Below are 72,089 nucleotides of genomic sequence, written 5' to 3' on the forward strand. Positions count from 1 at the left end.
TTGTGCATTTATTACGGTACAATCACTTGAAACTTCAGAAATTGGGGAGGGTGAGCAAGCTTTTCGAACTTCGTCTCCTTGCTCTCTGACACTGCCCCTAGTTTCAAGTTAGAGTAGACATACCTACTAGCAGGTACAGACTGCTCTAATGCAGGTAAAATACTGGGAAGTACGGTCGGTGCGGACTCCGCCTTTCGCGCTTTTCGCAAGGTGACTGGGGAAGTGCTTTTGCAAGGTATGCGGAATATGCAACCGATTTTGTTATGCCCGTCGTTTGCGTCTCTCCAGCAAAACAAATACGATAATCTACAAAGCCGCGATCACAAGCCAATATTTACGATAACAGTACATATTCAATCAAACAATTTACGTAAGATGGTTCGAAAGCCGAGAAAAAACATTTGTCGGCTAACGCAGAATTCGAACGTCCGAGGGCTTCTGTGGACAGCTATGACGTAATCACCTGGCTGTGCCAGGTTTTTTATGTAACAGCTGTGTCTGGTCGCGGACTTTCGAAGCACCCGGGGCACCCGGTGCGAATTTCAACGGCCTCCGGAGCGATATGACAAGAATGTAACTGGACACGTTTGTCGCTACACGAACACTCGATTGCCTCCAGCCAAATAGCATTTTTTCGGGGCGACATGGCTGCTGGAAGGCTCGCTGTCGGGATCACTCCTCTGACATCTCCGAAAAGTTAGCAGTTGCACTCGCAAGCGCAAAAAAAATGAATAAAAAAAAATAAAACCATTACAAAACACATTAAGCAAGCAAAGAGGAAAACGAAAGAACCGCGCTGTGAAAGCCAAAACCCTGCATGGCTTCCTATCTCTAACACCTGCGATAGCTGCTAAACATACAGTACTTCACTTCAAGAAGTCTCACTCAAGTACCTGGGACAGCACGAAACACTGATCACTTCGGCGAAACGATTAGTCGAGGTAGGCAAGACAGGCGGTATCGGAGACTTCGGCGGCCATGAAAGAATGGTGGAGTTTTGGATTGTTATGGTATGAATCCAAACGGAAGTGCCCGTCTCGTTGTAAACCTTTTGTAAAGAATAATAACTCTCATCACATGGGTTATTTTTTAAACGGATAAATATGCCGCTCAAAAGGAAATTGCACCATATAACAAAGGTTTAACAACCAAGATCTAAGCTGTCAATCAAACTCTTAGCCAATAAGAAGTATAGCTGCCGATTGGGATTCAACGTCACGGCATCCCAACTTCGTGGCGCGCGATTTAAAACCGGCGAAATAGCCGCATACTAAAATCAGTCTCACGCAAGAAATATTGCTGTAAAAAACGTTTTTTCTCGCGGAAAAATTGTTTTTTGACATGCTTGTCTCAATTAGGCTGTTTAAATAAAAACTTTTTTTCGTTGCAGTTACCCTTTAAAGAGCCCTTGATATTCAACACTATGCCAGCCGTTGGATATAGATTGGGTTGCTTTGCGGCTACAGGCACTCTCCTAAGTTTCAGGTTGTTATCTTTTATGCACGACCCCTGATTCACCAGGATTAAGTTTGGTGTTCTGTGATCCACATTTAGTCACACATTGTTTTGAAGCATGTGAGTACGTTACGCTTGCTGTATATATTCGCTGTGCAAGTACTTTGTTCAACGGTAAGACACTCCCCCCAGACAGTCATACTTGTGATGCCGTCTTCAGGTAGGCGCAACAAGAAGTATGTTGAAAGCAGACGAAAGAGTAACGAGTGCTTGCTGCAGCTATCGGAAGGTGGCGCCGCCAACAATAATTCTGTGTGACACAACGGTCCGCGTCGAAGCCCGTCAGAGCCCGGTAAGATGCATTATTATCTGTGAAACCATCCAGATTATGTTCTAAGCGAAGAACTAAAGTGAACCCAAGAGAAAAAAGACTAGTCTGTTGCAGGTTTATAATACATGAGCAAGACCCTCCCACAAAATATGCTCGACGTGATTAGTTTCATCCTCTCCATCTCACCCTCTCTCCCGCGTTCGTTCCGCTAAGGTGAAAAAAATGGTGGCGTTTTGGGGGTAGTTTGCAGTGTTTTTCTCAAAGAGATACGAAGTATAGTGTTGCAAACTCACTCCAACTTGTGCGCTTGCGATGTTGTTCTGCTCGCACGGATCGTTTGCCAGGTCAAACAAGTAGGGCGAAGCTTGCGAGACAAAGTTCCTCTGCACGTTCTGGTTGCAATAGACTGTCGCTCGCTGTCTCCAGTTCGTGGGCAGCAAGACGCTTCCCGTGTTGTAGACGCCCCTGAGTATCCTGGCTGCCTTAGACTGCGCCATGAGGATTTCTAAGTCTCCGTACGGACGCGAGCCTCCGGGCGTTCGAAATCGCTGATCGTACACCCCACCGTTGTAAGTCCCCAAAACCAGCTTGTAGTTTGTGTACCGAAGGGCCGAATTCAAATCGACAGGATCGTAGTTGTACAGGACCTCGTAGCGTGAAGAAGGCAGGTTGTAGGATATTTGAGTCCACATGTCGAAGCCATCGACTTTGCCTAGACTTGCGGGACTCCCTCCTGAAACAGACAAAAGATACGTCAAGGTCAGGTGTGGTCCTATCCAGTCAAGGCTTTGCTATTCCGCCTGCAATTGTGTAATAAAGAGTGCTTTCTTCCTAACGTAGTCTTTGTTCTATTCTTTGGAGACAATCTTTGAAGTGCCTCCGCAACGTTAATTCAGTAAAACGTTTATTTTTTTCTACATCCAATGATGGGAGCTGGTTACTTTTATTTATATTCTCGCGCATAATATCAAGCAGATCTATGTAGAACTTAAAGAAAGCATTAATAGGGGTGAACATGGCCCTAGAGCTAAAGCAGGAGGTGTCAAGAATTATGCCTTGACGAGGGAAGGTCAACCGGGTTAAAACTGCGAGTTGCCACTGCTATCGTACCCACGGTACGTTCAGGAATGTTCCGGACCAGAACAGTCGATGCCAACGAAAAGTGGGCTGGACTTTTCAGGCAAGTACAAAACTATAAAAGAAACATCTGAGACCAGTCGGGTTCAAACCCCGGTTCTCCGTGTGGCAGCCATGCGCGTTGCCAACTTCGCCACGCACGTGGCAATATGTTAATTGAAACGAAATTGGACGTAAACTCGTGATACTGCAAATAGTCTTATTTCCACATACCAATTATCAATCACGAACCGAAAACTTTTCGCCAATCTGCTAAACTGTGGATGTCATCTTTTTGAAAGCATGAACGAACTAAAATATAATTAACATCAGCAGTTTAAGGGGGACTCCGGCCAAAACTCAAAATAAAATAAATTACTGGTATCGCTGTAGTAACACAAAATACGACTTCAGCCAAGATATTACGTCCGTGGGACGCCGCATTCTCAACTAATGCCGGTAACAAAAATGCGACCCGTCGCGAGCCGCTGCTCCTAAGCGGGCGGCCAGTGGGTTGCCGAACGCTAAAGCAACATTGAGCCGTGACGTCAGAATCGTTCTCTTTTTTTCCTCTGGTCTGCCCGTTGCGCGGAGTGCGCTTCTTTGAGCCGATACCACCGCTACTTCGGCTTGTGATTGGCGTGTTTAGCCGTTACTTTTATCTGTGGCCCGTCTAGCTTCGGTATAGCCTTTTGTTTATTTGCTTGTGAGGACTCCAAGACTCGTTTTAGAGTGCAACTCGGTGCGCCCAAGACTGTCCAGCTGTTCCTCGAAAGATGCCGAGTGCAACTTGTAGCGCTGTGGGCTGCTCGAACAACCCGCTGAGCAACACGAAGGTGCTTTTTCAGAAGTTTCCAACGGACCGGAAATTGGACAAGGTGCGGGTGAACGATGTTCGACGAGTGGACTTTGGACTTTGCCTTTTACGCGACCGAGGAAAAAAGAACAAAGAAACGGACGTGTAAAGCCCAGCACACGTGTGTTCGGGCGCCGCGGCCTGCGCCGGAGAGCCTCAAATCGTGTCTGGGACTGACCCGCAGCGCGAAAGCGAGAGGGCCACAGTACTGTACGTGACTGGTAGCGCGGCGTAGAGCAACGCCGCTCTATCCACGGAGCCCCGATGACAATTTAGGCCTAGCGACGAGTACAGAAGACCGCACGTACGGCGAAAGCCGCCAAGTACGGCACCGAACGAATTCAATCGTTTTCCAGTTGCTAGCTTTTGGGTATACAAGCGACGAGTACGGCATAGCGCACGCACGGCGGCGGCCGCCGAGTGCGGTACCGATATAAGTTCACGGGTTTTCCAGTCGCTAGCTTTAGGGTATATGCACGAACTCTTGCTGCGTATGCTGGATAACTATCACGTAAACAGAAATCAGCTTACTTCTTATCTTTAGAAGGATAGCAAACAGAGGTAGGTGCCGCACGGCATGCATACTAGTTAAACAAGAACGATCCTGACGTCACGTTCACATAGCGGCTGATTTCCAGTGTTGCCGGGGCCTCGAGCGGCTAGCTCCGGTTTTGTTGGCCGGGCCCCAAACAAAACTTCGAGGCGTCGATATCTTTAAAGCTACGCACAACAACGAGAAAAAAAAATTACACCTTGCTATGCAGGGAGGCTGACAGCAAAAAACACCCATAATCCCCCGAAATCGAAAGCATGGACCGGAGTTGCCCTTTAAGTGCTGGAATGCAAATGAGGACTCATGCCCCACCTACTACATCACGTTCGGCGGTGTCCTTAGAAAAACACTAGCACAAAAAAGCGCTGAGATTGAAAACAAGTGTCACAAAATAAACTTCATGCTGTATAAAATGAGCGCACCTTTACGTCGCAAGTCTTATATGGGCGATTCAGAAGCATGAAACTATTTCGTGGTCAGAGTACCAAAATATAGGGTGGTTCAAGTCACCAGGCTCGATCTAAAATGGACCATAAAAATCGACGCCTGCACGTAACAATTTAAACTTTTCGCCAAAAGTGGTATTCGCAGGTCGGTTTTTCTTGTAAAATTACAAAGCGTAGTTCTCTTTCTGTAAAAAATAAGGCCCAGAAACTTACCAGGGTATACGGCGGGTAGCAACGCAGACGACAGGGGTCCAGTAGCGGGGTCTGTTGGGCGTTCATATTGATAGATGGCGAAACCTCCTCATCACGACGGCTTGCGACTACCGTGGTTTATAAAAATGAATATATTCTTTTTGAAATGTACCTTCGCTTAAAAAATAAATGCGAACAATAAAAGAAAAACTTAAAGTAAAAAAACGTGTCTGCATAATGGCGGCGCTTTTGCTGCCAACGGATTTCGTCCGCGTGTCGCCTGCTATCTTTCATTGGTCGGCTGCACCTTCAGAGGCTGCTCCCGACGCCATCTATCAATACGAACGCCAAACACACCCCGCCACAAGATCCTGTCATCTAGGTCGCCGCCCGCCGTAGATCCTGGCAAGTTTCTCGGCCGTATTTATTACTAAAAAATATCTACGCTTTGTAATTTTCAAGAAAAACCCGACCTGTGAAATACACCTTTGACGAAACGTTTAGATGGCTACGTGCAGGCGTCGATTTTTACGGTCTAATTTAGATCGAGCCTGGTGACTTGGACCACCCTATGGATACACGTTTGGAAATCGTTCCTTGTTGGTAATGTGTCTCGAGGCATCGATGTTGAGCAGAAACTTTTTTTTCTCACTTTGTGTAAAGGCCTGAAGTCCAGGCCCTTAACAATGATTTTTTAGTTGTTCATTGCCCCTTGAAGAAGCTTTGCGTAGACGATTCTGCCCACACCTTGCATAAAAAATCACCGAAATTCAGTGTCTATAAAGGTCACCAACCTTAAACCACCTTCTCGCAAAAAAATTTGACAAGGGAGATCCCGTACCTCCGTCTTGTCTACAATGACGCGCACAGATTTTGCAGAACACCTCCAGGTTTCGTTTGACCGTCAGCTGGATGGTACGAGGCGGGAAAAATGAGCGGACTCATATGACACAACTTGCAATGCACGAATACCTTCATTTGCCTCGGTTTTGGTTTTTGTATGTCTATATTTATCAGGACCTCAACAACCTTAGCACACTTTCTTCACACATCTTGCAGTTCCTACTGCCCTGACCATGGAAGATCAGGGACCGAGTGTGGTAACGCATCGCAGCTCGAAGCACATACTGCGAAATCTAAAATCCCCATCGCAGCCCACTTATATTTGCGCACGGTCGTCTACTCTCACTAATGTCTTAGTCCAGGGCTGACGCAGCACTCGTTTCCAATTTGTGACCAGCATTGGATTTCGCTGATGACGCAAAAATGTCACCACTACGGCCTTGTTTATTAGGCCGTGCTGGCTCTCAACTCCACTGGAAATGGCATCAGTTGTTGCACTAGCAATTGTTGTAGTTATTGTCGGTGGTGATGTTGTAGTTGCCGGTGGCAACTGCAAAATCAGCAACGATGTGTCCAAATACTTGTAAAAAATGGCTCGACGCCTGCTGGAATTAAGCCCGGGACCGCTCTGTGTGAGTCACTTCAAAAGTTTTTTGTTTTCATTCTTATACCGTTTATTTTTAGTAGCCAAATAATATACAGAGCACTAGATATTTGCAAAATGCTTGCACTTACTTCATTTTACACAATAGACACGCCATACAATGCTAAAGAACCCGCTTTAAATTAGGGGTTTTGTAGTACCCAATGTCCACTGCACGCAATTTCTGGAAAGAAAAAAAACAAAAACTAGTCTATAAAAAATTGCCGACGTACACTGTCAATGCCAAGAGGTCGTGCCGGGAAACTCGCTTTCAAGCGCTCCGGATAAAAAAAAAAAAGAAAGAAATAAAAACGTTCGGAATAAAATAGAACAAAACAAAGGCGTTCGGAACAAAAGAGATGTCTATTTTGTTCCGAACGTGTTTGTCCACGCACCTCACGGCGCGTGAACGCGACGCCGGTTCGCAGCTTCTGCGGTCACTGTACTCTAAATTAACGCAAAGCTGTTCTTTTTTTTTTTCGAGGGAAGGAGAGGGAAAAGGGGGGGGGGGGGGGGTAACGGGGATCGGTTCAGTGAGTGATGGCAAACTCAGGAAGGCAACGAGCGCCATAATAGCCATAATAGTGCGCTTTCGGCGCCGCTTGATCAACACCATTTACACAGAAGGCCTCCACACGCGTCATCCCAGTCAGATCGACCGAGGCATGAGATTGGGCACGAGTGTTGTGTCAGTGTTCGGCTGGGGCTCGTGTCCAATCAGCGCGTCCCAGGTCGGACTCGGGGCCAATAGCCTAGTTAGCACGATCCGACTCTGATGACGTTTCTTAGAGAGAAAGGAGATTATGCGGAGCCCTCCTGTTTAGGTTGTGTTGGCTTTATCGGCTGAATTGAATCGTTGTAAGAGCTCGTCTAAACAGTCTGGACAAAACACACAAAATAAGTACATTATTGCACCGACCGTAACGAGTAGACAAGCTACGCGAGCACCACCTATAGGAGAAGGCTTGCTTCTTTTGCCCCCAAAACGTCATCAGTTTTTGAGCCATGCAGCGCCACCCAGCTTGCGTCTGCCTCGAAGCCAGAGCATTTTGCAGCGTCTTAGAACAACCGCGATGCTTGCACGCGGTGATACGAAGGAGGACGCGTTTGCCAATTTTGTGGGGGCGTTCGTCAAGCGTCGGCGTTTTGTCGCTTGGGGAGGGTCGGGGTCCGGGGATCCAGAGTCGTATGTTGGGAGAGTTTGGCCAGTTTATAATCTTACCGCCGGAACGCCCCCCTCCCGAGTGAACCAATCAGCCCACGAAGCAGAGTTAGAGGCGCGAGCGCGTGCGCGTGAACTCCCGGCTGCTCACAGCTGTACATGGAGGGCAGCCATTTTCATTCATTCGCCTACTGAAATGAATAAACTCGACATCTAATGTTTGATTCCTTCCTTCTATTTCGCTGGCTCTGACAAGAAAATAATATAGTGTTATTCCTTCATGGGTTGAAAAGTTAACAAATGAAGTCTTCTCAACGTTCCACTGCCCACTTTTATCTAAACGAAAAAGAGTCGGCCCTTAGGAGAGGGCTTGCAGCTTCAACAGTGCTCTGCACTGAAAGCCTGTTGTGCCAAAATGGCGCTCTTTGCTTCCTCCTTCCTCTCGTTCCTTCGGCGCTCTCCCCTTTCCTTCACTTTCCTCCTCTCCAGCGCCGTCGTCGCTACACCTACTGGCCAAACTCTCCCAATGTACGGCTCTTCGGGCAACCACTAACGATGAGATTATACGCAGGCCTTCTCTTTTAGGTGGTATTTGGCTACGCACGGCGTATGAATTTGGACGATGTGTACCGGCTGCAGAGTATAGAGTGGGTAGCCAGTCGGTGATGTGCATCATCTGGTTCGACACTCTCTGCCTCTGGTTGAGAAGAGGGCTCCAGATGAAGGCACTGGCCTTGGTTCCCCCTTCCCAGAGGGTTCCTTTGGCTCCACGTAAAGGAAAGTTGAAGCCACTATTGGACTCCTGTCCAAAGGGAAGGCCGCCATTGTCACTGCTCATCACGAGGATGGTGTTGTCCAGCATGTCCGCCTCGAACAGGGCCTCGAACACGTCCCCAATTGACTCGTCTAGCGCGTCCGTCATACCTGCAAGGCGAACCATCCAATTTAAACGACATTAAGACAAAGACCAATGAGTGCTCGTCATATGGCAGTGAGCAGAAGAGTAGACTTCCCTGTACTAGGTTACCTAGCAAGTTCAGAGCAAGAACACTGAACCCGCTGGAAAACGGAAAGCGCCGTACGCGGTGCCAAAATATACGACGGGAACAGTAGTTAGAGAGCCGGTTGTAGTGGACGACTGATCCGACGCATAAGCCGCAGGACAGAGAACGAGAGCATGGCGAGCAACTGCAATGCTCTGCTCTCTTTCTTTTTCTCTTCCGTTCCACGTTTTAGGTGCTTCGGGTACAAGGAGGAATTTACAGGGGTTTGGGCGCGGCATTTAGAGATTTCGCATAACTTCCATTGTCGCCCGGAGGCAGTAGGATAAAGGGGAACTGCAGGGACCGCATTGGAACTGTCATGGAATTGAAGCGGTCATTATCCGGATCAAAACTAGTATTTCCGGTAAACCGTTAGAACATATTATTTACACTGACTTAATCGGTCATCTCGATGATAACTTTTTCCACTCAACGCAACAAAGGCTTAAGAAGGGATTCTCTTGTGACACACAATAAAACCCACTGCTAAATTACCCAAGCATCAAGGAGAATGCAGGTATTAGTGTTCCACGCGCAACACGCTCGCGCCTTTCCCATATAACATATTCCAAAAAAATAACAAAAAAGCGTTGACAAACGCGCGTGCAAGATGCACTTTGTATAAGGCATTTGCTTTAGAAAAGTTACTACTGCTGAGCGCAGCACGTGCGGCGCGTCGATAACCGATCCCTGCATTATCCTTGATGATAGGGTAATTTAGCAATAGGTCTATTAGTAGAGTTCACCCATGCCCTCGCTGCTGCAATAAACTCTAGTAGTCAGGTTGTCTGAATTTTGTTTTTACTTCTGCAAGGCATTTGTTTCTGATGACATAGTCGGTTAATGAAAAGGTTAACTACACGTCATATTTCAGACACAATTTTTTATGGCTTGAAGCAAAACTCCTTGGAAGAGGTCAAAACGTTGTTTTAAATGGTGCAACTTTGTCAAGTGTTAACGTGCTACCGGGTGTTCCGCAAGGTGCTGTTCTGGGCCACATTCTCTTTTTAATATTTATAAATGATTTCGCTCTCTATGTTTATTACCATGCCCGACTATATGCTCGGCGATTACAGTGTTTCGTGATATCTATTGTGACTCAAATAGTGAACTTCTGCAAAACGATCTTAATTTTATTTTATCGTATAGTGTCAAACGTCGGAGATGACTCGCAACTTTAATCAAGTGCAATTACGTGCCAAAAAGAGAACGCCTATAACTGCGGATTGTTTTCTTGATCGCCAGCTGCCCACGGCCTGGAGGCGTCAGCAAAAGTGAGAACCCACGGTTATACCCTGTCTCGTTGTAAACTGGCAAATGCTGATGGCTAGGCCTTACATTGCGTTCCGACGGTTTCGATATGCGCCACGTATACGAGCGCAACGCACACACATTGGAGCTTGACGCAGCGATACACCTGCCACTTCTTCGCAGTAAAAGCGCACGCTGGGAATACGTTGGATCGATGGATGGATGGATGCTAAGGAATATAAGCTTTGTAACGGGCGGTAGCTTGTGCCACCTAGGAAGGCACAGAGTCGCGTGCCTTTTCCGGTTCTCCAGACTTGCACGCAGGGGCAGCATAGTGGCATGTTATGCGTCCATGGCTTTCTGGCCAGCCCAGCATGCCTTCTCGTCTGCGTTCTTTGGAAGCGTTAATATTTTAGTTTTGGTTTTAGCTGGGATGAAAATAGCCGCGTAGCAGGTGATAAAAAAGTTTCCAGAGACAAAAAAAAACGGTTATTTTGTTTATTCTTGTATCCTTGAGAATATATGTCTTTTGCAAGCGACGATGCGGTTGCCACGGAGACACGCATGCGCAAAGTGGGCCAGTCTTTCCGGTGAAGCGAGAACATGGCTGCTGGGAGCTATGGGGACGGGGTCTTATAGACTTTCGCAAATACTTACTGAATGTACCGTAACTCCTGAGTAAGAAACACAATTCATGGAATATTTATTCACAATATTTGAGAGTTATATTGGTGCGAAAGCGGCACCATATTTGTAAACTCGTTCACGGGCGAGGTGATCACTGACCAAACGACTTTTTTTTTTCGAATTATCAGTATAAAAAAACGTATGGCTAATCTTTGGCGACGGCGATTGGATTAGCGTGTCGTCGCGTGTGTTGTGCTTGTGTGTCATGTGTGTTCTAATTCCTTGTCAATGTTAAATTTATAATAGGTGTGCAAATGTGAAATAAGCGCTGTGCCAATGTAGTATTCTGGGCTTTACAGAGAGGAACGAAATGCGTTCCTCATTACTTGCAAATAAAAAGAACGCGTTACCCTCCTACATTGCCTAAAAAAACGCGTTATTTTTACCGATAAAACGTAATGCACCTTACTTTCCCGATAGTTTCTTTTTCTTTTTTTTTTTTTAAGTATGAAATAAAACAGTTTACTATTTTGAGGTCGCAGGTATGCATAAGCCTCATATTTCAAGAAATATTATGTTTATGTAGAAACAGAACATAATCACTTGATTTTTTTAACTGTTTCACCTAAGTACTCATAAGAACTACCACAATAGAAACGCAAAATAACTCAAACATTCACATAGCTTGGAGCATAGAAACACGAAAACATTTTAAGTATACTTTTCCTAAGTCTTGGGAAGAAAAAGTAAGGAGTCACGTAACCGCGTTACCCATTACTCGAAATAAGTAACGTAAGCACGTCACCCGTTATTTCTTTGAAAAGGTAACGAGTTCAACTGAATGGATTTGATTGGCTGAAAAGGTCGCTTAACATCAGGGCTTGAGTGTTATTTTCAATGGGGTTGTAACGCGTTACCGTCAACACTGTGCAAATGCGAATGTAATAAACGCAGAAACGAATCGATCCAAGGGATAAAATTTTTGTTTGCCGATTCTGAATTTGAGGTTAACTAGCGCCACCTAGTAGTTGTGATAGGTAGTGTGAGTTACTAGCTAAACGTAGTGAAATATACTGGACTGGTTAGGAACCGTTACTAGATTTTTGAACCAGTAGCCGTGACTAGCTTGACCGTTAATACCTACAGTTACTAGATCCCTAGTAACCTATGTGACAAGCGGTTACTAGCTTTTACATAGTACATGCAACGAGTTTTTTTTAAGAGTAAATATTTGATCTGAACTGCTACGTATTGTTACTTAGATTGCGGCACACTGGGCAACCAGTTCTTCTGTGCGAGGCATATTTCTTCAGTGGGATGCGATATGTGGGGTACAACCTTTAGTCCAGGGGGACTAAAAGCACGGATTGCAAATTTAGTGGCTCGGAGACCAAATGTCAGGACTCAACTTTCACTCCCAGTTGTCTAAATGGCAGGGCGCGACATTTAGTCCTGGGACCATAAATGCCAGGGCCTAAAATTTATTCCCAAGTGTCGAAATGTAAAGGTGCAAAATTGAGTCCCAATGGCCTAAATGCAAGGGTTCAAAGGTTAGTCCTGAGACTTCAACATTGAACGTCTAACGGGAGGGGCGGAAATGTTGCTCTCCTTCACGTTAGTCCCAAAAAGGAATAATGGTGGTGGCAGCGCATTTGGTCCACCGAAAGACTGAATACTGCTCCCGTTTGTCTTAGAGAGTGATAGAAGCGTTAACGCTCCAAAGTGGTGTTTACGTTCATAGCTGTCGCATTTCGGAACAAAATGAGGCCTTATTTCTTGATGGTGGACTGGAGAACTTATAAGATATTTGTGTGCGGAATGGAGTAATGCACGTCTTGGGCATCAACAAAAAATCCAGAGATGATGTGGTTTTTGTTTTCTTGAAGAAAGGAGAGCACTCCGACTTAGGAATCCAGAAATGTAGTATCTGGACTTGACGCGTTTTTCTTTTTCTTTTTTTTTTATAAAACCTTGATGCACATGCTTGCCATGTGTTTCTTTCTAATTTAATTGTCCAAAGTGAACTCATTCTGTGTGTGTTATGGTTGAGAACACATATAGTTCGTGGTTCTTGGCTACTTTGACCTTGGTGCTAGGGCTCCCTTGTATTTGTTTAACAGTGTCGTTTTTTTCTGTATTTGTAGAATTTTCTTAAAGTGGGATATAATTCTTGATCATGGCTTTATGGGCTATATCGTCATAGGTTCCTGGTTCATCTGGTCTAACCCAATATTTTTGACCAACTAGCTCAACTTGATGCCGTCGTATAAACAATCTTGCGCGTGTGAGCTGTTCTCTGCCAATAAGGCTTGCAATAAGAAGCAAGTTTGAAACTATTCGTACTGTGCTAGAGAAAAAGGTAATAAAAGAGCCGCATGCAGCTAAATACCAAGGAGTAACCAACACTGAAAACTAGAATTGTGATGACCACGTCCGTAACTTTTGTTCTATTGCTCTTCGGGGAATTCGGCGTTGGCTGTCTAGAACCCCGATGAAAGTGAAGCTTAAAACTTACTGAACCTTGGTTAGAGTTGGTCTAGAGTACGCCCCATATCTAGGCAACCCCTACGCTCTTACAAACAAATCTAATCTCGAAAGAGTAAAGAAAATGGAAGCTAGGTTTCTATGCAAATGCTATAGTGACTGATATGATGAATTTACTGACGTGTGAACGTGTGAAGCTCGTGCTTCACACGTTCACACGTCAAACGTGTGAGGCTGGGTGCTTGGATGAAAGGTTGACATTTTTGTATATGATATACAGTGCTTTAGCTCAAATAATTTTCATGTTTACATTGCTCCAGTGTCGCGACCAAATACTGGTTTTAAGAACAAAAAACTTACCGGTCAGTTTCAGTCCTCTAACTATACTCAAATTATTGTATTCTCCCATGAAAAAAAGCTGCGTGGAATCAGCAGTCAAAAGTACTATATATAGTCCAAATGTAGAAACTTTCATTGCAAATTTAAGAATCGCACCCTTGTGAAAGCATTTTGTTATTGGTAATCCCAATAAGCTATGCCTTCTGTTGTCACTTCTAATATTTTTTTTCTCTTTGTCGCTTATGGTGTTCACACCTACCAAGAATCGGATGAATTCGCAGTAATATTAAACATAATAAACAAAAATTACGACTTACAAACTTTTGACACTTTAAATCGTTGGAAAGCCCGTTCAAAATGAGGGCACAGAAACTAAAACTAAACAAAGAGCGGTTACATTACCCATACACCTTGCCAGAACAAGGTATGTGTGTAGCCCGCTGTCACGACTGTTTATCAGTCCTGCACACGAATAAACTTTCCTTAGTGTAAATAAAAAATTGAATACGTCACCGGCAAATAAGGTTCTGTTCCTTTCTCCTATGTAGGGAAACTTTGCGACGTTCTCCTCTGGTGCTTCAAGTGGATCAGCCACGCTGCCACTGTGAACGGCCTGGTATGCCAGGTAGAGGAACATCGGCTGCGCAGACGTCAGAAGGTCAACGTTGAAGCAATAGCATATCACGTCAACTGAAGCTCCGAATGACAATAACAAAGGGCCAATCGAACGACCTAAACACCTACACCACCTTAGTGCGCTCAGGCTGTTTGAACTGCACAGTCTCGGTAACAAAATACGTACTAACGCAAAATGGCTGGCAAACTAAAACATTATTTCATGCTATGTCACAACACCCAAATCCAGAAAGGACTCATTAGGAATATCCATAGAGACGGTCAGTCTACGTCACTTCATGGCGTATTGTGACGAGATACGTGTCACGTGGTTCTACTCTTATTACCTTAAATTTTATTGGCGACCTGCGCCACTAACAGCGTCACTGTGGGCCACGATTGGCTAGAGTGCCTCAATCTTGCCAGACTGCCGTCCCTCCTGCGTGGGGGCGATTCTGACATCTGCTAGCGGAGCCGCCATATTGCCGCCTACTCATATGCAACCTGTTATGTGCTATTTACGGAGTTATTGAGCAGTGACACTGGTGATACACCACGGGATAAATTTAAGAACACGTTACATCACACTTCCCATTAGATATGTAGATATCTAAGGCGCATATTTGGGGTTCAGCTTTCAGTGTTCACGTTTGATGTCTGTTAGCCATAGTCACTATCGTTTCACGCTTGTTGAGAAGCGAGCTAGAGGCGATGAATGATCATATTTATACAAGCTCTTGGTGGCTGTACAGTCACCAAGAGTTTTCACGAGCCCAAGCCGATTCGCCGGTCTCACGCATGGTGAACACATCGCAGGAGGCAAAATGATTGCCACTGCAAAAACAAACAAAAAAGCGGCACTTCCTCTCCCAAAGAATGTCACCGCTCTAGCAAAGCACAGCCGGCAGGCAACCCTGAGGCACTCTACAATTTCCCAAATGATCAATATGAGATTTTCAGCGGGATTAATTCTGCTTTCATGAACGGAAATAAGAGCAACACGAGACTCGAAGTTGCCAGTGGTGATTTAAGAACGCGATGACTCCAAGCTTCTATCGTGCTTTCTAAACGCGCCAGCGAAAGTTTGGAATGCAAAATGTAATAAGCCACCATGATTACAATCAGTTACTTTACAGCGCTGCAAATTAAAGTCGTGACGTCACGTAGTTGGACTATAAGTGGGCACCAGCGAAATACCTCAGGTTAATAATCCGAACGTCGTTATTAGACGTCACAACGTCTAAAATATGTAGAGTTGCGTCCGAAAATTAATGTGCTGCCACCCTAAAGTCAAATGTGTTGATATTAAGGAATCCACTTCACCTCCTTATCCCTTTGGTGCCATTCAGTTATTGTCATTGTCATATGACATGACACTACCAAATGTGGCCATAGGTTGTTGTTCTTTTTTTGCATCTTGTCTGGTTGTTGGGCTTACGGCCGCCTTTTAGAGCGCAGCTCTTAGGGGCCCGTACCCGGCTTGAGCGGCGTCGCCGTCGGCGTTGGCGTCGCCGTCGGCGTAACCAAGGTCATCCCAAGGTCACTTGACCCCCAAGGTCACGTGACCCAAGGTCACGTGATACCCAAGGTCACGTGACACCCAGTCACGTGGCTCCCCAAGTCACGTGACCCCCGATGACGTCATCAGTGACGTCACTGGTGACGTCACCGGCATCCGCATCGTCGTCGTCATCATCACTGATGACGTCATTAGTGACGTCACTGATGACGTCACCGGCATCTGTATTGTCATCGGCATCATCACTGATGACGTCACCGGCATCCGCATCGTCATCGTCATCATCACTGATGACCTCACCGGCATCAACATCGTCATTGTCATCATCACTGATGACGTCATCAGTGACGTCACTGATGACGTCACCGGCATCCGCATCGTCATCGTCATCATCGCTGATGACGTCACCGGCATCTGCATCGTCATCGTCATCATTACTGATGACCTCACCGGCATCCACATCGTCATTGTCATCATCACTGATGACGTCATCAGTGACGTCACTGATGACGTCACCGGCATCCGCATCGTCATCGTCATCATCACTGATGATGTCACCGGCATCCGCATCGTCATCGTCATCATCACTGTTGACGTCACCGGCATCCGCATCGTCATTGTCATCATCACTGATGACGTTATCAGTGACGTCACTGATGACGTCATCGGTATCCGCATCGTCATCGTTACTGATGACGTCATCGGCATCGTCATCGTCACGTGACCCCCCTAGGTCACGTGACCCCCACCCAAGGTCACTTGACCCCCCACCCCCCAGTACCCTTCCCTCCTCCTCCTCGAGAGCTGCGCTCTAATTCGGCGTTACAGGGAGTTGTAAACGGCTTTCACTTTTTTGTACTTCGATCACCCATAAACTGACAGGTCACTGTAGCAACGAGGTCGGAGGACCAACCAATCGCCTGCCGTACATCCCCTGACCCATATACGTATTTCTCTTTCTCTCTCTTTCTGCACGTAGGTGAGGGCGGGAGCATGACCATGTGGCGAACGATCGGCATATGACCGGTCCAAAGGGCATATAACCTCCACAACTCTATCAGCTAAGCGGCTAACGCCATATAAAGCGTGTTCAGCTGTACCTTTAACAAGTACGATTCAGCATACTGTTTTGTACCACGATTAATTTCTACTGATTTTGCTAACAATACTAACACTGGACACTCGGAGGACACATGGCGACCACTTTGGGCAGAAAAAGTACGGAAATTGTGGCTTACGGCCAAAATATGTTTCATAAAAACCAGTGCCTTAAGTAAGTTTGATGCGTCTTTAACAGATCGCAAATCTGAAGTGTCTAATCGCAGCACTAGTTAACGAAACGAAAGAAATGGGTTTATAATTTATTTTAAAACATTGGAAAGTAAAACTATCCTTCCTTTGGAATTTGTGTGAATGTCGGACCCGTGTTTTTGTTGTTTATTTCTCAGTTTAATTCCGATATTTTGACTTAGGCAAGTAAACTCGCAGTTACCGAAAACCATACCGGCAGAGTGCGCGTCAATGCCGAATATGGCAGGACGTGTAAATAAACATTATCTTTTTTTTCCGCACGAGAACATTTGTTTTTATTTTTGCGCTCAAAGCTACGGGGCACTATATCACAGTGTAGGGACTGGACGCACCGACAAGCGAGTCCAGTCTTGGCACAGGAAAAAAAGAGAAAAAGACGCTCGCGCTAGCTCTACCCTCACGCGCTCACGAAGAGCAGTTCCTGACGAGACACGACTGAAATAGAACGGTGTTTTAGAACGTCCGTCTCCTGCCTGTTTCTTTCACCACATTTGGTGACCCGGACGTGATCGCCAACTAGAACGGGTGAAATGCAGCAAGGAGAGCCTTCGAACCCGCCGACAGCCACTGTTGCAGCAGCCGCAGTCCGCCTTCCACCATACTGGGACCGCAATCCGCGAGTTTGGTTCCTGCAAGCGGAATCACAATTCCACCTCGCTGGGGTCACCACACAAGGTCGGAAGTACCACCACGTCGTCTCGGCTCTTTCACCAGCTGCCGCCGACGAAGTCTACGACGTTCTGGCAAATCCCTCTCCAGCAACACCGTATGACCAACTGAAGAATGCTCTGCTCCAGCGCACCGAGGTTTCGGAACGCTCCCGCGTGCAGCAGCTTCTCTCGGCGGAAGAGCTCGGGGACCGGCGGCCAAGCCAGTTGCTGCGACGCATGACCCAGCTTCTTGGAGAGCGCGCTAACAATCTGGACGACGTATTTCTCCGCGAGCTGTTCTTGCAAAGGCTACCTTCCAATGTCCAGATGGTTTTGGCAACAGCAACAACGTTGGACCTCACCGGACGTGCCGCGCTGGCCGACGCCGTGATGGAGGTGACCACTCCATCCGTCGCCAATGTTACCGTGGCTCCACAGCAACCAACAGCCCTGGACTCTGGATCGGCCGCCAACAGCCAGCCTCCCCAGGCCAACATCGAGCAGCTTTGCCAACGTTTAGAGGAGATCGTCGTCGCAGCTACACGAAGCCGCACCCCCACCCTCGTGAGTCACATCGCAGACGTTCGACGTCTCGTCCGGCACGCGGCGAATGGACATCTCGTCGGACACGCGGCGAAAACACGCGATCACCGAGCCCTTCCGGGGTCTCCCACTACTACCGCCGCTTCGGTGCCAACGCCCGGCATTGCCTCCGCCCCTGTTCATGGCAAGGAAACAGGCCGGCCGACCTCTAGAGGTGACAAGTGGTCAGGGCCTCGACGAAAGTCGCCTTTTCCACGTGTGTGACCGAGCCACCAAGAACCGGTGCCTCGTCGACACCGGAGCCGAGATCAGCGCAGTTCCAGCAACGCGTGTCGACCGTTCCTTGACACCGATCTATTTTCTGCGCGCTGTGAACAACAGCGCCATCCCAGTCTACCGAGAACGGTCGATCACCCTTGACCTCGGCTTCCGGCGGGTTTTCCGGTGGATCTTCCTGGTGGCCGACGTCAGTCAAGGAATTCTCGGCGCGGACTTCCTCAACCCCTACAAACTCCTCGTGGATGTTAGAAGCAGGCGACTGATAGACTCCACCACGCGACTTTCCATCCATGGTATCCCAACGGACGACAATGCAGTCTACACCACTGCCTGCACGATCCCGGAAGAAGCGTTCAAGACTTCGCTGAGTAAGTTTCCGAGCCTTACTCAGTCACCTGATTGGACCAAACGCGTCTCGCACGACGTACAACACCACATCGTGACGACAGGACCACCTGTTTACTGTCGTCCCCGCCGTCCAGCCCCAGAGAAACTCCGCGATGCTCGCCAAGAGTTTGAACAAATGTTGGACCTTGGCATCATCCGACCCTCGTCTAGCAGCTGGGCGTCTCCATTACACATGGTGTCGAAGAAAAATGGAGACTGGCGGCCGTGTGGCGATTATCATGCCCTAAATATGAACACTGTACCGGACAGGTACCCTCTACCTAACATCCAGGATTTTACGGTGAACTTACAAGGCGCGAAGATCTTCTCCAAAATCGATCTGACGCGGGCCTACCACCAAATTCCCGTGGCCGAAGAAGACATCCCGAAAACAGCGATCACGACACCGTTTAGACTTTTTGAATTTCTCCGCATGCCCTTTGGCCTAAGAAATGCGGCTCAGTCATTCCAACGGTTCATCGACGCTGTCACACGAGGGTTACCTTTTGTCTTCGCGTACGTAGACGATTTGCTCATAGCCAGCAAGTCACCGGAAGAGCACGCGACCCACTTAGACCTCCTCTTCAAACGACTGCGCAGCCACGGCATTGTTATCAACGCCGCGAAAAGTGTGTTCGGAGTTCCGGAATTGGAATTTCTTGGTCATCCGCTTGACTCCTCGGGCATCCGTCCGTTGCCATCAAAGGTACAAGCCATCAGAGATTTCCCGAGGCCGACTTCGACCACCAAACTTCGGCAGTTTCTCGGTTTGGTAAATTTTTACCGAGGTTTCGTTCCGAACTGCACAAACTGCTCGACCATCTTGAGGTCCTCCTAACAAAACAAGAGCGAAAAACGTCATTCCTTCATTGGAACGAAGATGTGGAACGCGCTTTCGGCGAGGTAAAGAACTCACTGGCAGAAGCAACAATGCTAGTACATCCTAAGCATGATGCCCCAACATCGCTGATGACTGACGCATCTGCCACAGCCGTAGGAGCGGTGCTACAACAAAAAGTCGACGGAGAGTGGTGGCCGATTGGTTTCTTTTCTAAGAAGCTCAAGCCAGCGCAAACGCGCTACAGCGTTTTCGGACGTGAGCTATTGGCTGCCTACTTGGCTGTACGACACTTTCGACATTTCGTCGAGGGACGGCCATTTACCATATGGACTGACCACAAGCCCCTAACTTACGCCATCAGCAATTTCGGGTCACATTACACACCACGTGAGATTCGCCAGCTAGCCTTCTTGGCCGAATTCACAACGGACATTCGGCACGTTAAAGGAGTTCACAACGTCCCTGCTGATGTCCTCAGCTGGATTGACGCCATGAACACCCCAGCCTGTTCTGCTGTAGACTTGGAGTTGCTGGCTCGTCCACAGACCCCCGACGAAGAATTGCAAGCCCTGCGCAGTTCATCCACGTCACTGCAACCGCGGGATGTAAGCTTTCCAGAAGGCACCACCGTGATCTGCGACCTGTCAACGGGAACGCCTAGGCCTTTTGTACCACGTGAACTGCGACGACAGCTTTTCGAAACGATTCACTGCTTGTCGCACCCGGGTATACGAGCATCCCAGAAGCTCCTGTGCGACCGCTACGTTTGGCCCCGGATAAAATCCGACGTTCGTGAATGGGTGCGATCCTGCATCGCATGCCAGTGCGCGAAAGTACAGCGGCATCCGGTACCACCAAGTCGACAATTCCTACAGCCTGACAGCCGTTTTAACAAGGTATATCTGGACCTGGTAGGACCCCTACCGATTTCTCAGGGACAGCGCTACATCCTAACGTGTGTCGACAGATTCACACGATGGCCAGAGGCAACCCCACTGCCCGATATCACCGCCGCCACCGTCGCTGAGGCGTTCATCGTTACGTGGGTATCCCGGTTTGGATGCCCCTCAGAGATTGTCACCGACAGGGGTCGATAATTCGAATCGGCACTCTTTGCCGAGCTCACTCGATTGCTCGGAACGAACCCTTTGAGAACGACTGCCTACCACCCACAGTCCAACGGGATGGTAGAACGATTTCATCGACATTTGAAACCGGCCCTTGCAGCTCAGGGTGGTCCCTCGGATTGGGTTCGTCATCTCCCCCTTGCGCTTCTTGGAATCCGGACAGCCTTGAAGGCGGACATCGGATGCTCCACCGCCGAGCTGGTGCACGGCACTGCACTTCGCTTGCCATCAGATTTTTTTGAAGTGGAACTGCCTCAACAACAAAGGCAGTTGGACTGTGTAGAAGAACTCAAGCAAATTTTTATCAATTTGCGACCGGTGCCTAAACGGCAAGGAACTTCAAAATCTCCCTACGTGACCCAGGACCTCCAAGACGCCACTCATGTTTTCGTACGACAGTCGCAAAAGAAGCCACTGCGCCCATATTACATCGGACCTTTTCCAGTCGTCGAAAAGAGAAGCGACACGTTTGTCCTGCGTGTCAACGGCAAGAATGACACCGTTGCATTGGAGAGACTAAAGCCGGCACATATTGAGCAAGCGCATGTGCAGGAAATAGCGCTACGTGACATCGACCAGACGACAGAGAAAAGCCAACTTCGTTGGCACTGGAATGTTTGTGTGCTTTGATCGTTCGTCCTACCTCCTCTCTAAGGGGGGGAATATCTGTAGGGACTGGACGCACCGACAAGCGAGTCCAGTCTCGGCACAGGAAAAAAAGAGAAAAAGACGCGAGCGCTAGCTCTACGCTCACGGGCTCACGAAGAGCAGTTCCTGACGAGACACGACTGAAATAGAACGCTGTTTTGGAACGTCCGTCTCCTGCCTGTTTCTTTCACCACAACAAATTAAATCAGTTGTCATCACAACAGAATAAATCATCAATCATTAAATCATTAAGTAAATTAAATCAAGTGGTGATCGCTACCTTATGCTTTGCTTCACTTAAAAATTACGCTCTAAATTTTAAACAGCATAGCCCTTGGACGTTTCAAGTAATCCACTTCGTATTTCCGGTAATTGGAACAAAATAAAAAAAAATGCTTAGGTATTGAAAAACATTGTAACAAGGGTAAATGTGTGGCCCTCATATTTTGTACACTCACTGAGATGCCGCGTTGATGAAAATATTGTCAAAACACAACATAAATTTTGAAGTGAAGCTGCACATTAGATTTTAAGTTGAAAGTACAATTGTTCGCGACTTTTTAAAACTCGCAAAGTTTGGGATATTCACGCCGTCACTATATTAACAGTAATTGCGGTCTTCGTGTCCTTAGCTCTCCGACGATATCAAACGCTGTACGGAACACACAAAACGATTTAAAATGGTAATAGCGCTCTAACAGATAAAATCATCACTATAGACTACATTTATCAATAAAATGCGTTTTTAAAGACCTTGGTGATGCGATTAGAAGATAAAAAAAAACCAAGTAGTAGAAGTTATGCTGCTGCTCACACCTTAATATCGTATAGGTGCACCGGCTCGTGCAAAAGAAACTCACTTCAGAGCAGCTTAAACGTGCAATAAAGGAAATATTAAAAATTTGAGCAAGACTCGAAGGCGTGTGACAAACTTTCGTCTGGACGCAACGGCGTTCTGGTAACGGAGACGGGTTATGGCGTTTTAACGGTCAAATAAGTGCTCTGTGGCTTGACGGTGGCTTCCAAAGACACGCACTTAAAAATTATTTGCCTGGTGTAAATAAACATTCACACAGAAATAAAACGTGACAGAATATCAGCTCGAAATTAGTTAAGAGGAGCATACTCAATTTGTGCCTTAAAGAACTGCAAAAAAAAAGTGAATTTTTAGACAGTTTAATTGGGACAAGCGTGTCACAAAACCATTTTTCCACGAAGAAAAAAAAATGTTTATAGCAATATTTATTGTGGGAGACTGATATTAGGTTAAAGCTATTTCGTCCATTTTAAATCGCGAACCACAAAGCTGGTGCTATACGTCACGGAGTGGCTGCTATATTTCTCATTGTTTAAGAGACTGATTGACAACTTAGATCTTGGATCTTTGTTATATGTTGTAATATCCTTTTGAGCGGCATATTTTTACGTTTAAAGAATAACCTATGTAATTAGAGTTATTATCCTTTAGAAAAGGTTTACAAGAAGGGCATTTCCGTTTAGATTCATACCATACAAACATAAGCTTCGCCATTTTTTTCACGGTCCTCGAAGTTCCTGCACCCGCCTGTGTCGCCTAGGTCGACTAGTTGTTTCGCCTAAGTGATCAGTGTTTTGTGTTGACCCAGGTGCTTGAGTGAGGCTTCTTGAAGTGAAGTAGTGCGTGTTTATCAGCTGTCGCAGGTGTTAGCAATAGCAAGCAACGCGGGTTTTGGCTTTCATGGCGCGGTCTGTAAATTTCGTTTTCCTGTTTGCTGTCTTAGTGTGTTTTTGTTTATATTCTTTTTGCTTTTTTTTTAGATGTCAGCTTCTGTAAAGTTTCGCCGTTGCTCTGTAGAGTGGTGCCAGATGAGTGATCGCGACAGCGAGTCTTTTAACAGCCATGTCGCCCCGAAAGATGACAAGCTGAGTGCTATTTGGCTGGAGGCAAGCGGACCTTCGCGTAGCGACAAACATGTCCAGGTATGTTCTCATCATATCGCTCCAGAGGTTTTCGAGATTCGCACAGTGTGCACCGAACGTCCGCGATTGAGACACGGCTGTTAGGTAAAAAAACCTGACACAGCAATGTTATTACGTAGCAGCTGTCCGCAGAAGCCTTGAGACGTCTGAACTCTGCGTTAGCCGACAGACCTTGTTTCTCGGCTTCCAAATCATCTTACGTAAAGTTGTTTGAATTGAACGTGTAGTGTTGTCGTAAATGTGTACAGTTATCGTAAATCTTGACTTGCGATCGTGCCTTTGTCGATTATCTTATTAGTTTTGCTGGAGTTGCGGACAACGGGCATAACAAAATCGTTTGCATATTCCGCATACCTCGCGAAAGCACTTCTTCATTCACCCGGCGAAAAGCGCGAAACACGGAGTCCGCACCGTCCTGACTTTCCAAATTTTTACCTGCTTTAGAGCAGTTTATACCTGCTGTTAGGTATGTCTACTGAAACTGCAACTTGAAACTAGGGGCAGTGCAGAGAGAAAAGAGACAAAATTGGAAAGGCTTGCTCGCCCTTCCCCATTCCTGAACTCTCAAGTGGTTTTACCATAATAAATGCACCAACGCCTCTTGCCAAAAAACGAAAAGCACTATATTTACTACGTAAAAAATGGTATTAGTTCATGGACCTTTTAGGCGAGTAGGAAAGCTTGCCCAAATTTATTCGCACCGCATGATGAGCACAACGAACTCACACGTAATTTAAAGAAAAATATCGGTGTTTTTTTATATTTATTTTTATTTATTTATTTATACTGTTAGCCCGTAGGGGCTGTTACTGGAGTGCAACAATACACAAAATAGAACACGAGGTGATAAATAGCAAGGCACATTTTCGAAGACGACAACTCACGAAAGACAAGAGTACACTGTTTTGAAAAATGACAGTGAATACACAAAAAAACAAAAACATTTTTACGTATAATATATTCCCACTGATAAAATTTACAAAAGCGTGCGCTATAGAGCCCGCAAAAACAACACCGAACAAAGGCAGATAAAAAAATACAAGAACACATGAGCAGATAATAAATGGAGTCACGGAAGTCCCAATCCATTCAAGTATCAAGTATCCCAATCCATTCAAGTATCAAAAACATATAATCGAAATCATGCACTGCCGGGGGGAAAGGTTCGTTACTACTGGTTATACAATTTAGATATGCATGTGTAGCGGCTACCAGCGAAGCGCGAAAGAAGAGAAAGAAGTGCCCGCACGATCACGGCCTCTCTCGGCGCTCGAGACAGCACAGACATCGAGGAACAACGGCACCCGCAAGATCGGCTCGTCACGTCTCGGATTTAACCTAATGTAAATAGTGTAAATAAATTAGTTGAAGCTCAGTACGCTGGTAGCCGCTACACATGTTCCAAAAGAAGCTAGTGTATCACTTAATACTATTTCTTTGCTGAGGTTTTTCCACTCTGATATAGTTCTTGGAAAAAATAATCGTTATAGGTATTATTATTTGATTTCTCTAGATTTATGTGACAAAAATAAGTACTTCTTAGAGGCCTAGATACACGGGGCGTTATGTAGTTACTTGTATTAAGGTTAAACATTTGATTCCTCAACTGAAATAGGAATTCTAAACGAGCTATTTTCCGGCGATCAGAAAAGAGTGAAAGACTTAGCTGTTTAAGATTTCATTTACTGATTCGGTTCTTCAACACCTTGACAGTACAAACCTAGCAGACATTCTTTGCACACTTTCTAATTCGCTTATTTGGTAACTTCTAGAAGGATCCCATATAACAAATGCGTATCCTCAAGTTGGTCGTATTAACGTTTTATATACAGTTAATTTGTTTCAGGTGGAGCGAACTTAAGGTTGCGCTTAAGAAACCAGAGCTTTTTTTTTGGCTGCGGAGCAGATGTTGTCAATGTGTGCGTTCTAGCTAAGATCAGAAGATATTGTAACGCCCAGATATTTAAATTGAGAAACTTTAGTTAGATGTCGGTTATCAAAATCGTACACAAATTGAAGAACGTTTTTCTTTTGTTAGTTATTACAAAAAAGACTGTCTTGTCACGATTAATTTTCATTTTCTATTGTTTGCACCATTCGTGTACTTGCGGTAAAGTGTAATTTAACTGTACCTGATCATGATGACAAGAAACATTTGTATACAACAAGCAGTCATCTGCGAACAACCGAACAGTAACATTAGGCCCTACGTTTTTCATATTGTCGTTTATATAACACAAAAATAATACGGGCCCCAATACAAACCCCTGGGGAACGCCGGAGGGTACACTTACAATAGCTGAATTCTTTTTGGTTGCTTGCACAAACTGTACTCAATCTGTAAGGTAGGCTTTGATCCACAAAACAATGCTTTTATTTACCCCCAGGTTTTGTAATTTATGAATAAGTTCAAAATGAGGCACCGGATCAAAGGCTTTCGATAGATCCAAACATATCGCGTCAATTTGCCCTCTATTATTAACAGGTTTGGCAAAGTCGTGTACAGTTTCAGCAAGCTGCGCTGCAGTCGACAGCGACTTTCGAAACCCACATTGGTTAGAAAAAAATATGCTCGAATCTTCAAGAATCCTATACAGCTCCTTAGACACAATATGCTCAAGTATCTTACAACAAGCACAACTCAGCGATATTGTCACTATCTACAAAACCAAATTGAAAAAAGTATTAAACACGTTTGCCATTTTGGCGGGATCAGTAATGATATGGTCATTATCGGTGACATATGCCACACCCACCCGTGACCGCGCGAGGTGACGCCAAACTTTTTGGGGTGATGTCCTTATACATTCAAGCATAGAGTCTGAAAAATACTTTTCCTTCGCGTCCTTTAGTTTACATTTCAGGGTACGCGATAATTCTTGGATAAGGGTGGTATTACGAGTTTTTTTTCTTGCGGCTGCGGGCTATCTTACGTTTGAGTTGTATTATTTCTCGGGTCATCCCACGGGTTTTGTTTTGCCAAGCGCTTTACAGTCTTCGCAACAAATCTATCCAGACAGCAGAAAACTACACTTTTAAATTGATTCCATAGTTCATTTAAGTCTTCCGCACCCTCCAGAGAAGAAAGTTGTAATTCTAAATGGTCGAAAATACAAATGTCATCGGCTCCGTTGTACTTCCATAGTTAAGCACTTTGCGGTTCAGCACGTTGTGACTTGGCAGGATAGCAACACCATCTTGTGATCTGACAGTCCGTCTTCAACGCTTACTTCATAATCTGTCAATTGTTCAGAGACAAAAATTCAGTCAAGTATAGAACTAGATGACCCAGTTATTCTAGTAGATTCTTGAACCATCTGCACGAGATCGTTACAGAAAGCGATGTCCAATAAAAGTTCGCCATTGTTGGTTTCGGTTGGTCCTGGTTCTAAGTCACCCCATTTTACTCCGGGTAGGTTAAAATCACCAGCAATTACCATCTTGGAGTGATCGGTCACATTTTGTTGTAGGTAATCATGAAAAGCCTCCAGAAACGCAGTCGGGGAATCAGGAGCTCTATATACTCCACCAATCATATAAGTATGCCCACAAAACGTCATTTTCCACCACAACCTTTCAGTACTAGCGCAGTCGGACATCAAGATGCAGGCTATGTTATTCTTATAGATAATAGCAACTCCACCACCACGGGATCCTCTGTCTCTCCTTATTATTTTGTAGGATGGCGGAAGAAGCTCGGAATCACTTATGTGGTCGTGCAGCCAAGTTTCAGTAAATACAACCATATGTGGATTATATACTAATAGTAGGTGCTCCAGTACGTCCAATTTATTAACAGAGCTTCTCGCGTTCAAATTAATAAGCCGGAGGCATTCTTCCTTCTCAATTTTTGATCGCCATTTATTTCCCAACTGTGAATCCAGTGAATCCGTGTCTTTTTCGCAACAGCCAACAGCATCAATCCAAATAAACGACTCGTCGCCGATCTCCATCTTACCGTGTACAAGCCTCACACGTAATCTTCGGAACCTTTTTTCACTTGCACTTTCCCAAAGATTCCGTCCCTTGTATAAAGTGGCTTGCGAATAATCATTGGACACCGATAACTTTGACCCTTTCAGTTTCTTGCAATTCTGGAATGCTTGAACTTTTTCATTTTTATCATACAGTTTCATGATGACAGGCCGACACGTGGTGAGTTATGTTCCCTGAAATTCTGGATAACCGGTCGTTTGCAGGACCGAACCATCTATTCGAGCGGTGTGCGTCGCTGTGCAAACGCAGTCCAACAACACGAAGCATAAAAATGACAGATTTAGGGCAGCGATACGGAGTCCATTGTTAAATTAAAACGACTTAAGTTTGTTGAAAACGCCCCGCAGCTTTTTACTCACAGTATTTGCCGGGAATAGTTCACATTTTGAAACAGAACGGCGGAAGATTTACTTTTAAAGACGCTCGCTGCATCTTCCCGGATCAGCTGGACCGGTTCAGCTGACGACGTCGGGATTGAATCCGTTTAACCTTAACCCCACAACATCCAATTTGCGCTTCGTGTTAGTGTGGGCTTCAACTTTCAAGCCCCGCACCACACCCCACGAACGGTCCAAATCTTTGTCGCATCGCCGTGTTACACCTAACAGAACAAGATCGCCGTAGTCCAGGCAGCGCTGTCGTGAACGTTGGCTTGTGGTTGCGCACTCGTGGACCCTGTGACTCACTCCGCTTTCAAAGAATACACGACGACTAGGAATGATACTTTCCGTCTTCCGGAAACATCACAGAGGCACTTCTCCGTTCACGCCTTCGCAACATGTGCTCGCAAACCCCGGAGCTTCTTGTGTCCCGTCCAACCAAGACTATACCGACTCCATGTTGAACGTGCGCTCTGGCCAGATTTTCTCCGACCAAACAAAAACAACGAAAGCAAAGCGGCTCTAGCTTCCAGTGACATCATCAGCACCTTCCCCCGTTTCCCCCCCCCCCCCCCCCTTCCTGATCCTCGGCGTATCTTCGACAGGTCGCACCGGAAGTCGAGACGCTGCGTACGTTGTTCAACTCCACAGCATAGCCAATTCAAGAATAAATCAAGAGTGAGCGGCGGGGCGCACTTCTCCGCCCGGGTCGAAAGAGCGGGAGTTTCAAATGTGGAGAGGTTCTGACTCCGACTAAAAACGTCCTGTGGCGTAAATATTGCTAATTCTTTTTTTTTTCTTTTCGCGGAGGATTTGTGGTGTGACATACTTGCCCCACCTAGGCTGTTAAAAAAATGTTCTTTTTTTTTTTTTTTTGCAGTTACTTTTTTAAAAGCCTCTACAAAATCCTGCCCGCATGCAGTTTTGAAGGCCAGATTTTGCGGCTGGTTTCAGCAGGCTACCACGTATCTTTAATCCCTATTAACATCCGTGACTAAAAACATTCTGAAAAATATAAAAGGAGGTGGTGTCACCGATAGCCAGGTAAGCGACAAAAACAAGAAGATTGGTAACCCAGCCCCATATTCATAACGTATCCCATGTGCTAAAAAAGGTCGGAAAGCGAGGAATTCTGAATGTAGTTATTCGGCTCCTAACAAGCTGTCCAGTATACCCATAAGAGTTAACTTTATAACAACCAGCAAATACGCTGCACAGAAAGTTTGTTTCCCGCAGAAAGTTTGTTTCTTGCAAAAGCGATGCACTTAACTTTATTCCTCCTTCATATGGCAAGCAATATAGAGGGCAAACTAGCGTTGCTTGAGCAAACTGTTGAGAGAACATTTACTATATTACCCACAGAGTGATCTCTGCACATTTAGGTCTATACTGTAACGATTGCGGGTGTGAGGCTGACATTACGCCTTTTTTTTTTTCTTATAGGCAGAATAGCCAGAAGCTCACAAGCGATATCATTGAGGCTGAAAGTATTCCACGGCTAAAAGATGCTGGTGTCAGTGCCCCATTCGGGGCGATATGAAACAAACAGATAAATTTTTTTGGCAATTGAGGGGATGAGATGCCAGTGAGGTACGGGAAATATTTTTGCGCATCTCACACAAGACGACGAGTATGAAGCAGTTTTACTATCCGTCTCGTTCCTTGCGCAGATGAACCCCAAAAACATTTGAGTTGCAAGTCAGCCCTGTTTTTCTCTTGGGTGTGTGTCATGTGCGTATTGTTGTCTTGCGTTGTTGTTATGATTCAGACAAAGCTCAAGTAAATGGAGGATAGTTTTGATACAACCTAAGAGCCCCAGAATTATTTACATTGCTATTTAAATTGTAGGAGCTGCCTGTAGACTTACAAAGAAGTAACAAAAATTAATGAACATACAGAAAGTGCAAATACCTTTGTACCACGAGTATCGTGAAAACAAAACAAGGCATGTAGGTTCTACATGGCGTGTGTTCTTGTCAACTAGAATTTCAAACGACCCCACAAAGTGCGTTGCGATTGACAACGGCGGCTGCTGAGCCATGGAAAGGCATTTGGAAAGTGATTTGCCACCATCCAGTGTGCTGTACAATGTTTGCAATGGGTTTATCGCTTTCAGTGGAATGAATGCAGGAGTAAAAAGTTAAAGGTGTTAAAAAAAAACCGAAAAATTTGAACAAAAACGTTTTTTTTTTGCTTTTTTCAAGGAGCCAAAAGTAAAAAAAAAAAAGAAAAAAAAAACCTTAATAATTTTCAGTCACATTTTTGCTTCACAGTAACACTAATTTGAGCAGTCCCACTTCTGATTTTATTTTAGGAAAACAATAATGTGACTGAAATAAATAGCAGACAATAATTAAAAATGTTATTTTGAAATGTACAAGCTCTGTAACTCTTCAAAATGGCATTTATATAATTCATTTCGTCGAAGTGGTAAATGTTCTGGGATTTTGACTATGTGTTTCACGCGCACTTCAACATTTTCAAACATCTTACGTTGTGGAAATTGTCTACTGCAACCAATTATGAGCTAATTTTATTACTACAAACCATGACGTGAAACCGCAAAAAATTGTGGGAGAAAATCTTTTTTTTTTGTTGTTACATCAGAAGGCCGAACACGTAAAAAAATATCAAAATTTCCATTCACATTTATGTTTCCACAATATCACATTTTGTGCAGTTCGGGTTTCAGTATTGTTTTGCGAATACAAAGCGTTCTTCAATAAAATCGCGGGCAGCAATCGCCATTGCCATTTTCATATGGTGTTGATCTGAACTATCTCAACCAACGTGTATCTCATCGGAGAACCCGCAACAAGAAGAAATTCACAACATGGTTCGTCCGCAGCCTTGCGTTTGGAAGCATTTTAAAGTCTTACAAACGTCGACCGCGGGAAACAAAATAGCAGTATGTAAGTACTGCCAAGTGTCGCACGGATTTCCGAATGCTACACGCCTTACAAGGCATTTGCTGGCGTGCAAGAAGTGTCCTCAAGACGTCAAGGAGGCGTGTGCAAAAGAACATGAAAAACAAAATCCCACTGGGAGCTCATCAGTGCCCACATCAAATGAGTCATAGGTTAGCCGACGCGCAGCGGAATATACGTCATCAAAAAATGTGCGAGCATTTCTTCGTTTGTTGCCAAGATAACCCCTGCGCTTCAAGACCAAATCGACGCAGCTTTGGCTAGGGAATTGTGCTCAGCCAACACGCCATTCTCCTTAGCGGAAAGCGAGCACTGGCAAGCGGCCTTCAAGATGCTTCGACCATCGTCCTATTGAGCGGGCCTCTACTTCACGCAGAGTATGCGAGTGTGAAAAGTCATGTGGAGGAGACTTTGAAAGACGCTACGTGCTTCACACTGCTGACTGATGGGTGGACGAACATTCGAGGGGAATCGGTGAAAAACTTTCTCGTAGCTACGCCGCAGTCAGTGCTCTACACGTCAATTGAAACAGGCACAAACAGGCACACTGGGTCTTATATCAGCGGCGAAATATGAGATGTCATTGATTCCTTGGAAACTGAAAAGGTAGTGGCACTGGTCACGGACAACGCTAGCAACATGCAAGCGACCTGTCGAATGGTTACATGCAAATTTCCGCACATCGCAACAATTGGATGTGCTGGTCACGGGCTGAATCTGCTCCTGAATGATCTCATGAGGCTAAAAACCTCGGAGAAGGTCCATCAGACATTCAGAGAAGTGATCAAGTATGTGAAGCAGACTCACGTAGTTGCTGCCACGTTCCAACAAAAGCAAGAGTCCAGAGATGGCAAAGGAAGTTCCACGACCCTCAAGCTGCCCAGCAAGACAAGATGGAGCGGCGTTACCCTCTCACTTCAAAGTTTGCTCAGGAACAAATAAGCTCTGCAAGAGACCGTGATCTTGGAAGATCTGAAAGTAAACAAATCAGTGCGGCAAGCCGTCTTGGACGAGGATGGATTTCGGAAACCCTTGCGCAGCTGTTTGGGACTGGTGACACCCATTTCCTCTGCCATTACAGAGCTGGATTCGGACAAGGCTTTGCTGTCGGACGTTCCGGAAGTTCTCCATTCAATAAAAACCGAAGAAATCACGAAGCTGGCGACCAGCACTTTAACAGACCAGGAGAAGGAGTTTTGCTTTCGACCCATTCATGTCGCTGCTAACTTGCTGGATGCAAGCTATGGGGAGAGGAACCTTGATAACGCACAGATTGCAGACACGTTTGACTAGCTCTCCAAGCAGGCTGAGCACCTTTCGCTTGACATAGGGAAGCTGCTTTCTAATCTCCCAGAATATAGGGCGTCCATGGCGATTTGGTCCAGGGCAGCACTTTGGGAGTCTGCGAAGCACGTGGAACCATCAACCTCGTGGCAAGGACTCTGTACTAACCAGCCATTGACACCCCTGGCATGTCGGCTTTTGCAGATTCCCCCATCGTCTGCAACGTGTGAACGAAACTGGTCTCAGTTTGGGAATGTACACACAAAACTGGGCAACCGGCTTGCAGGTGAACGTGTGAAAAAACTTGGGTATGTGCACTCAAATCTGAACCTGAAAAGATTTTTGACCGACGTGAACGCTAGTGTTCCTCTATCCAGCGATTCCGACTCGGAATAACAAGTGCTCGGTGGCATATGCAACGCTGTTTAGCCTTACCAAAATATAGTATTTCTGCTTGGTAAGCTGATGATCTTACATACACCTTAATTTGAAGTATTTCAGATATTAAAACTTCCAAAATGGTCCTGCCTTATCAGTGCGTCCAAGCAGCAATCTCAATTTTTCCAACATTTTCAATTTTTCCTGAAAAACAAAACGGAAAAAACTTTTTTTTTTTCCAGTAAATCCAATATTTCACGAAATTTTACATTTCTATGTAAGAGACCATAGTGACGAGATGTGTGTTTTGGTTGGACGACTGTGCGAGATGTAGCAGGTATTGGAGAGGAAAAGAAAGGCTGAAACGCATTTTCAGAACGGGAGCGTTCGTGACCGCGCCAGCGGGGGTAGAACCGAAAGCGCGTACGCGAGCTGTCCGGTTGAGGAGCGGAGGTTACACACGAACGGAGCCGAGGCGGCGGCAGTAAGGAGGCGAGAGAGCGTGTGTGCCAAGCGCGACCACGGGGGTATTTTGCACCGGTGGCTATCGGAGTGGATGGGGGAAAGAAGGAAGAGCGTCGCCGGGAAAAAAAAGGCGGCATCTATAGACCTTTTCTGTGTACTCTCGTCCCCAGCCACCTGATAGGCGTATCCGGTATGGGCGACGAAAATATAATCCAACGTTTCAACCTGCAAATAGTAAAAAAATAAAGGGGAGGCAAAACGAGAAAGTGTGACGGTTACGCTTATATCCTAAATGCCTTCAATTGGCGTGGCAAAGGCAAAACAATGTTTTCGCCCATACTGGAAGTGACGTCCATTCAAGATGGCGGCGCCCTTGCAGAAAAGGTCTATAGGGAAAAGGAAGGGAGGTAGTGAGAGAAATATTTGTAGTATGTAAGGAACAATGGGGAGAGGGGGAGCAATGCCTCTGCTGTGGAATGAGTCATTGCGCAATACACTTCAGTATTTTCTGGCCGGACGGGGCACCTAACACCACCGCTGTAAAAAGAAAATGCGGCTTTCGGGCATTTGCATAGAATATAGATACACGACTTACCTTCGCAGTGTTCCGGTTTCGAATGAGGAGCTTGGCTCGTTCCGTGTAGAGAGTAGTTGAATAATTTCCGGTTTCATTGAACAGTGGTGTCATGTTCAGCCGAAAGTCAAGCCCAGTCTGATTTTGCTGTATTTCAAAAATATGGTAGATGTATAAGCCTATTGTCGTTCAATACAATCAATTGTATGTTCTCATAGCGGATTATTTGAAACACGATGAAATCTATTTACGCTGTCGTCATTTGGGGAGACATGTTTCCAATTTTATAGGAAGTTTCTTACTGTTTCAAATAATTGTTGGTTAGTCGAATTCGAATTGTAGTGGGACAACGCGAATGTTATGGTAGTATGACTTACAAATTATATCGTGTGATTGTAGTAATCTTCTGCACCATTGTAGTAACCGTAGAAGCTGTCAAATCCTCTAAACGTCGGCGTATGCTCCTTACTAGAATATCCGATGTGCCACTGAAAGACAAAAAGTAATGTATCTGTTTTTAGGGCATTGGAAGCAAAAAATACTGGAGGGCAATTGTTAGTGATCACGACATGACAATATGCAGCTTTAAAATAGGGGGCCCCACAACTTTGTGCCCACAAAGCAGCTTGGGGCGTCGCATTCAGAAGGGCATAAGTGCTGAGCATGGGCAGTGCAACGTCCCAAGCTGTACGGGGGACCCAAAGCGTCGGGGCCCACTGTTGTAAAACTTCCTGATAACATTAAACTAAGATGACAATAGATAACGCGATTGCGTAAATGAACTGCATTTTAAAGAATAAGACGCACTTACAGCAACCAAAAAAATTTTGCTTATGCAAATTAATGTCCAGACGACAAAATAGATATTTTTTTTCTATCTTTTACTCATCAATACACGTGATAAAGCAAAAAGTAGGAGACAACCACGAAGCAGATATATGTATATTTGAAGTGTCGCTTGCAAGCTGTTTTAAGAAAAAGCTTTGCCACGTTAACAACACCGTCCTTTGGAAGGAGTGAATAAACATTAAATAAGACATACTAAAAATTTTTCGGAAGATACATTTTATAAATATCCAAGTATCTGATACTAGTTTTAAAAAACAAACTTAACCACACGCGACACCGCCGGCAAGCTTTTGAAAAACAGCAATATATTAAATTTAGCATCAGAGGCCTTTGAACTTTTGTGGGAATCGCAGCTGTAATAATTCCTTCCAAAACGTCGGCTCAAAGTTTATTAAACAGTATGTTCTCTATTTCTTCAGGAACATCAATATTTCATAACGAATGCCAAAACATTCTAAATAATTTTGTGGAGACATCCTCATTCTTTATGTGATCAGATATTACTTGTCACCGAATTGCTCTGTCTGTGGACACGCTATTAAAAACAAGGCCTAACAATGCTGTACATACACTAAAAAACAGGCAGTTTGTGCAGAGGTTTCACATATTACACTTTCTGACCCCTCCGCAAAAGTAAATGAATGATAAAAAACAATGTTCAGGCACGATGTATGCAATGTGCACAGGTGCACTGCAACTTACAACTGGGAGGCAACAAGGCAACCCAATTTATCATTGTCGCAGTATCATAATTCCAGAACAAGGGAGAGGATACATGTCGAGATAATGGATCACGATATTTATGAAGGTACTAGCAATTTAGAGGTAATGCTGCTAAGACACCGTTTACTTAATGAATGAAAGGAATTCTATTTTTATATTGCTAGCCATAGTAGACTAATGCATACCCTACTGAAAAAATATATGCAGTCATACCACTGGTATCCAATAATATAACACAGAAAAGCGATGTAAAGGAATTCTAAACATTACGTAGTTTCATCACCGGACTTTGGAATTCTAAGTGGTTCAAAACTATCTCCCTTATTGTATACACTTAATATAAACACAGAACGCTCAAATCATTATAACAACATAGTTTATGAAACATCTCACAAAAGCTTGAGCGAAAGTCAAGGACAAGTAGAAAACAAGAAAATTAGGTGACAATAATAAGTAGTCGCTCTTGTTCTGTCCAGTCACCACTTTGTCCTCGTCTTTCGCGCTGTTTTTGAGGCACAAAAATGTTCTCCTCACTTGGAAAACATTAGAAACAAGAAAACAAAAATACAATTTAGGCTCCTTTTTACCAGAGAAGTATGGTGCCTAACAATAACAAGACTCGCCAACCATCTAATTGACCTATGATTTCTTCATTGGTAAAGTGCAGATTATTTCATGTGGCTTTTTATATGGTAAGAATATGGATCGAATGGGTGCATAAGTTTCTTGTTTGTTTTCAAAAACGTAGGCATCGCTTCAACAAAGACAGTTCCGCGGATCGGAAGAAAAACTCACAATAATCTTCTATAAATATCAAAGCTAGACATCGCACCACAGAGCTCGACCATACGGTTTCAGTGGCAAATACAGGTATTGCGTATATTTCAAGCGTCCGCAAGCCTCAATCAAAGCCAGCTCAGACAACTGATCGTGTGCGCATATGATTCTTTGAAATCACCTTGCCGATCATATGCGTCTCATAGCCTAGGTCCCTGAAGTATTGCGGCATAATCCGGAACCGTAGTGGCAGACCACCTGCCTCGGCGGGACTAAGCACGAAGTGTTCCTGGCCTGGAAAACAAGCTGTCAATGGCGACAACATCCGCACTCAGGAAGCAAATAATTCCCGACACAGTCTCTCTATATCTTTCTTCTGACCTAAAACTTAAATTACAAACAAAAATCGACAGAAGCATCGAAAAAGCGAGATGCGAACGCCTTTTTTTTATGATACATTTAACTTTTTAAAAGAAAATGGCATGGTTATGTCCTGTACAAAAAACATCTTGAAAATAATATTATAACCGCACTTTAAAGTATCGTCCCTTCAGCCATCTTGTTGCCCAAAATCATTGTTGTCGGTTATATGAAGCCATATCTGAAATCGTAATTAACGGATTTCCGTTATACAGAAACAATCAAACAGTATTCGATAGAGCGAAGCAGAATTGTCTGAGTTCCGACACATTACGTAAAGATGAGGCAGGTGCGTTTCTGAATCGTAATTGTCATTCATTGAGTAAGCTCTCCATTAGGCAACAGGATGGCAGCGCCCACAGGACACTCGGGGAGGGAGTGTGAGTACCCCGATGTAACTTATTTGGTAGCTTGAGCTTTGACTACGCTCATGTACAACGTTTTGTGCCGTTTCAAAATGCGCAAGAGTGCCCGACACAGCTTCAATGCGCTCTACTTCGAGTTGGGAGCATGTATGAATAACGTTTACCTTGGGCTATTTCTTTCACACCTGAGGCATTGGTAAATTCCTAGTAAATTTTAGGACATAAAATGAACGAAAGTAATGATAACACACGCCGTACAGAGAGATACGTGCTGCCTCGATCTCGCAAAAACTATATCTTTTAATCACTACATTATAACTTACCATGTTTATTGAACAAGAATATCAGAAACGACATAAACAGATGCACCTTAAATAAAAAAAAAAAGACTTCCGCTTGTACTGTGTGCAACTTCGTCTCGTGCGATTTTGAATTACATGTTCTGTTGTGAATCTTTTTATATAACATGTGTTTGTGAGTGTCAAAGCCGCTGCTTGAGTAAAGGGATACCAGGCTCGGTCAAGCTGTTTGTTAAAAGCTTTTTGTCTGGCGATTCCTAACATTTTCTGGAAAATAAAGATTTGATTTAATTTATTTTGATTTGATCCAAGGCTGCATTGTGGGAAGCGACCGTGGGCTTTGCAGTAAACACGGAGGCGCATCTGGCGCGGCTGTGAAGCGGCGTGCTGCGGCATGAGGAGCAGAAAAAATAGTGCGGCGACTCGCCGCGTGAGCGCTGTCGTCCCTTCGATTGTCTCCTGCTTCTTTATATGCCCTCATAAGACCAAAGCGGCCGACTAAAAACGTCAACCCTTCTCTTTCGGTTTACGAGCAAGCCGTAGCTGCAAGTTGTTGTCTGGTCAGAGGTAAGGGGTGTCCAAACTGGACACTACAAAAACCGCGACTCCGACAAATCGTGAAAATTGAAGCGGACGCTTCTATTTTTACGGTCTGTCGGAGTCGTGAAAATGTTTGCAGGAGTCGTGAAAATTTTTACGATCACGACTGCTCTCCTCTTCAGATTGACGTCACACGCCACCTGCGTCTGTCTCACCTCGCCAACGCCCTCGCGTACCGCCGTCGCCTCGGCTCGAAGGCCAAGGAGGTCCGGCTTTGGGTGGATTTGGGACATTCCTGCGTCGAAGGGTGCGTTTCGCCCGCCTCGGATCTGCTTTCTTTGTCGAGATTCACTTTCGTCGTGATGGCGTCCTATGCGGTTCCGTATTGTGAGCGGAGGCCTTGAGCAATTGACCGACAGCCAACAGAGCGTGTGAGTGGCTCTCCGGACCCACGTGATGAGCAGAGCAAGGCCGCCGTGGAGGAAGCGAGGGGGAGATTTGACGGAGGGAAGTTTCCCCCCGGGAAGAATTGACGGAGGGAAATTTCCCTCCGACGGCCGGAAGCGGATCGCGGCAGAGCGCGGCACGATTTGCCGGAGTCGCGGGTTTTGTAGTGTCCTGTTTGGACACCCCTGTACCCGGATGTGCCGGTCGCATATTGCTTATCACTCCGCGAGCGCGGCAAAGCGAGCAACGCGATCTTTCTTCGTGTCGCCTGCTTCCCAGACTTTGAAAACATGTTTTAAAACATCGCACGGGTTACAATACAAACGCGATTATACAGTACCAAGTGAAGACACAAACTATTTAATGGTCAAGAAGCCTTCAAGTTTGTTTGATTTTAGTGTAAGATGTATATTTAGCAAAAGCGAATCGAGAAACGTGCTTCGCCTGGAACGCGACGCCTGCAAAGTCCCTTTCCCGCTCGAATATTGGAAACAGCTTGGCTGAACTGACTGATTCTTCGTCAATACGGAGTTGGCGGCAAAATGGAAAGGAGCGCAATACACTCGCTCTGCAAGCAGAGCATTTACTCTTGGAGGGGTGGGGCCTTAGCGACCACGCCGAGCCGCGGTGCCAAGGAGGAACTTCCCCCATGTAAAGGCCGTAGAAAAGTGGGCCTTTTTACTCTAGACCGGCCGTAGTATTACACATTCAGAAACACATCAAGGACGTAAGTTGTGCCCATTCGAAGGGGCGAAGTTGCTTTAATTTTATTTCCTCAAAAGCAGCAGTAAAGGCTGCAACTAAAAGAGTTTGCCTCTAATATTGCTGACAGTATAAAACACTGCATTTTTCTGGTATGACAGAAAGGCGCTCTAAATGAGCAACAATTGAAAACGAGCGTGTTGGTTAATAGATACAAAACTTGAAAGTATAAAACAGAGAGAACAAGGGCGGGAACAGGACATCTTTCATGAGAGATGTCCTATTCCCGTCCTCGTCCTCTCTGTTTTATACTTTCAAGTTTTGTTTATAAGATAACTGTGACGTTAAGGTGTCAGCTTACGTCACAGTTTACGCGACGTTATGCTGCGTAACATAGCGCCAGGTGGCCTCATATGGTAGCATACCGTCACGGTGACCCGTGACGTTACGTCACAATGTAACGTAATAATGTCAACCGACGTCACGGCATCACGTGGTTTACGTGATGTCAGGTGACATAGCACAATGATGTCACGTTCCATCGAGGCTATCCATGGGCGCGCTCACGGGATTTGGCATTACGAGTGCTAATCATTTAAAACAAATTGCCCGCAGTCGAGAGTATACCAGTGTGGATGGGCAACATTCCCGACAGAAGCGCCACCCTCGATGGTGTGCAGAGTGATTGGACGTAGTAATTGTTGAGGATGATTCCGTCGGCAGCAAGAACATCCATATTCGGGGTCGGGATCTGGGGAGATCCGTGAAAGCTGACGTCGTCCCATCCCTGGAAGAACACCAAAGCACCCTCATAAATTAGCAACTGGGCTGGAGATTCTGTAATTCAGAACAAAAGTTCGGCAAAAGGGTAACCACCGCCAAATGGATTCCACGCGATTTTCATGCAGGAGTTGGGGCACCACCGCCATGGTTCTAGAGCAAAATTCGCGCGAGAAAGAAATTCCGAAGAACACACTGTGGTTCGCAAAACACCCGATGAAAATGTCAAGGCCCATAGACGCATATCTGTATGCGCGCGATGCATCCAGTTTGTGCAGGTGGCAGCAGAACTTTGCGGGGAGCGTTTGGACAAAACTTGTACACAGTTGCGCTCAAACGCAGTGGACCTCTGTCAAGAGCCAATAAACACGCGCTACCGTCGCTTGCGGCTCAACAATTGTAAGTAAAAACCATGGCTACACGGCCGCGCCCGGCTGCAGCGTTGGCGTGGGCACTCTTTTGGGGAGATCTCTCTTGCTGCCAGATTGATCCATCGCAACCCCGGAATAACCCTTTTTCCTAAAACCCTTGCGCCACAACAGGCCAAAGTAAGCTCCGTCTCCGAACGGAAAACCGGACGCACATCGCCGATGGGAGCAGGCGAGCACGTAACCGTCCTTTTCTTTTTATTTTCTCGGCTTCTGATTGGTCTACGGAACACTCGGGAAGAGCAGCCGCTCTGGATGTTGAGCACGGTTCTACTCCCTTGCGGTGCGTTACGGCCCGTACGAACATTTGCATTTGAAAGCTTTCGAATGTGGATCGGCGACCACGCTTCCAAAAGCGGTTGCTTGAACTACAACGCGCGCCGTCCCTGAACATCCTGTAGCACGACGCAGATGAGTAGAGATTGGCTCAACTTTCCAAAGCGTTGCGTTACGGTACACCAAACAGACGCCGACAAAGAAAGGGAGGGCCACGTGATCACTCGCGCCGCTCGACGGGGAGTAACCGGTTGTTTGTTCGGATACACCTTGTGTTTCTCGTTTTTGCGCAGTGGTGGGGACTGTGGGAGCAGGTTGATCTAAAGCTGCGACCGTCCAAGTGGGACAGTAGTAGCAAAACAGCGGGATCCCCCCAAAATCGGCCACTTCAACGCTATCACCAGGCGCCGCCATGTTGCCTAGGATTTCTCCTACTATTGGTAAGCCTCCCGCAACGACAGAACGTTCTTATTGCTTCTTGACTACGGCCCTCTGTGTGTCAACGCAACTGCATGTTCAAGCTTGGCGAAATGGCTCTTCACAACGCTACAAGGCCCCCTGTCGCAACCGCACTCGCAGCGATCAAAAGAACATGTTGGTATGGGCCGTCAGGCTTTGGCTAAGCAGCGCTGTGGCATCAGCTCAGCGGCGGAGGGAAGAAGGGAGGGATGCTCGGGCGGTAAAAAGAATCCAGTATGGCAGCGGATCAGGTGGTTTTATATTGTAGTTTTTTTGTCAATCGGTTTCATCCATACTTCATCCTTAAATTGCTTTGTTCCGTTAAAAATATGTGTGGGTGCGCCTAGAAAAAATCCGAGGAGATTACTAATATTTTCGTGTTCCTTTTTCTTCCCCGACTGTATCGCTAAATGACCAAGCAAATATTCTTGAATAATATTTACTGCTCATCGCTAGGTCATCTAAGTTCAGTGCAAAGTCTAAGAAATTCCAGTATACTGCTGAAAAGCAGCCCATCTCCTTGTTAGGGTCCGTCACCTGTTTTATACAACAAACCACTCACAATGTGTGAACCCGAAGTGGCACTGTCTACAAAAAAGCAGGCTGCAGCAGGCCCACAGAAACTTCATTACAATATACTTAGACCCCTGTACCCTGAGTCGCTTCGGGATTTGTGACGTTTTTTCCTCACTAGTATAAACAAGCTGCCTTCCTTCATTGAAGGAAATGTGCTCACGTTATACTTCTCTTGAAACCTGGTAAAGATCCCTCCATCCACAAAAGCTTCCTTCCCGTCACACTAACTAGTTGCCTGGCGACCGACATATGAGAGGCTCATTAATTGGAATCTTCTGTATTGCTTAGAGGCTGATAAGCTTTTTATATTAACCAGTGTGGATTTTGAGAGCTACGATCAGCCACGGATCCTTTGGTTTGTTTAGAAACCTTTGTTCGTGAGGCACTTGAACACCAGCAGCACTGTGTCTAGGCATCTTTAATGTGCAAAAACTCTATAATACTGCATGGAGGTATGGTGTTGTTTCGGGATTTGTACAACCGCGGCATGCGTGATCAATTGCTTTAATGCATACAAAATTTTCGAACTCAACGAACCTTTCAGGTTCGCTTAAGCGGCACACTGTCAGGTGTTTTTTTCTCAACAAAACGGGGTCCCTCAACGAGGAGTCCTGAGCGTTACTCTTCGCTGTTAGAACCTACAGTCTTGCAAAGGTGATACCAAAATCGGTATTTTATTCCCTCTATGTAGACGACCTGGAGATCATTAACTTCATATAACCCCTCCAGTTGCGAGCGGCAACTACAACTTACTATCAACAGGATAACCAAATGGGTAAGTTAAAACGGTATCCACTTCTTACACGATAAAAACTCTTCTGTTCCTTTCTCATTGCTTCGCGGTTTGCCTTTGAACCTCATTTTGCATCTCAATAACGTATACACACCTGTTCAACAGAATAACAAATATCTCGCTGTAATCTTTGACAATAAATGATGAGGGTAGAAAACTGGGCAAGATCGCGAGAGTTCATGTTGAAAAAACAACGCGACTAGGAGAAGGACAGAAAGACGTAGACAACACAAACCAAGCGCTGACTAACAACTGATTTGTTATTGGAACACTAGAAGAAAAGAAACGAAAACATAAAGTAAAATGTTCGAGCGCTTGCTAGGCGCCTCATGGAATATGTCACCGTCTTTTTTTATCTCAGGCGACCTCGCAAACTTGAATGTAGAAATACATTTTCTTCTTTCAATCCTCGGGTGCTCTTGTAATCCTAAATCTAGAAAGTTGATCTCGCTGGGGTTTTGAGTCAACGAAGTATTTCTCACACACGAAATGTTGTTTTTTGTGATGTTGTAGGCTTCAGTCATCGCTCGACATGTTTGACGTGCCATTAATATAATACACTGGTTTCATTGTTAGTTGTCGTTGACAGTCGTTAGTAGTTGTTAGTCAGCGCTTCTCTTGAGTTCTCTACGTCTGCTTGTTCATGTCTCAGTCGCGCCGTCCTTTTTCAACTTTGACAATAAACTTACTTGTGTGCCCCGTTTGAAGGAGTTGAAACTCATATGCTGAAGTTCTTCAAATGTCTTTTTAAGGTGTCGTCCGAGATTTAATGTGGTCGGGCGGGTGATGCCTTTTACAAATATACAACTTCTTAGCTCGGTATCGCCTTGACTACGGTGCACTCGTGTATGATTCAGCAATAAACATCTATTTGAAAATGCTAGATCCAATTTACCTCTTAAAGCCCTGACTTGCCTCTCGTGCATTTTTCACATCGCCTGTTGACAGCTTATATGACGATACGCATTAGATGTGGCTTGAAAAGCGCAGACAGTACCTTAGTCTTTCTTATGCTTACAGAGTCTAATCTAATCCACAGCACCCAGCTTACAGTGCCGTTTATATCTGTCGTTTCTCTTGACTTTTCTTTAGAGCAAGGGGAGCATTGTACGGCCACTCAAGTTTTGTATTTACAGTTTTAGTGTTTCTCTTCATGTCCCATTTCATAATGCTGCCGTGCTAAATTAATGGGGCAGAATTGCTTCTTTGGACGAAGTTCCAATTTTCTGAGAATGAACACTAACAAACTACAGTTAGAGGGCTGTATCCCTACAAGTTTTCCAGCAGTGGTTTCTTTCATTGTAGGAGACATATAAAGATTACATTGAACTTTGTACCAATGGATCGAAATCCTCGTCATTTGTTAGTTGAAGGGGCAGTATATACTGGTTCCTTCATGAACGCTCTTCAACTAAACTGTGCAGCAATCATCTTTACCGCTAAGCGATGGGACTTTTTACTGCCTTTGACCACTTATTAGACAACAATATAATAAAAGCTATAATCTTTGTCGTTTCTCAAAGCGTGTTACTGGCTGTTTCCTCCCGTCTTACAAATAATCTTCTTAACCTACATGTATGAAGTAAATTAAATGAAGACTTTGAACTCAGACATAGCATAAAACTTTGTTGGCTTACGAATTATGTTGAGATTTCAGGGAATGCGAAAGCCAACATATTGGTTATATCTGCCAAGGATTTAATAGAAACTTGTGGCTTACCCCAACAACTTTTGAAATCGTTTATGAAGAAATCACTCTTGATGTCATGGCAGTTGCAGTCGAACAGCAAATGTAATAATAAACTTCCTGTCATTGTAGCCATCTTGGTAAAGTGGGATATCTCGTTTTACAAGGAGCGGCGTGTACGTGTTCTGCTCTGCCGCCTGAGGACTGGCCACACGCGCTAGGCGCAGCGGTTCCTTCTTCGCAGCTAAAGTGGAAAGCTCTTTACCCATTGTAGGAAAGGGTGTACCGTATTGCGCATCCCATGGCATTGCCCATTTCACCATCGATTCCCTAAGTCTGGCTTCCCTGAACTTTTTTGAGGTCATCTTCCTTTTCACTCAATATTTACAGCGGAGCTGCGTATGGCTCATTTCCCCAGGATCGTGTCCGCCAGCAAATTAATGTCGTCACAACACTCCGGACAGCTACCGACATCTATGAGCGATGGCAGCAACCAGACAGCCGGCTTGCCGGTTCTCTGGTTGCCGCTGTCCTTTATTGATTACGGCAACCTTTCCACTCTAGCTTGCCAACTTGCTGCCGGTCATCACCTCAATTTCACGACAGTACAGCTTCGCTGGTCTTCCTCATTCACCAGAGTGGAAAGGCTGAATTTTTTTTTTACTTGGTGAATGCAATTGGGTGGTTTTTCAGCGTGTTTTTAATTATTTTATGAAAAGCTGGCTATTTACACCACGTGCAATTTGTGTCCAGTTATCTCAAATCGTTTAGCTTAATGCATTTTAGAAATTGAGTTGGCGCAATATGAACTTCGTTTTCATTGCCCCATTAAAAAGCCCAATCATCACCTTCCCAAGACAATAGGCGGCGGCGATAGGGAGAGGGTCAAAGAGATGAAGCAATTAAACAAAAGGAATTTTGAGGAATCACCAGGCCAGTGTTCCTCAATATTAAGGGCGCTTTTGTCTCAGTAAGCCAGAAATCTATCTCCGACGCACTCTGCTATGCCGCGATAGGGGGGCGCCTTTATACATGGATTTTAAAATATATAAAAACAGAACTGTACATATAGTGAAGGCAGACGAAAAAACATCTGAGTATATTCTTGCTCGTGGCGTGCCACAGGGGTGTGTGGTTTTTTTCGCCACATCTGAAGTTGCGCGAGGAATGACGAAGAGGGGGAGAGCACAATCTCTCCAGGATCACGTGGATCTTTGCTTTCGAACATCATCGTTTTTCGCCGGTAAGGAACACTAACAGCTGCCGCTGTTACAACGATTTCAGTTTAATCAGCAGGAACTACACTTGAACACGACATTTTGCCTCAGCCAGATAACAGCAGCGTCTAATGTGACAGCTCTTTCTTGTGGTCACCTCCACCGCCGATTTCACTACCCTCAAACTCTACGTTCAGCGTAAACTGACATTACAGCTAGGAGAAATCTGAGTCAACTAGCTCACCATGTCATCCGCAAGCATGAATATAATGTGTGGGCGTGACGTCGATGCTGATGATCCAAGCACAATGAAAGCCAGCAGAAAAATCATCGCAAGTCAACTGTTCTGAAAAACAAAAATGGTAACAACCTTTACTTTTAAAGTGCTATAATGCATGAAATGCAGTATTTAAGGAATTAGTTAATTTGTTTAGAAGATTACATAGAGTTTTTATAGCATAGGTAACGTGGCGCCAACTTAAATGTATAAAACGTTAAGTTCAGGTGATGTCAAGTTGCGTAACGTCAAATTTTCTGCTAAATTTAAAGGGAAGCTGAATTCCTGTTTAGGTCACGTAAAATCAATCTCCTTGCTAACTTTAGAGGGAACGCACGGATGGATAAACAGACGAACAAAACTTTGAGATTGGGCGGTGGGGGTAAGAAGCATTTCCTGCTTCAGTAATAAAAAAAGCAATATAAAAAAGACTTGATGCCCCAGGGGGCTTTATGAACTACATTATTAGGTGTTTATTTGTCTAATTGGTGTTTTACTTTTTTCGCGGTAATAAGGTATCTTCGTTTTAAAGGTCTAGTCGAAGAAAAATCAAGAAACTGCTCTTAGAGCACAGTGTGTGTGCGCACAGAAACCCTGCGTTTTTAAGTGCTCTCAGTTCATTGATAACTAAAAGTGATTTTCAATATTTGCAAGTTCTAAACCCTAATATTGCTGTGTGATCACAACAGTATAAAATAATCCTTGCTCTACTGGAGAGTGTTGCGGCACCGCAATAAGTGAAGCACCCCATACCAGCAGGAGTGCGGTGCCGCTCTTACGACACTCACATACATAGGACAAAACAACGGCAACAAGAACACCGATGTACATGTGCACATTAACAGCACGTTCCGCAAATGCAGCATTACACATAAATTTGACATAGGTCTGAAAATTTATTTTCATTGTATTTGTACTTCGTTTTTTGTTGCTTATTTTCAAAACTGCGAGTCGACATAAACTACGCACTTCCACCGATAAGCCACACAACTGTTCCATAATCATCGATCTTTTATCATACGCTTGCAGTGTTTTGTTTTTATAAGCTATGAACTACAAGACATTGAAATTGCATGAGTTGTGGGGTATAGACTATAGCCAGCAATTGTGATTAATCAAAGCCATAAAAAGTATAAATTGAATGATAAAATACAGATTCATAGTGGTGCTAGCTTCATGTCGATAAATGTGTTCCTGTTATTCAGGCCGCCTGCAGAGCTCCAGGTACCGCCTCTCATTTCGCCGATTTGTGAGGAGCAACAAGAAGGCTGACTCAGCCATACCGTCACTCCTTTTCGAAGGCGCTGATGTCACTGACGACGTTGCGAAAGCTAACTGTTTAAATGAGCACTGTAAATCCGCTTTCAACGCCGAGATTCTGGTGAGTACAGGTCCCGTTTAGTAAATCTAGGATATAATCTAATGTCTTCGTCTATCAATCAATAAAAAAGTGAAAGCCGTTTACAACTCCCTGTAACACCGAATTAGAGCGCAGCTCTTGAGGAGGAGGAGGGAAGGGTACGGGGGGGTGAAGTGAACTGGGGGGTCACGTGACCTTGGGCAGTCACGTGACCATGCCGATGATGTCATCATTGGCGTCACTGATGACGTCATCAGTGACGATGACGATGCGGACTCCGATGACGTCATCAGCGATGATGACGATGACGATGCGGATGTCGGTGACGTCATCAGTGACGTCACTGATGACGTCATCTGTAACGATGACGATGACGATGCGGATGCCCCCCGAAGTCACGTGACACCCCCAGGTCACGTGACCCCCGCCGAGGTCACGTGACCTCCCCGATGACGTCACCGGCATCCGCATCGTCATCGTCATCATCACTGATGACGTCATCAGTGACGTCACTGAGGACCTCACCGGCATCCGTATCGTCGTCATCATCACTGATGTCATCAGTGACGTCACTGATGACGTCACCGGCATCCGCATCGTCATCGTCATCATCACTGATGACGTCATCAGTGATGTCACTGATGACGTCATCAGTGATGATGACGATGACGATGCGGATATCGGTGACGTCATCGATGTCATCGGGGAGGTCACGTGACCTCGGCGGGGGGTAACGTGACCCTGGGGGTGGTCACGTGACCTGGGGGGTGTCACGTGACTTCGGGGGTCACGTGACCTCAGGGGGGGGGGTCACGTGACCTCGGGGGGCACGTGACTTCAGGGGGGTCACGTGACTTTGGGTGTCACGTGACCTTGGGGGTCACGTGACCTTGGGATGACCTTGCGGGCCACGTGACCTTGGTATGACCTTGGTTACGCCGACGCCGACGGCGACGGCGACGCCGACGCCGCTCAAGCCGGGAACGGGCCCCTAAGAGCTGCGCTCTAAAAGTAATTGAAAAACTGCTGCTTAATCTTGACCAGGGTGTAAGATAGACAGGTGGGGAAACGAGAGCCAAATGAGGGACCGGATTGTGTCCCCCTCGGCTCTCTTTTTCTGTGGCGCCATCTATGTGGAGCACCGCGAACTCTCACTCCGGGTGGGCGACCAGTGGCGACCGGCTAAACTGACGGAGATGATTTCTCGTGGATTTTCAATAGAGGACTGTCGTGCTCTCGGTTTATTTCGCGCACTCTCACATAAAGTTCCACACAAATCCGATTCCGATTTTTTTTCCTCTCGCCGCAGCGCCATCTGTCGCAAATCGGGGGTACCCGCAAGCAGACGAGTACACGATCTGGTCACGGCGCTGCGGTAGGCTTCTATGGGCCGTTTCCCCAACTGTCGATCTTACACCCTGATCTTGACACGTCGAAAGCTACCGGGCCTCACGGCATTCCTGCTGTCGTGCTCAAAAGCTGGGCATCTAACCTCCCGTGGTTTCCACAAACTATTTTTACAAAAAGCTTATCAGAGCACAAGGTTCCAGATGATTTGAAATCTGCAAATGCCATGCTCAGCCACAAAAGCGGTAACAAAATTCTTGTTAGTAATTATCGGCCTATCTTATTGACGTCGATCCTATGTAAAAGTTTTTAGCATGTCGTTTATAGTAGCGTCATTGCACATTTAGACAAACCTAACTATTTTACAACACAGCAATATGGTTTCCGCTCCGGTGCACTGTGTACAACGTTTTAGTTGAATTCCATTATGACATCGCGCTAGCAATCGAATCCGGAAAGAAGGTAGATTCTGTCTTTCCTGATATGGCTAAGGCATTTGGCAAAGTAGACCACTGTCTGTAACTAAAAGTGAGTTAGAGTGTTTGAATGCCAATTTCGATGTTTAGCCTTTATTGGTAACTACTTGAGTGGTAGAAAATGATGTGTACTTTTGAACGGTTGCTCATCTAGCAGCGTGACTGTGATATATGGTGCTCCTCAGAGTTCGGTGTTGGGAAATCTGCTCCTTTTGACATATATTAATGGCATCTGCTCCAATATGTCTTCACGCTCTCAGCTTTTTGCTGACGATTGCGTCGTATACAGAACAATTGAGGATGACAAAGTTTATTTTAAACTATAACTTGACTTGGAGCGTGCGTCAAATTGTGACAGTAATTGGCGAATGGAGCTGAATGTAATACAATGTAAAATAGTTAGATTTTGAAGAAAAAGGCAAGACAGAGAACGCAGTGATGTGATTGGCCTAAACCAGTTTGGAGCAGCCTTCGGAGCAGCCAAAACAGTGTTTTGGAGCAGAAAAAGTGACCTTTGGAGCAACCAAAACAGTGTTTCGGAGCAGCACAAAGTGGCTTTTTGGAGCAGATATTTTTAGAAATTATAAAAATATTTGTTTTAAGTGCTGGACAAAAAGAGCGCACTTCGCTCGCCGCAATAATCCAATTATGATCAAGTTAGACCACCTGGGAGTCTTTCAACATGTTAAATGGAATGTCAATGACACGACATATTTTTGAATGCTTCAGTTAAATGATACATATATATGTACCCGCTATATATAAATAAGAACCAAACTGGATATAATAAATTTATTAGAAAATGACCAGCTTAGTAGTAAATATGAAAGCATAACGTTCACTAGCTACATAATATAATAAATTGAAGCAGTATCCGACTGATGAAACACGTAACCACTACAGTGCAATACGAAACTGTACATATGAAAAAGGTGGAGTACGACTGGCGGGTGCTTTTTCTTTTGCTATTTGAAACTTTCTGCAAAGCTGCTGCAAGCCTCCCTTAGCTTTCGGCAAGTAATGAATGTCCACTTTCAATGTCTCCAAAGACGTTGAGGCATCCCACAAGTGTAGAGTGCTGTAGGCGTTGCCGAGCAATTCCAAAATGTCTCCCACCGTTTTACTGGTTCTCAACATCCTAGATTTTCGTCAAAAGCAAGCAAATGTAAAGCAATAGATTGAAAGCGTCCCGGCAGGTGCCTCCTGTCGTGCAATCATGTTCGCACGCACGTGAGAGCAACTTCAGCAGCTTGCAGTTGCACGCGCTTCGTTGTGCGAGCGGTGACGGCTGTTCTATGGAAACCGAAACTCTGCCACTCCGCTCCGTCGCCATCTGGTCCCCAAAATTGTATTCAAAATGTAACAATCCAGCATACGAGCAAAAAAAAAAGTCCAACAGCGCGTGTTTGCCAGGCCGGTAGGCGAGGCACAAGCTAATTTAAAAAAGTTGAAAGGTTAAAAAGCGCAAACAAAACATGGACGAAAAAACTAATCACACACATACACACACACACACACAACACGCACACACGCACACACACACACACGCACACAAACAAACAATAGAGAACCTGAGCGCATCAATGCAAGACATCGCGAGTCAGGGTCAAAAGTTCTTGGAGCGCTTTATGAGACTGATTGATTGATTGATTGATTGGGGGTTTATGGCGCATCAGCAACTAAGGCTATATTGCGCCAAGCTTAGACTATTGCAATTCGGGTTTAAGAAGAGGAAAGAGCTATAGTAGCGAAATATATGATAAAACCATGAACATGAATGTGTATAAGTGTAAACAATATGACAATGAATTTAGGATAGAAAGTAAAATCACAGTCGGTGTAGAAGGCCGATATCTGTGAGGAAATTAAAAACACAACTATATGGAATGAGCGGTTCGTCACCTAGTAGTAGGGCAAGGTGTAGTGGAATGTGTACTTTATAAAGCAGTGAGTAGTGTTTATACCGGCATTGGTCATACATAGGGCATTCAATGAGTATGTGCATAATACTTAGAGGTAGGTTGCAGTGCACACATTCAGGGGCATCCTCCCCGCTCAAGAGGTGTCCATGTGTAAGACGAGTATGACCGATTCGTTGCCTACACAGTACGACTTCATAAAAGCGCTCCCGATGTCGGGCGCTCTCCCACTCGCCTAGAAGAGGTTTGATTGCATGTAGTTTGTTGCCGGTTTCGCCGTTCCACTGCAGCTGCCACTTTGCTTTGATGCAACATTTCAGAGAATTGTGGTAATCTTTGTAGGGTATTTGGTGTGTGTCAATTTTTCTATCATTAGCAGAACTGGCTGCACTATCAGCTGCTTCATTTCCAGGAATGCCAACATGGCTAGGAACCCAACATAAGACTATGTCAAAATTTTTCGTTGCAGTCAGGATTATCTTGTACTTTAACTCGAAAACCAGTGGGTTTTTTACACGGCTCATTGAGGCGACAGCCTTCAGAGAGCTTAAAGAGTCGGTGTAGATTACAGCGTGAGAAAGGCGTTTTTTGATTATGTAATCAACAGCTAACAACAAACCATAAAGCTCTGCTGTTAGTATAGAGGCTTTTGAATTTATTCTCTTCACCTGATTTACCGATGGTCCCACCATAGCACAGCCTACTACGGAGTCTTTTTTTGTCCCGTCTGTATAAAAACTGGCATACTCGTGATATTTGGTCTGAAGATCAAAGAATTTCTGCCTTATGACTTCCTGTGGAACATTCTTTTTGTTATACTTGGTCAGTGTAAGGTCGCAATTTATCTGGCAGTTGTTCCCTAGAGCTATATCCGGAGGGTATTGGACCAACTGAAGCTTTGCATCCATCCCAACGGATTGGGCTGCAGTATTATTCCTCATAGAAAAAGGGGGGACTGTGGAAGGTTTGTTTTCAAATGTGCGTTGGAACTTGATCGTCTCAATATTATCTCGAACGGGGTGCTCCGCGACCGAGCGAACCCTGACAGAGTACATAAAACCCAGGGAAAACCTCCTATAGTCAAGGGACAATTCGTTTGCTTCCGCGTAAAGGCTAAGCACTGGGGAGGTACGAAATGCACCAGTAGCCAGTCGCAGTCCTTGATGATGAATAGGATCTAACATCTTTAGACCTGATGCCCGAGCAGAGTTATAGACAATACAACCATAATCAAGCTGGGAGCTAATGACTGAGTGATAGATACGCAGCAGACACAGTCGGTCAGAGCCCCATGATGCATGTGACAAGACCTTAAGGATGTTTAGAGATTTAAGGCACTTGAGTTTTAATCTCTTAATGTGTGGAACGAAAGTCAACTTGGAATCGAACACAAGGCCCAAAAACTTGTGCTCATTTTTTACAACAATGGGAGAACCATACATGTTCAAAGACGGTTCCTGAAGAGCACCACGTCGACGAGAAAAGTTGACACAAGCTGTTGTTTCGGGAGAAAATTTAAACCCATTCGTATCGGCCCATCTGACCAAATTATTGACCGCAAGTTGAACGCGACGTTCACAAATTGAGAGATTACAAGATGAAACGGAGATCTGGAGATCATCAACATATAAGAATATTGCACCGAAGGATGAATTACACGGCCAATGGAATTAAGTTTGACGATAAAAAGAGTGACACTCAGTACACCCCCCTGAGGGACTCCATTCTCCTGTAAAAACTCCCTAGAGAGAGTTTTTCCCAGGCTCACGCGGAACGTACGGTGCTGCAGGTAACTCTGTATGGCACTCAACATTCGGCCACGGAAACCAAGATCGAATAAATCTTGCAGAATGCCGTAACGCAAGGCTGTGTCGTATGCTTTTTCCAAATCAAAGAAGATGGAGAGACACTGCAGTCTGTTGACAAACGCCTCACGTTCGAAGGTCTCAAAGCGGACGAGATGATCGACAGTGGACCGTGCTGACCGAAAGCCACACTGGAACTTATCAAGGCAGCTGTTTCGTTCTAGAAAAAACATGAGTCACTTGTTAATCATCCTTTCTAATGTCTTGGAAAGACAGCTAGTTAGAGCTATTGGTCTGTACTAGCTAGATGCACAAGAGGGATCTTTGCCGGGCTTCAGCACTGGTACAACCACAGCGGTCTTCCAGGGGGATGGAAAGTGCCCCTCGAGCCAAACTCTATTAAAAAGGTACAAAATTAGCTCCATAGTGGATGGATGAAGATGTTCGAGCATTTTATAATGAATACCATCTGGTCCAGGGGCAGTTTGTTTGGAACAAAGAAGTGCCATTTGAAGTTCGTATAATGTAAATAGAGTGTTGTAGGGTTCGTGCGTTCCACCTGATGTGATAACAGCTTTTCTTTTTGCATTGATCTTGTATCGCTGGAACGTTAGGGTTTAATGTTCCGAACTGGAGACATACTCGAAGTGTTCACTGAGGATGTTGGCCTGTTCCTCAAGGCTTGCAGAACAAACTCCATTCCGACTCAAGAGTGGGACAGTGAATGCCCGGTAAGAGCCGTCAATTTTATGTACGCGATCCCAGACTTCCTTCGCAGATACAGTGCTGTTAATTGAAAAAGCGTACCCTCTAAAACTTTTTTTCTTAGCTTGCCTTCTAATCCACCTCGCCTGGGACTTTTTTCTTTTAAATTCAATAATATTGTGTGTTGTAGGGTAGCGCCTAAATATACCCCACGCTCGATTTTGTTCTTTTTTGGCCAAACGGCAATCTTTGTTCCGCCAGGGCTTTGGCCCCCTGGGCAGATGCGAGGACGTCATGGGGATGGAGAGAATGGCACCTTGTAAAATGTGCTGAGTGATATGTCGAGTGGCTTTATTGATATCGAGATCGTCAAGTGATGTGCATGCAAAAAGAGATGATTCTTTAAAGGTAGGCCAGTTGGCATTTTCGAATTTCCAACGAGGACAGCGTGTTGGGACTGTCATGGGAAGATGGTTAAGTTCTAAGATGATGGGAAAGTGGTCACTTCCGTGAGGATTCGGTATGACCTTCCATGAAAGCAATGGGAATAATGATGGGTGACAAATAGATAGGTCAATGGAAGTGAAAGTGTGAGTTGCTGAGCTAAAATATGTAGATTCATTTGTGTTCAGCAGGCACAATCCCGCAGAAAGCAAAAAACGTTCAACAAGGGCCCCTCTAGAATCCCGTCTGTCACTACCCCACAGGGGATTGTGTGCATTAAAATCTCCTAAAAGTAAAAAAGGTGAAGGAAGTTGATTAACAAGGTCTTCCAGCGCCTCCATATATAACTGATAATTCGGAGGTACATACAATGAACAGACTGTAATTATTCGATCTAACAAAATACGTGTAGCCACCGCCTCAAGTGAAGTCTGCAGGGCTACCTCGTTAGAAGGAATTGAACGTTGGACAACCACCGCAACACCTCCAGCTGCGTGAGCTGCATGTGTACGGTCCCTACGAAACACCTGGAAGTGTTTTAAAACATTGGTGTGGGTGATTTTTAGGTGTGTTTCCTGTAAGCAACATGCGATGGGCCGGTGATCCTCTAAAAGATCGCTCACATCATCGCAGTTAGACAGGAGGCCTCTACTGTTCCACTGAAGGAAGAAGGACATTTATCTTCAATAAAGGAAACGCCTCAATAAGTGTTTTACGCAAAAATTGTGAAATGTAGTTTATGTGTCTTTTGGTGCCACAATCCGTGGGATGGTTTTCTTTCTTGCAGTGTCTTTAGGCCGTCCTCCAGCCTCGCAGGAGGCCGAGGAAACAGAGCCTGTTTGAGAGAGAGGAAGGTCCTCATCGGAGAGTGGGACGCTCACATCCATCTTCTCATCCAATGAGGCCTTGGGTCCTTTGGGCGGTAGATGTGAATCTGACCACCCAGGCTTTGAAGAGCTGCCAGAGGCACGGGGAGGCAGCCCCCGACCCCGGCCAGAAGGGCCAGCTAGTGCCGGTGACGACACGTCTGGCTCCTTGGAGGGTGCAGCACCCTCCTTAGAGGGCACAATACACTCATTGGAGCATGAAGGCAGTGGGTTGCCCACTGTCTTCGGACGTACGTAAAAGGACCCTTGTGGAGATGACAGGTCTTCCGGGGAAGTCTGCGTCTCCACGAATGCCATAGACAGTGGGGGTCCCCTTCGCACTGCCTCGGCATATGAACCCCTTGCCTTGAAGGAAAGCTGTTCTCTAGCGTCTTGGTAGCTGAGATTGTGTTTGACCTTAAATGTAATTATCTCCTTTTCTTCCTTCCATTTCAGACATGTGCGTGAAAATGCGGGGTGTGGTCCACCACAGTTTATGCATTTATGGTCGTTTTCACATACGTCAGCGACGTGGTCAATGGCACTACATTTTGCACAAGTTTCTCGGCCGCGGCAGTTTCGGGAGCCATGCCCAAAACGCTGGCAACGAAAGCACCGCTGTGGGCTTGGAACGAAAGGACGAACTCTGCAGTTTAGATACCCTGCCTTCACGGTGGAAGGCAGAGAGTGGAGTTCAAAAGTCAGGACTAGGTGCCGGGTTGGTATCTCCTGTCCGTCTCGTCGTAGCGTGATTCGCTGCACGGCCACAACAGCACTCCGACGCAGCCCTTCAAGGATTTCGTCTTCAGTACACTGAAGGAGGTCATTCTCAGAGATGACGCCGCGGACAGTATTCAAAGTCCGGTGCGGGGTTACACAAACTTGGTGTTCGCCTAAACTAGTCAACTTCAGTAATGCTGTGCTTTGAGTTTTGTTTTCAACCTCCACGAGGAGGTCTCCAGCAAGTTTTTTTGCCTCGTAATTCTTTCCGATCGTCTGCTCTAGGACCTTAGAGACAAGGAAAGGTGACAACTCTGATAACGGTAGAGAGTCGTTCGCAGCATGAAGTACAAGAAATCGTGAAAAGGTGTCGGGTTCTTTGGCTTTTTCAAAAGTAGGGCGAGCGGGGCGAACCCTTTTGGGGGGTCGCTCTGCTCGGGGTTTCGAAGAGAGGGGAGCCATAAAAAGGCAAAGGGTGTTCAGAATCGGTGGCGCGCCGCCCACCACGGAGCCCAACGAGGGAATAGGTAACACTCCATAACAAATATGGCTTTGCTGGAAGCATTACTCTATTAGCGCTACCCAGAAACTATAACCAAGTGTGGGTCTAGACGAGAGTATCTGTCACCACCCAAGGTTAGCCCTTGCCGCCAAAGAAGTTGAAAGGGAAAGAATAGAAATGAGAAGAGTGAAAAGGAGGAGACAAGGGTGAAAGAAGGGAGGGTATAGTAGAAGGAGTGGCGACTAGACTGAATCATCCTGGCCGGGCCTTACCAGGACTCCCGTCTATGAGAAGCAGGGGCCGAAGTGGTGTATTGCATCGCCCGGGGGGCCCCGAAGGGTCCAAACCTACCCCGGGCTTGGCTCAACCACCAGGATGCCCTTTTCCCCAGACACGGGAAAGCCACGCACAGTCAGACGTGGGCGGGCGAACCCGCATGGCTCGGGGTCCGTGGAGACGCCACTCTCCAAACACCTGCTTTCACAGGTGCCCCCTGTGGAGTTTGTGAGACTGAACTCGAGATGAACAAGCGCGCTGTGCGGGTTCAGCGTGCAGACATTGCTTTTTTTTTTTTTTGCTTTAGCTAACTTGTCTTAAACTTTCTTTTTTGCGACAGACTTTTCACGTACCGGGGTCCCTCTCAAAAGAAAGCCCACCGAGAGAAACCTAGGTAATAGATACTTCGACACAGCAGTCTTTGAGTTAAAGAGGAATTTTTATAGCAGCGTTTCGTTTAAACAAGGACCGGATTGCTGATTACCTTGCAGCGGTCCTTTTGTTTCAGTTTAGAAAGCACCACATCTGCAGCAATGGGTGGACGGGAACACCCAACGTCATGCAACCACGGTGACTGGTAGACAGGGACTAAAATAGTTTTGCCACGGCCGTTTCTTTCAGAAGCAAGTGCTTCAGATCACAAAGTAACTCCAGCCGCTCAAAAACGTGGTTTCGTTTTACAACATGACGGCATGGCTGGTACCCGGCAACCTAGCGTCGGGGCGTCCGCACACGCTTGCATCTATCATTATATTTTTTTAAAGGATGCGAGACGAAACCCACGAAACCGCCAAATGAGAAACGGCGGGAAAAACCATGCAAGACCGGATGGACGATTGATGCAGCATACTTTCTATCGTGCGGCCACTTACGCAACCTAGCTCACGTATGCTCAACTACGGTACTCAGTTTAGTTTCGGTTTTGAAAGGCGACCGAAATTGGTCCTTTGGCGCAGGCTTGGCGCAGATTACCAATATTTCGGTGAAATGTAGCAGGATGTAGCAGGATTAGCCCCTTGGCGCAGTTTGGCGCAATTGGCGCAGCAATCACATCACTGAGAATGCATGCGCTATGTCATTGCAACTCAACAAATTGATAAAACAGATGCACTTCATTATCTCGGTGTTATTTTTTGAAGAGACTCATAGAATAGTCATAATAATTTCACAACAAATAAGTCAAACAACATGTCAGGGTGTTTACGTCGTAAATTCTGACATTGCCCCGAATACCGGAGGAAAATTTATTTTTATTTTTTTCGTTCAGTTCTGGGATATGCATGCATAATTTAGGACCCTCAACTAAAAGTCTCGGATAAATTATAGCGAGTACAAAAACGCTGGGCCAGATTTATTTTGAATAATTATACGTCCAAAGTAAGCGTCACGGCTATATACAACTGTTACAGGGTGATTTCAGATAAGATCGACCAAAGGATGGCTAGTCGACATTTTCAAATCAACTGATGTTTTTATATGTTATTGTCTAGTGTCTAGTATGAACGAATCCAAACTTAGTTTTGACTAGAAAAAATACTTGGGGACAGGAAAAATCGTAAGGCATGAGGTGGTGGACAGTTGCATTAACGCGCACTGATGGAGGGGGCCCATTTGAGAGTGAATAACTAAAGCGATAACATTAGGAGAACTCTAATACGTTTTAGGCGCAAACTATGGGTATAGCTTGCTTGTAATATAAGGTAATCATATTTATTTAAAATTTATTTTTTTTTCTAAAAATTGACAAACATGCCTGCTCGAACGACAAATGGCAAACTTTGGAGGTCTGTATCTCATGAAATAATTTAATCATTATAATATAATTTGCAGATATTATTCTACTAATATATAGCTAATATTTAAAAAAAATAACTAAGGTATCTGTGTGATACAATAGTTAGGATATATTTAGTCAAACATGGAAAAAAAATCAAACAAAGAAAAATTCCGATGCGAATAAAAAAAAAACACCACCATCGATTTTTTTTAAATTTAGGTAACCTGTTATACTCTATTTCGGCATTCATTTTCATTAAAAACATGTTGCATCATTTTATTGAGAAAGAAGATACAACTCCCCAAAGTAGGGTCCTTTTTCAAAGCCTACACTTAGCAGTGTTTTATACAAGAACTGACTCTGAGTTCCAGTTTCATGAAACCAACACACATCTTTTATATATTTTTATTCAGATGAGGCCAATGATAACTAAAGAAATCGTTCACACACTTAAATTAAGGAGAAACTACTGTGTACAAAGAGGTATCATATTACGGACTAGTGATCCGAGAAAAGATCATGCAGCCATCGGCCACTAGGAACTTTGTTTACTTTATTCTCCTGCGACACTATATGCTATTCCCTCTTCCGCTCTACCTTCATCTCTCTCTCTCTATCTCTCATATATATCCCTGATATATATCCAGAACAAAAACATGTTCAAGCATTCCCTTTCTGCGTGGTAGTGTTCTGTGGCTAGCAAAAAGCATCTCCTCGCTAAGCTCACGATTATGGCAAAATAGTTGCCGGAAACCGCAGACGACACTCGTTGATAGTTCTGGCAAAACGGCCGATACAATCTTTTTTTCGCATTTCCCCGCTCGCTGTCAAGGACAAGGGGGTTCGCTTCAACCAGCAAAACATGGCCGCCGACGCCTGTTTACTGAGCAGTCATGCCTGTCGCCATCTCACTCGCTGGCGTCACGGGCGATAATATCAGGCACAAAGGGGCACACCAACCGGCAGCATTATCCCCAAATACTCGAGCCTCGCGTAAATACATAGAGTGTAAACGCTGTCGCCATGTTATCGTAGTAAGACCGCCCCCCCCCCCCCTCCCCCAACGGGCGACTGCCTTACGCGACGGCGTACTAACACAACGACGACGATATCGACATCGCGGGCTCCGACTTTTCCCATAGTTCTACTCCACGGGCATTTCTCGAAACGCTTGATATTGTGTATGCCCGCCTGGAAGGATTTCAGGCGCGTAGTTAAGATAAAGCGGTTTTCCGCGGCAAAAGAAAGCAATTTCACAAAAGCTTAAAAGCGGCGGCGACGCGTGTGCGGTGAACGCTTGTAGTTTTGGTGTAGACAGGGTGTGTGCGTTCTCGTTGTTGACACCAGCCGGCGATAAGGCACTGCAGGCGGTAGCTCAGTACAGCAAGGGCTAATCCGAGTGACCATCAACGTAACCCCACCGCCAACCCCTCGCGAACCGGTCGCCGACATGGCTCAGGCTTTGTCATGAACCAAGTGGTAGAAGCTCGGGTGCTTTCATATCAGCGCGTGGAGGGACGACAGTGCGATTCCGGAAAGTCTTTTTCGAAGGCCGCTGACCAGAATTTTTTGTCTGGAGATTTTCCCTCTTTCTTCCTTTGACGTGGATCAAGCTTTGCCGACAGCCTCAGTTGTGACCTCTCTTTTCAAATGTACGTTTGCAGTGAGTGAGCTCCTCAGCCTCGGACTTGTCACTTGTGCACCCAGTAGTTCTTTCACTTGGCAATTATATGCCATCAGTTGGGGTTTAATTTCTATTATTTATGTATACATTATGAAGACGTCCTGGAGCTCCGAACGAGTGTTTTGTGCAGATTACTTTTGCAAACACAAAAAGACTATACCAAAGCAGCGGAATTTTCGAAGTGTTGGCGAGTTGGACCTTTACTCGTTGAAGCGAATTATTCCGCTTCACTGTTCCACCAAAGTGAGTGCGACGGACTACCTGTGCTACCATTGCTTCATGCACATCACTAAGGAGATCTCGATGCGAAGCTCAGAGCAGTGCCCTGACATATTTGTGCTAGCTGAAGAAGCAATTGAAGATCTAAATCGCAGCATACTACCTACAGATGTGTCGCCGCTGAGACAACCAAGCGTCGTAAGAAGTCGGGACAGGCCTGCCTATGTCAAGAGAAAGCAGACAGAACTGGAGCAGGTTGCTGCCAAGAATATACGCTCAAGGCTACGTATTGCGTACGACAGGGACGCACTATCGGGGTCGTCCGAACCAACATGCTCCACATCCACTGAGTGGGTGGACAACTTTCGGCAGGCCTTTGAAACCGCCACCTCTCTCCGGGAACGTTGTCAACTGCTTACACTCCTGCCGTCAACACTGACGAAGAATGCGGTTCAAAAGATGATTCCACAGGCCTCAACGTACCTCATCAGTGAATCCCGAAAACTCAAGGAAAAGCATGGCGTGTGGTATGAGCCGGATCCTTACACGAGGTGCAAGGTGAGCCCTGAGAATCTGTCTGCTGCCCTAGAGTACTTCACGAAAGACGAGCTACAATGTTCGCGCCAAAGTCCCAACCAGAAGGACGTCATCTCTGTCATGCTCAACGGAGAGAAAACGTTCGTGCCAAAGCGCTTCATGACACGCTCAATACGAGATGCCTTCCGTATATACAAAGACAAGCATCCCGATTCCGGCGTTGGGCTAACGAAATTTTATTCGTTGCGCCCTAGATGGGTCCAATGTATTCCACACCAGGAAGTGTGCGTTTGTGTGCGCTGCGCCAAATATTATCTTTGTAATGCCGCTCTAGAGAACGTTACAGGCTCAACATTCAACACTGGTGAAATGAACTCGACATTTCTGTGCGACCCAGCAACAGAACTGTGCCTTCAAGGAGACTGTGATGACTGCCCAAAAGGCCAGTTTCTTACACTCCAGGAAGTTGATATCCCGGAGGATGAAGAGATTGTGCTTGCAACATGGGAGTCCGCCGACCTTGTGAAAAAACCTTTGGAACCTGAGACTTTCCTAAAAGTCATCCAAGTGACGGTTGGAAGTTGGGTACTTCACAACCATATCCGGCAAACGCAAGGTAAAGCGATCTACGATGAAAAACAGTGCATGCAACGCGGGAGCATTGTCTTTCATTTTGACTTTGCTGAAAACTGGACCATCGTGCTTCCTGACGAAGTGCAAGCATATCACTGGTAAAAAAAACAAGTTACGATATTTACATGTGTAGTGACGACAAGAAAATCTACAAACAGCTTTGCCATCATCAGTGAGGACCTGTGTCACGACGCCGCTCACGCTTGCTTGGCTCTAGAAAAAGTGAAGGAGTGGGTTGAAGACAACGTTGCGGTAGACTCGTACGTGACGTACGTAAGTGACGGCGCCGCCAGTCATTTCAAGAATCGCTACCAGCTTCACCAATTTGCAAAGGACGATTGCCCACAAGCCCAGTGGTTATTTTCTGCATCTGGACATGGGAAAAATGCATGTGACGGAGTTGGCGGACTCGTGAAGCACCAGGCCACGCTGAACAACCTGAGAGAACGTTCAGTAAGCGCAATTCAGACGGCCAGGACAATGGTGAGCGTTCTATCAAAGAAACTGAAAGGCGTGCATCTTGTATATCTGGACGAAAATGAGGTTGTTCGGTATCGTGAACAAAAAAAAGAAGAGTGGCTGACGGTGCGCGCCTTCCTTGGCATTCAGTCTTGGCACGCGTGGCGGCTCAGCAAGTCATCAACAGAAGGGACCTGTGACGTATATGTAGCACGGACAGTCGGATCTGCTTGGAAGCAACTTTATTAAATGGGTATAGCGAGGAAAACCTTAGCGTAAAGTGCCGAATTTGATTTCCCAAGGACTGCTCATTTTGAATGCAGAGACATCTTATTTATCACATTTTTCTTCACGGGGTATTTAACCTACTGTTTTTGTTGGTGGTTACTAATAATTTTTATCTGATCACTATAAAAAAAATCCCAAAATGTTATCCTCGAGCAGGATAAAATATATCGGCTTGCCACAATTCATTCATACACCGAGAGCATCGAAGCTACTCCAGTTAGGCACTATGGCATCCGTCACCTTAAATTACTTGTAATCGTAAATACACAGCCAACCTAAATATCTTACTATTATATCTTTGTTTTTGTGTGTGGAAGTAAAGTTATTTATTTTACTCTAGATGTAAAATAAACCGGAAGGTACAACTTCACACTGCATCATCTTTTCTCAAATCATTAGTCTCTAATATGATACCACTTTGTACGCTTATGTAAAATGCTGTATATAGTTTCTCCTCCCTTTTACTGTGTGACAGATCGCTCTTTTTATCAATGACCTCATCTGAATAAATGCATATAAAAGATTTGTGCAAGTTTCATGAAACTGGAACTCAGAGTCACTTCTTGTATAGGACACTGCTAAGTGTAGGCTTTGAAAAAGGACCCAACTTTGGGGAGTTGTTTCTTCTTTCACAGTGCAATGATGCAACATGTTTTTAATAGAAATGAATGCCGAAATAGAGTATAACAGGGTACCCAAATTTAAAAAAAATCGAAGGTGGTGTTTTTTTGTATTCGCATTGGAATTTTTCTTTGTTTGATTTTTTTCCCATGTTTGCCTAAATATATTGTAACTATTGTGTCACTCAGATACCTTATTTATTTTTTCAATAATAGCCATATATTAGTAAAATAATGTCTGCAAGTTATGTAATAATGATTAAATTATTTCATGAGATACATATTTCCAAAGTTTGCCATTTGTCGTTCGAGCAGGCATGTTTGGCAATTTTTAGAAAAATAAATAAATTTTTAATAAACATATTACTTTATATTACAAGCAAGTTGTACCCATAGTTTGTTTGTAAAAAGTTGTAAAATTCTCCTAATTTTATTGTTTTAATTATTCACTTTCAAAACTTGCCCCCTCCATCAGTGCGCGTTATTGCAACTGTCCACCTCTCCCTGCCTTACGATTTTTCTTGTCTCCAAATTTTTTTTCTGGTCAAAACTAAGTGTGGATTCGTTTATACCAGGCACTAGACAATGTCATATAAAAACATCAGTTCATTTAAAAATGTCGACCAGCCACCCTCTGGTCGATCTTATCTTAAATCACCCTACACTGGCAACTGCACTCAAGCAGACGAACAATTTTAAGTTTAAAACTTTTTTATTGGCTCTTTAATTATAAAACTCGCATCAATAAAGAAAATGCCATCCGGTGTCCATTCTACGTGTTAGAAAGAGTTGATCATCAATACAAAGTTACAACTATAAACTATTGTCGTAGATCATTTTCTTTTTATTACAACAGCATTAGAATGGCCTATACCTAATGAAAATGCGTTTCCCTCTGTATTTTCATCTGAAATGTATTTTGATAACCGTCCCCTCCAATAATGTTTCCGAGGCGATGCGGGTAATCAAAATAAATACCAAATAAATAAATGTTGAAATCATGTAACCAAAAAGCTCGTGAATTGCAGGCCGATTTAATTGTCATATTTCTCTAGTAAACTTCAAGAACGTATTTTACAAGCATATCACTGAATATATCGAAGAATATTCAAGCATTGGGCTCCAACAACATGGTTTCTTCGTCATTTTTAAACCACCACGCAACTCTTGGAATTCAGCCATGACATTGCTTCATCTTTGAATCAAAAAGGTTTATTTGATGATATATCATAGATCATTCGAAAGGATTCTATAACGTTTCGCATGCTAAACTACTTCTAAAAATGAGTGTTATATATATAAATAAACGTTTAATCTACTGCATCACAGCTTATTTCAAAGACAGGTCACAAATCGTTTCGATTGAAACTGCTTCTTCTTCAAAGGGCTTTGGTTGGATATGGTATACCGCTGAGGTCTGTGATAGGAAGGCTTTTATTTTTTCTGCATATTAATGAGTAAAACACATGCCGCTTTAAATTCGTTTTTATGGCGACGATTGCGTTTTGTACAATGATGCTATTTCTTTAAATTATCCGCACTTACTTAACGAATTCGTTATGCGTTTTTTTTAGCTGGAGCAAAAACAAAAATAGCAGATGGAAATAAATATTGACAGGTCAGTCTTTAGGAGGTTTACAAATACAAAATAACGTTTGTTGTCTGGCTGTGGCTATGGTGATAAAGTCTTAAATTAGGTTTAAGAATTCAAATACTTAGACATTGTTCTGCGCATAACATTAAATGGAACATGCATATGAACATCACATGTTCCAGCGCCCATAAGACGCTCGGGTACGTCAAACCAGTGTTGAAATACTTTACTTCAGAGGTCAAATTAGTCGCTTTTGAAACTCTTGTTTGGACTATTTTGGAGTATGTCTTCGTTGTCTTGCACCTATCTATAAAAAAAAAAAAAAAAAAAAAAAAAAAACATTAATTTTTTTACTCGGTCTAGACTCAGGCTCTTAGGTTTATTCGGAATAGGTCTAATCGACACTTCTTATCATCGTCGGTTTTGATAATTTTGGGAGTTGAATATCTTTTAGGCGGACTGTCGTGCGGTTGAAAATGTTTCATAAAATTGTTTACTAGAATTCTTGAATCTAGCGCAAGAACTACATTAATTGCATAGGCATCAATCGCACATTGTTTGATTTCAATCACTTCAATTTCAATCATTTCATTTACAAATTAGTTTTTCCTTGGGATATAGAGTTATGGAGCAGTGTTGATGGTTTTACACGAATTCTTCCCATGATGACTTTATATTAAAAATAAAGCAATGTACCTTGCATTGATGTGTGATTGTTAAATCAATATTTCTAGCGTTTTGTCTTTTTTTAAATATTGATTCCTTTTATCCACTGTTCTCCACTCGTGCAATGGTCTCAATTGAGGTCGCAGCATCTACAGATGAATAAAATAAATACAAGAACAAAGCCTGCAACATCCACACAAGAACCGGCCGCAGAGACTACGAGACAGAAAAACAGAACACAATAGAAGAAGGGTACTGAGATGGTCGGGCCCTCGCGTATCTGCGGACACTTTCTGAAACTGCTTTTTTTTTTAACGTACGTACAAACCCCTACCCACCTACGACTTACCTCCTATTGCAGTTCCTCGACACAATATTAGATCCGCAAGGACAGGATGAAAAGCCTGGGAAGTGTCAAGGAAGCACGTGTGTGCCTATATGAGACAACTCAGCACTCGTTATCTCATATAGGTACAGACAATTAATCAAATGCAACCCGTCATTCCATATTCAGTGGTTAAAATATTACTAGGCACATTATTGTTCTTACCGGTGGAAGAAATAAAAAAATGTCAGAGATACTTGCAATGCAGCTTGGTTTTATGATATAGATTCGGTATTAGATAACGTCATTTTCGACTCCTTAACTCTTCGTTGCACCCCGTGCCATCGTCTTGTATTACGGTGAAATTAATTCTTAATGTGTTGTTTTACTTTAACAAAATTTCAGTATATACTGACGAATCAGCTCTAGTAGTGCCCGATAAAGCATATCACGGCTGTTCAATAGAACGTTTAATATATACGGTAATAGATCGTATGATCTTAAAAGCCATACAACAAGACAGATAACAGCATTGTTTGAACGCGCGATTAATAAAATACCCCACCGCAGCGTGCTCTCAGATGGTCAGTTCAAACTTTGGATCAGTCTGTTTGGTGCATGATTAAACCAATGTTAGAAAACGCAAAAAAAAAAAAAAAAAAAAAAAAAAAAACGACCCGCGCAAACAGAAAGCACAGGCAACGCCCTCGTCCGGGTTATTTAAATCGTTTGTAAATTGTCGCACAAACTTAACGCCACCGTTTGGTTACCCAGATTATAATCTATTACCGGTTACTCAAATTAAATTGGGCGTTACAGCAGCTATACTTTTTTTTCCCAAACTGGATTATGAGGGGCGTTCAAACAAACAGTGCGAAGTCCAACCGGCAGCAAAGGAATAAAAGAAATTGTGCCGCAAAAAAAAAAAAAAATCTTGCGCTGGGGTAACGTTTAGGAAGCACTGTGCCTTCATGTCTCTCTGCACTTTTCACAACCTGGTTAGTAACGGCTTACCGTTCAGGTTCCTGAAACTCCAACGGGAAGCGTCGTCCAAGCTCTCATCTGATCGTGCCGATTCGAGAGAGATGCAGAGAATGAAACAGCTTAAAAAGACTTTTTCAGTCAAGATTTTTATTTCTATTTATTTCCACTCCTAGACAATTCAGTGGAGCTTTTGAAATGGGTCACGTGCGAGGGTTATAAACGTCCGTGACGTTCGCTGGCCTGAACGCGAACGCAGCAGCTTTTTAGTATGACATGTGAGGTCAAGGCCTAAAGAGCCTGCTTTGTTCGTAGTTGTACATAAATCCACAAGATCTCAGAGGAGGAGCCAATCTACCCGCCTTGGGCTCTAGTGATTCACAAGTCAGAGTTACGTAAGGCTTTCAAACTAAGTCATTTATAAAATAGCGCAAAACAACAAGGAAGGAAGGACGAGGTAAACAGGAAGGGTGCTAAATTGACAACTGAGATTTATTACAGTGTATAAAGGAGGACAAGAAAGAAGAAAGAAGTTACTGATGTTGTAGCTTAAAAGAAAGAAACGTACACCCTCAAAGTTGTTGTACGTAAAAATTTAAAATAAAATCTATGAAAAGGGTGAGTTGCTGATGATATCTGTGAGTGACAAAACCGTAAGAAATAAGAGAGAAAAAAAGATAAATTTCAAAATAAGCAGTCCACAAAACAAATATTCTTTTACACTCGCAAGTGAAATATTATCGGCAGTAAAATGTGCAAGCATAAAAAGAGTGGCTAGTTATTTTTATAGTGATAATAATATTAGTATTATTAATATTGCCACGCTCGTCGGCGAGTGACCGCGCGCGTGGCCGAGTGACTTCCGGCTGCCGCACAGTGCGGACGTGTTATCATGTGCTCCGACGGAGCGGTTCCAGCGGCCCACGCCGGCCGCGGTATCAGGTTCGAAGAGGCCCAAGATTATCAGTTTATGCTGCCTCCCCTGCCCACCGGGTATGTTGTTTTAAATACAGTTTTCTTACACGCCGACATGAAAGGTCGACCGTATCGCGTTGAAGATTTCCGGGACGCGCTGCATCGTCACGGTACGCTCCCCGAGGTTTCGGCCATGGGGGCGTACCAAATGAATCACGTGTGGGTGGTAACATTCAAGTCGGCGGAAGGAAAAAAGAAGATGCTGGAGACAACCGAGCTCATCGTTAAGGGTCGCCGATGCGTTGTCGTCGACCCCTCCCACCAAGACGTAAGGGTAAAACTCCACTGGCTCCTCTTCAACGTGGCCGACGACGACGTGAGGGAGGCCCTGACGCCCTACGGCCGGGTTCTCGAGGTCACAAGGGAGCGGTGGCGCGTGGACGGCTGCCAGAGCGTTGGTACCATGACGCGGACGGCGGTACTACGGCTGAAGGCGGGAGTAACCTGCGAAGACATCCCGCACCAGCTGCGGGTGGGTGGCGAGCTCGCGCTCGTCGTCGTCCCTGGCAGGGCCCCGCTGTGCCTCCGGTGTCAGCAGACCGGGCACATCCGGAAGGAGTGCCGCGCCCCGAGGTGCAACCTCTGCCGCCGCTTCGGCCACGAGGCGACTCAGTGAGTCCGCACCTCCGCGGCCGCCGCTGCTCCAGTGGGGAGCTTGGAACGATCCGAGCTCCTGATGGGCGAGCGAGAGACCGAGGATGCAGCCACCGGCTCCACGGTCAACACGGACCCGGGGGCGAACACCCCATCGACATCAGAAGGAGGAGCCAGCTCAGGCGTCATGGACTCGGAGGCACCTGCCGCCGCGATGGAGCAAGGGGCGCGCCAGGAAGAGTCGGAGGCGGCAGCACCCGCACCAACCGGGGCGGAAGTCGACGACGACAAATCCGTCATCAAGAAGACTGCTGACGACGTGGCCATGGCCGACGCTCCGGCTGGCAGCGTGGCAGCGAAGAGGACCCGAGACGACGGCAACGCGGACAACGACGAGCTGAAACGGGTGGAGCCGCCCCCCAAGACGGTGCCCTTGTGGAGGCGACGTGCACCCGTCAAACCGAACGCTCCGGTGGACGACAGGACGGCCGGCAAGCCTCCGCCGTGAGGCGCACGCCAGAGTTCGTGAGGGGCTCGGATCCAGTGATCGCGAGGGACGGGTGCCAGTCTCGCGGCGCGGCAGAAGAGCCGGGCTGTTCATCCGAGGTAAGCACCATATGGTCTCTCTTTTCCTGAATGGCGACAATGTTGAATGCGCCTTTTCGTGTCGGCACCCTTAACGTCCGCGGGCTGTCGGCCAGGCGCCGGCAATACCAGCTGAGCCGTCTGTTCGACGAACACGAGCTCGATATCGTCGCCGTTCAGGAAACCAAGATCGAGAGCCAGGAGCAGACGGACCGTATGGTGCAGCCTTTCCGAACTCGTTTCAATGTATGCGTAGTGCACGCTGTAGGGACATCGGGGGGGTGCGCTTTGTTTTTGCGAAAGTCGCTGGGGGTATTGGAAAGTTTTGTTCTGTCCTGCGCGTATGGACAATTCGTACTGTGCGATTTCTCCTTTTCTAACGCCGATTGGCGAGTCATTTGTATTTACGCGCCGACCCGCGAGGGCGAGCGCAAGGTTTTTTTTCAAGGTATTAGTGAATACCTCAAATGTGACAAGTTTATTATTTTTCTTGGTGATTTTAACTGCGTGTGTGCGCCTGAAGACCGCGCAAATATGACCCGGTTTCGCGATCAAAGCGCCTTTTATTTGAACGATGTTATTTCGAATTATTCATTAGAAGACGTCGCTTGTGTTTCGTCCAAAAGTAACGTACATTTCACCCATTTTCAGGGTTCCAGCCACGCCCGTCTCGATAGGGCATATGTTTCTCTCGATTTCGTTTCAATGTGTAATCAATATTCTGTTGTACCTGTTTCGTTTAGCGATCATGCTCTTGTCATGTTCACGATCGGAAGGAAGCTGAAAAAACTTAGGTGGAATTGGTCGCTTTGGAAAATGAATAGTAGCCTTATCAAAGACCAAGTTTTCAGAGCTCACGTAGATACATTGTTTAGAAAGATACGCGAGGACGAGCAAACAATGTGGGGGGTACGTTGGGAACTTTTTAAGGAGGACGTGAAGCTTCTTGCCATAGAGCGAAGCAGCATTTTAAACCACCATAAGCGGCAGAAAGAGAAGGAACTGAGAGACCAGCTGAATGTTCTTGTAAAAAAAGAAAGCGCGAAGCCGGGGGAGTTTTTAAATGAAATCAGACACTTGAAAAATCAGCTTGAATCACTTGACTGCGAAAGATATCGAGGGGCCATCGTCCGTTCGCGATCGGAGAAGCTGTGGCTGGGCGAGCGGCCCACGAAGCGTGCCATAAGCGACGAAAAGAGGCACGCTAGGCGTAACGAGATAAAAGAAATTCTTTACTGTAATGCGATAACGCGCGAACAGGCAGATATCGAGAAAGCCTTTGTAGAGTATTACCGCGGGCTGCTTGGTCAGTGCGCGCATAAAGATAATGGTTTCGAAAAATATTTTTTACCGCTTATGCCTTCGCTCGACAGGCACGTACGAGAAAGATTAGAAGTGCCTATCACTGTCAGTGAGCTGGAGGCAGCAATCGAAGAGTTAACCACGGGTAAAACGCCCGGGCCTGACGGACTCTGCGCCGAATTTTATAAATCATTTAGGAAAGATTCCGCTGCAGTTCTGTACGAGGTATTAACCGTGGCGTATAATATATCTGTGCTACCGCCATCCTTCCTAAAGTCGCACACCAGATTAATTCCGAAGTCAGACGACCCAGTTAAACTTCAATCTGTTTCATCATATAGACCAATAAGCCTCACAAATGTCGATTATAAAATTTATATGAAAGTCCTAGCTACTCGGTTGCAAAGTGTTATAACTTGTCTTGTTGGGCCACATCAGACCTGCGGCATAAAGGGTAGGTCCATTTGCACAAACATCCATGTTGCTCGCAGCATTTTAGAGTGTTGCGACGCCTTCGAGAGACGTGTTGCAATGTTGCAAATAGACTTCGAAAAGGCGTTCGATCGGGTGGGTCACGATGTACGTTTTCGTATTCTTGAACACGCAAACGTGGGTTCCGTTATTTTGGGTGGGTTAACGATGGCATATGCGAATTGTTCAACATCTATTATCGTCAATAAGAATGTCAGCGAAAGTATCAATGTTTACTCTTCAGTGAGGCAAGGTTGCCCCCTATCCCCGTTATTGTTCGCGATTTATTTAGAACCTTTTTGTTTAGGGCTTATTCATAATGAATGCATCCGCGGCTTTAGCTTAAATTCAACCGAGGTTAAAGTCCTCTCCTATGCGGACGACGTCGCTGTCTTCTGTACTGACCAGGAGAGTTTGCTTGAAGTGGTCAACGTCGCGGCTTCCTTTTGTAGTCAAACGGGTAGTGTAATAAATTGGGGTAAATGTACAGGGTTTTGGCACGGAAACTGGTCCGCCGCGCCTGGTGTTTTTCTGAACGTCCAGTGGACAACCTTGCCGGCGAAGTATCTCGGTGTTCCGCTCGAACACTACCGAGATACTACGCAACTGTGGGACGTTGAAACGGACTTGGCAAGGGCAAAAGCGGAAGGTTGGAAGGGAAGGGATTTTTCAATGTTTGCGCGAGCAACAGTCTGTAATTTATTTTTAATCACTAAAATATGGTACATTTTACAGGTATTATCTATGTCGCGCCTAAATGTACAGAAGCTGCACAGGGTCTTCGCGGTTTTTATCTGGAGGTCGAGCTGGGAACGCTCTTCCCGCACTAATTTGTTTCGCTCCGTGAGTAGTGGAGGTTTGGGATTGTCCCACCTTTTCATTCGCCAGATTGTATCGCGGTTTATGTTCTTGCGAGATCAGAATAATGCATTTTTGCGTACAGTCCTGCAAAACCTGTTGCAGGATTATCTGCCCGATTTTATTATATCGTCTAGCAACCAAAATTGTGTCAGTGTTCGTGGGTTTATGCGAGAAATAGTTTAATCTTTTCGGATGCTAAAGGTTCGTTTTTCAATGGAGTACCTATGTTCAGTTAGTCGTAAAAGGTTGTATAAAGACTTGGTAGATGTTCTTTTGCCTGTACCCCTCTATAGGTCCCTGTATCATGACAGACCAGGCCAGGATGTCTTGAAGAGAGTGAAGAAAATGCCGGTTAAGCCGTCTATCAAGTCCTTTTTCTTTCAATTACATTGTGGTGTGCTTCCTGTTAAGCCATGGCTCGAGGAGAAAGGTCTTTTTGTCCCATGGTCGGTTAACTGTCTGTTGTGTAAGAAACAAGAAACGATAGAACATGTTTTTCTGGAGTGTTGGGACGCGGTCTTTCTATGGGACATACTTCAGCGAACGTTGAAGAAAGACCTCCCCCTCGATCCATACGGCATACGTTTTTTACCGCTGGAGAACGAAGGCGGGGTTCCGTACGATTTGTTCATGCTCCTCGGCCTCCACAGCCTCTGGAGGACGAGGACTGAAGTGAACAACGCAGATGTCAAGATACGCCCCGCTGGAGACCATTTAATTGAAAGTGCCGCGTATATACGCGAAGTGTATCGCGCTTTGCAAGAGCCCCCCGACTGGGTATCCTTGCTTGATGAATTGGTCAATGTAAAACGTTTTTAGATGTAACCGCGGGGCCTCTCAGAGGTTCACGCGCTTTTAACATTTTCATATATGTGTGTTTTGTTTTTGTGTTATAGCGTCTCAATGTCTAACAAGGCAATAAAGAAAAAAAAAAAAAAAAGCGCGCGTGGCCGAGTGGTTACCGTGCTTGACTGTCGCGCAGAAAGTCTGGGTTCGAGTCCAGTTAGTGGAATGCTCTTTTATTTGTTCTTTCCATGCGTTCTCGTGAGTTCGAGAACATTCTCGTCAGATCGAGTTCCGAATGTTCCAGTCGCCGAACAATCTACGCCGATTGTTCCAGAACCCAACGCGCGTACATAAGGGACTCCGCGTGCTGATCTGCAGTCAGTTTCGCCCCAGCGTTCGACTCCGCTGCTACGCCGACTTCGACGCCCGCGACGCTCTGTTATTATCTTTTGTACCCCTTTTATTTTGGCACAAGTTCGCCACATTAAACGTTTATTTCTTTCTGTTTATTATTGTTTATTGGTCACTACCCGTGACATTTTGGTGGAGGTGCGGGGTACCGCATGCCCGTGCAGCGTTCCCCTCCCAGGACCCGCAGTGCAAGCCCGACTTCAAGCTCGCTGAGAAGACCACTCAGCGCAGAACCTGAAACACGGACCAGCCGCCGCACCAAGGGAGAGGATCCGGAGTACGGTTTGCTGCTGGACAAACCCAAGCCGAAGAAGACGACGATGGACAACCAGTCGCAGGCCCCCACCGCTCCTGCCGTCGTCTACCTACCCGTCGCTCCTCGGACACCGGCTCCCTTCCACGGCGAAAGCCACGAAGACATCGACGACTGGGTCCAACAGTACGAACGAGTGGCCCGTCATAACGGATGGACACCGGAACAGTGTCTGCAAAACGCTTAATTCGCCTTGGAAGCTACCGCCCGGAACTGGTTCGAGAACCACGAAGCTTCGATCACTTCCTGGGAGCAACTCAAGGCTGAATTGCGAAGAACGTTCATGAGCCAACACCGAAGAGAACGCGCGGAAGAGCTTCTTCAAGCGAGGATTCAAGGCCCTAACGAGAGCATCGTTAGCTTCGTGGAAGATGTCCTGCGACTGAGCAACCGCGCCGATCCCGAAGCATCCGAAGCAAAGAAGCTCAGAGTCTTGATGCGTGGCGTCAAGGAAAGCATTTTCGGTGGTCTTGTGCGGAGCCCGCCTACCACCGTCGAAGGCTTTATGACGGAGGCCACCAACATCGAACGTGCCCTTCTAGCACGAGCCACCCACTATCACCGAGTTCCCGGCGTCGGTTCCTTTTCGCCTTCCGGCTGCAACACCCCGGACATCCGCGAGATGATCCGAGACGTCGTCCGGGAAGAGATCAAGAAACTTCTACCTGCCGCCGCAAGCCCAGCTTCGCCCTCAATCGTCGAGATTGTCAGGGAAGAAGTCCAGCAAGCGCTGCAGCCTGAGGTTCTCG

At 45.4% G+C, this 72,089-nt stretch overlaps 1 pseudogene; it reads right to left on the reverse strand.

Annotated features, from left to right (window-relative positions):
* Positions 1 to 1,797: 1,797 nt before the first annotated feature.
* Positions 1,798 to 44,893, reverse strand: LOC115316450 (annotated as a pseudogene).
* Positions 44,894 to 72,089: the final 27,196 nt, after the last annotated feature.

The sequence above is a fragment of the Ixodes scapularis genome, unplaced genomic scaffold (assembly GCF_016920785.2).
Source record: "Ixodes scapularis isolate PalLabHiFi unplaced genomic scaffold, ASM1692078v2 PGA_scaffold4__175_contigs__length_147842914, whole genome shotgun sequence".
NCBI lineage: Eukaryota > Metazoa > Arthropoda > Arachnida > Ixodida > Ixodidae > Ixodes > Ixodes scapularis.